Genomic DNA, 71806 nt, shown 5'->3' with positions numbered 1-71806 from the left:
CAATAACTAGAACTGATTTGTTGTGTTTTAAATAAAATTAATTTTTGCATCATTGATAAATTGCATGATTGGAGCATAGTTATTTCATTGACTTAAAATGCTTGCATAATTGATTGATCTACAATTGTTTTCAACGATTTTATTTCTTTAAGTATAAATCTATTGAGACTAACTATTTATCGTCATATTTTCCATTCAAAAGAAGAAACCACCTTCATTTTAGTTCTGTTTAAACTAGTCACGAAAAAAGAAAAGCAATTCTCGATTCCTTGAGGAACCGACTTTGTTTACCACTACTACAATTTAGTATTATTGAAAAATAGGAATTTATTATTCATAGATTCGGTAACCATCATGTAGCATGGTAAGATGCTATTGAATCAATAACTCACTCAGTATCAAGATCAGTAATATGATCAAGGTCTAAAATAAAAGAAAGTACAACTAATTCTTAATCATTAGTTATAATTGTTGTGGTATTTTGATCATCTACCTTTCTTTGATTATTCTGTTTCTTTTTCCAGATTCTGCAGTTTCTTTTCATATGCCCTTCCTTGCTGCAATGATGACAATTAAATTTCTCTTTATTTCATTCTTTAGGATCTCTACTTTTACTTCTACCCCTGCTCTCTATGACAAGGGTCTATGAGGTATCAATTCTCATATCCTTCCGTCTAGTCTCCTCATTATAGAGACTATTCTTTACCAAGGATAAAGGTAAAACACTTTTGGAGTAGAGTTACTAAGAGACACCACCAAAGTCTCCCAACTGTCTGGCAACAAACTCAAAAGTAAGAAGTCCTATATTTTATCATTTAGAGTTAATTTCATAATATTCAATTGATTTGCCATCTCTTGGAACTCACTCGATTTTTTCACTATTGACCACCCATCTCGCAACTTCAGGTTAACTAACTTTTTGATAATAAAAACTTTATCTTGAGCACTTTTCCTCTCATACAAAGTCCCTAATTTCTTTCACAAGTCTTGTGCATTAACTTCTTTACTTACATAGTGATGGATACTGATATCTACCAACTTTTGAATACTTCCAACAGTTTTTCTATGTATTTTCTCTTAATCACATTTTAATTTCCCAACTGGCATAACTTTTGTTATTACTACCACTCTTGTGTATATATATGTCTATATACAGCCCTTCTCTTTTCTCTTTCTTCTTTTTTCTCCTCCTCCTTTCTTCTCTCTCTTTTACACTAAACTCTCTTTCTTTTTTGGTTTCTTCACCTCTCAACTTATGTCTATTCTGGCTCTACTTCTCTCCTTTTATACACAAGAGTAACAATTTAGATCAGCTTCTCCACTCGAAAAATCTTCCAAAATTCATACAGTCTTAACTTCCCACTGAAGTTCTATAGGTTTATCTTCATCCTTGCATTTAAAAATCTTCTACAAATTTGAAGTTTATCTTCTTGTCTATTTCTACATCTTTTATCTTTACCCTTTGTTAGGCTAAAGTTAATAGCTTGAAGGGTGAAAAATGCCATTTTCTTGACTCATGGTTCCATGGTAAAGCATTTGCATTATTGGCCACACTTAAAGGGCACAAAAAGGTATTTCCTTATGCCTAATTGTTTCCTTGTATTGTATAGCTTGTCTTGCTGACTTATAGAAATATGTAAGTAGATCAAAAGAACTGGATATAACTTCATGTTCCTTGTTAAGTGACCTTAAATTGATTCATTGGATCTTTTGTCTCGAATAAAAGAGATTGAGCATTTATAGAAATAATGTTGTGAAGTTTTACCGTTCATTGATGTTTTCTTTCTTACTTTTCATTAGCCTTTTCAAGTCATTACTTGATTGTGGAATCTCTATTGTGATTGGGATATCTAGGGGATTGCTCTTCCTTCTTGCTTTGAAAAGCTTAATTCAGCCTGTAAGGATGGTACTGCATAGATTTAGGATTGTACCATACTAGTTACTATGTTCAAGTGATTAATTTTGATGCTGAGGTTGGTTCCGTAATCAGTGAGGAGCTGTGGGTTTTTATTGGAATTTCGAATGTTATCAAGGTTGGTTATAATTATTCTATTGTCTTTACTAATTATTGTTTGGGATTGTATTATAGTTGCAGTCTTGCTATGTATCTTCTAGTGTCAGGTTCATTGGGGCCTTACTAGTAACTTTTATAGGCCTAAGGTATCCAAACATGTGCAGGATTCAATCTAAAAGGACTAGCAGGTCAAGTTAATGCAATGGTTCTTAGTGATAATATTATTTACTATATTCCACATGGATGTCACATGTTATCTACATGGCATCCAAGTGGAACCATATAGAAAGGGCTACATTTATGCCCTACAAACAAAAATTTCACACTTCAATATGACAACCTTTGAAACCCATCCTCTATCACCATCTCCGATCATCCAACTACAAGTTTTTTTGCTTAAAAGTATCGTCATTGATGGTTGCATCTTTTTTTAAACCCATCGTGCAGGATGACAAAGGCAAATAAGGCTTTTGTACATTTTTGTTAATCTATAAATATTAGGATATATAATTAAGGAGATCTAATTGTGCAGAATTAAGGAGATATTATTATATAGAATTAAAGAAGTCTTAGGGAACAGAATTAAGGAGATCTGATTGTACCAAATTAAGGAGATATTAGGGGACAAAATTAAGGAGATTTCATAGTAATAGGCTCTAACTCGTGTGTGTGTGTGTGTGTGTGTGTATGTATTCATCTATATGAGAAAGATAGGAAATTTTCTCCTCAAAATTGACATGGTATCAAAGCAATGTTCTATTTGTGAAAAAAAAATAAAAGCAACAATGGCTAATGAAAGCAACGGGTTTCCATGGTTGGGCAGAGATTAATGGGCGAAGTTACTTGATATGCTGAATACAAGTAAAGCAAGTAAAATTGAACAACTTTCTAGTAAGACAAATTCAAATGAATGGATTTTTATCTCAGGAGCCTCACAACATATGATAGGAGATATGAACCTATTATCTGATGTTCGGGAGATCGTGCCATGTCCGGTAGGACTTCCGAATAAAAAAATACAGTAGCTTTCAAGGAAGGAAGATTGTGCTTAAGAAATGATATATATGTGAATCATGTTCTATTCATACCAAATATGAATTGCACTCTTATATCTGTTGTAAAATTATTATAAGAATTAAACTACATTGTCACCTTCACTGATAAATTATGTGTGATACAGGACCAAACTTTGAAGACTCTAATTAGAGTAGGTGAGCAGTGTCGTAGGGTCTATCATTTTAGATCAATAGCACCAGTGTGGGCAAATAAAGTTAATTAAATAAATGAGAAAGAATTGTGGCATCACAGGTTTGGACATCCTTCTAAGCTAATATTGTCTTATGTTCCTAAAGTTGAAGTAGAATTAGTAATAGTGGAAGTGAACATGAATTTTGTGGTATTTGTTATCGCACTAAACGAACGAAAAAGATTTTTTTCTCGAAGTGATAATAAAGCTGATGTTTGTTTCTCTTTGATTCATTGTGATTTGTGAGGTCCTTATAAAAAACCTACATCATGTGGTGCAGTTTATTTATGACAATTATGGATGACTTCTCATGTGTTGTTTGAATTTATTTGTTTCTTGAAAAGAAACAAGTAAGATAGACAACTAAAAATTTTTGTACTATGATTGAACGATAATTTAAAAAACAAATTAGAGTTTTACGTAGCGATAATAGAAGTGAATTTACATACTTGAGATCTTATTTTGAGACACAATGGATTTTGCAAACTTCTTATGTTGGAACGCCTCAACAAAATGGGTGGGTAAAGAGAAAACATAGACATATATTGAATGTAGCAAGCGCATTAAGGTTTCAGGTTGAGTTACCCATTTGATTTTAGGGTGAATGTATGCTGACTGTAGGTTTTGCTGATAAAGAGGACTCCATCTTCACTTCTCGATGGAAAAACTCCATATGAGATATTGTTTGGAAAGGTGCCTCAATATGAGCATCTAAAAATTTTTGGAAAGGTTCCGAATAATGCGTGATAGAGATAAATTTAGTGAAAGAAGTAGAAAATGTGTTTTAATGGGATATCCATATGGGAAGAAGGGATGAAACCTTTATGATATTGAAAGTGAAGAGTATTTTATTTCATGTAATGTAATTTTTCATGGAAACATGTAATGTAATTAATGATGAGCCAGGTACATTAGAGAACACGTTAGATTGCCATAACCTAAACTTGAAATAGAAGATTGAAATTGAAGAAGTAAGGGAGAGTGAGGGATTCGAAGAGGCAATGGAGATGATAAACTAAAGTGCAAGTAGCGCTAATGAGAGTGTGGATGAAATAAGGAGCAATGAAGAAGAGAACTTGGGAAGGGATATAGGTAATATAAACCATCCATTTTGCTAAAGGACTTTGTACCTATAGCGTTTGATGCTTGAAAGACCCACTTGTGTTAAGCCCAACTCCAGGTAGAGGCCTTCAGGTATGACTCCTTATCCCATATCAAATTATGTGATATGTGTTAATTTTTCTGCTAAACATTTATGTTTATTAGCTGCAGTCAACATCGACATTGAGCCTAAGCAATTTTCAAAGGCAATGAGAGATGAGAAATGGTGAAAGGTCATGAGAAAAGAAATTCAAGCATTGAAAGACAATGGGACATGGACTTTGGAAAATTTACCTATAGGGAATAAGACAATTGAATGTAAATGGGTATACAAGGTAAAGTACAAGTAACATGAGACACCTGAAAGATACAAGGCATGATTAGTAATACTGCACAATAATCAAGTCAAAGGGATTAATTACAATAATTTTTTTTCTCCAATGGTGAAGATGGTAATAATAAGAACAATATTGGATGTAACTGTAGTGAAAAACTAGGAGCTCCATCAAATGGACATGAATAATGTATTCCTGCATGGTGATTTAAATGAGAAAGTCTATATGAAGCTACCTTTAGGATTTATATCGACATATCAAATAAAGGGTTGCAAGTTGAGGAAATCTCTAAATGGGTTAAAATAAGCTCCACTATGTTAGTTATCTAAGCTAGTGGCAGCATTAAAAAAGTATGGTTTTCTTCAATCATATTCTGACTACTCTTTGTTCACTTATTATAAGAATTCAATTGGACTAAATGTGTTGGTTTATGTTGATGATTTAATTATTATTAGAAATGACTCCACTGCTATAGCAAAACTTAAGGAATATCTGAGTCTGTGTTTTCACATGAAAGATCTTGGGATGCTTAAGTATTTTCTTGGTATTAAAATGGCTCGTGGACTTGAAATAAATGTTTCTATGTCAGTGAAAGTATGCATTAGATATTGTTACAAAAATCTAGTTATCAAGAACTAGACCAGCATCAATCCCAATTGAACATAATCATCGGTTAGCTCTAGCAGATAAGCCACTCATGGACGATCCAAAACAGTATCGAAAATTGGTGGGAAGGTGATCGGTGTCGAATCCACCAAAAATAATTTCCTAACCTAACAATAGATTGAACTTGTTGTGGTGGCGAATAGGGTCAATTCCTTGAAAAATTGAGAACCACTCTTCTTTTATGGCCAGTGAATAAGGATTAAAGGCTGGGGGTTTTCTTTCCAAATCAATACAAGTAAATTAATTAATGGGACTTAAAATAGAAAACAAAGAATACTGTCAAAAAGTAATTAAAGTAACAAGTAGTTATAATTTGATTCCAATTACATAAGTAGTTTTGATTCCAGTTACAAGATTGATCATTGATGTAATGATTCTTTCCTTTAAACTTCAATAAAGCAATTCTAGTTGTCAGAGACACTCCTAACAACCAATCTTTTTTTAATCCTAAATTAACCAAGAAATGCTCTTTAGCTAATCCTTATTAATAAAAAACCCTGGAAACGATCCTAGAATTTAACTTATTAACAACATTAAAAGCTAGAAAGACTTAATTCTAATCAATGACTTCAACTGCAATATTCATTCAAACTAGATTATACATCCTCCTTAGTATGAAACTAGTTTACCACTAATCATTAAACAAATTAAACGATTATGGATTTAGGAGTTTAAATGGTAATATGTTGTTGTGTTGCACATTCAATGGGCCCTATTTAAACTATCAACAAACAACAATAATAATATGTGTAGAGAGATATATAAATACTAAAGCTTAAACGATAACAAAAATGAAAATAGTTTAGATCTCATAATCCTAACTAGAACTTTAAATAAATCTATAACTAGAAAGAATGCTTGTTTAGTTACTCAAGATAAGCTCAATACACCGAAGATTGCTTTTATGATTACAAAAAGAAATGAGAATTCAAAAAGACCTGGTTTCCTGTTTTTGCTAGCAGCTCTATTTCTTCTCTATTTTTCTTCCTATTTAAAGGCCAAGAGGATTAGGGTATTCATTTTTGAAGATAGGGTTTTCATGATGATTTCGGCTTTCTTTCTGTTTTCTAAAATTATCTTTTACTTATCTGATTTCCCACTTCTAAGTTGTAACAGGATCTTTTTTTTAAATTTGAAAGCGCGTCAAGATGTTAATATCTATTATTGCTAGAGTTTAAGCCTTAGCTGAGGCTTGTTTATGTGAACTGAGATCTGTTGCCCTTGATAAGGTATAAGCCTTGCCCTAAGCTTATACCAGAATTGATGATTGCTTCTATATAAAATCTTCTTCTGCTGGATTGATTTCCTGAATTTAAGCTTTATCCCTTCACCTGCATCAAAATAGACAAAATCACCTAAATTAGGATATAAGCTACTCAATTATGTCTTCAAAATAAACAATAAAGATTTTGTTTACGTGCACTATAAAATTCCGTCACACTTATCTTATGTCTGCCCTCAAGCGCCCCACAACACCATTCAATAGTTCTCAACCTTTCACCCTCAACCCAACTGTCCCCAATCATTCCCGCATAACTTGTATGTTATATTTCAATCCTCGAATTGTAAAAATAGTGATCAACTATTAGTTCTTAGGCTTGAGTTTTATGGAATCACACTAATGAACAACTACTTCGAATAGTACACGAACATAAGGTGGAAAGGTTTTGCAAGTTTTTGAACACATTTATTTTTTTCTTGAGAAGAACAACAAATATCTAGTACAATATCCATATCAAACTTATCCAAATATAAAAATTTCATGCAATTGGTTCATGCTAGAACAGAAAGTTAATTGTAACTAATTCGAGCACTTTTTTATTACTTGCTTAAAATGTCATCAAGCTTTTGATGTGAGAACAAACATTTGTGATCAATGAACTCGGTTACTCAATTGGTCACAAGTTCAAGTGACTACTACCACTACTCATAGTTAATTGACTAGAGGAGTAGATTATTATTTGTTCTCCCATCTTTTTCTCTTTTTTTTGGAAAGTCTAGTCATGAACCTTAAGATTACTAGGCACATGATTCAAGACAGGTTGTAGTGGAGTTTTTCTAAGCATCAACATTCACTCAAGGGAAAAAAAATCAATTAGATGAAATCCCTAAATAATTCATGTCAAGACACATAATCAAACATAGTTGCTTATAGTGTGAAAAGATGAAAAACAAGCTAGAAATCCTAGAAGATTACCTTGAATGTAATTCAATTCTTGAAGTATCATAATTGAGTTATTTAGGAATAACTAAAAAAGTAGTGAAAAAGATGAAGTTAAAAACTATTGAAAGTGTATCTATGTGTGCCTTGGGTAAGGCTAAAAGCGTGCATCAGTAAGTGTCTTAAAAATTTTAAATATAATAGAGATAGTGTAAAAAAATCAAAATAAAAACCTAAAAATGAAGTATGACCCTCCCCTACACTTAAACTACACATTGTCTCCAATGTGATGCAAAGAGAATGAATAAAAGAGTAAAGAAAAATTAAGGGACAAAGGAACTCCCCTAGTTTTATGGCTAGGAGGTGGGGCACACTAAAAGCATTATTTGGTTCGGGAGCTAGGGACGTCTTTCATCGTTTGGGCTATGGACTAGGCCACCTCCTCAACTCTGCCTGCCAACTAGTGGGTCAACTGCTTCAGGTGAAACAAATGTCCATCTATCATCTGAACTTGCAGCAATACATCTTCAATGAATTGAGGGATGTCAGAAGATATAGGTTCTGTGTGCTCTTTCTTTTTGTTGTACACTTATATTTCTAGGCACAAGTGGTCCAGAAGGGGCAAAGCATGGGACATTATCCTGAAGATGGAACAATCCCATGTCATCTAAGGAGCCCAAATCTAGTGGAGTTTGTGGGCAAGCAACACGCAAGTTAGTTTCCTCAATATCAAAACGAGTGATGAATAAGACAATTGGGGTGATGATTGAACTTAGGATGAGAGGCCCTTTGAAAGAAACAATGTTGGAGAACTAAGATATGAACCAAAAACCTAAGTTTATTATTCTCTTATGAACCATACACCACAAGAAATACAACTCAGTTTTGGACAAGATGCATAGTGCATCATTCCGACCCGAAAAGACTAAGCTCAAAACTTATGAATATATTTCATGCATGGGTTGTGCAAATATAGGTTTTTATACTTACTAGGTTCATATATATCTGGTGGGTTATCACAAAGTTCAACATACACAACAGCAATGTCAAAATCATTACAAAAGTCACAATAAGGGTGCTCATTGTAAAATACAGAAAAACCCAGTGCATTGTTGAACTCGATAATTAAGAAGTTAAAATGTTTTCCCATTAAATGGAAAAAAAGATTTGGTATTTTAAGAGTGAAATTAGAAGGTTTCTAAAATTTAAAAGTGGTGTAAAACTCCCTGACTAACTCCACATAGGTTGGGACATCAATCTCAAAGTAAGATGCCCAGCCAATACCATAAATCAGGCTAAGTACAACACTTCTAACTTTTAAGGTTTATACAGTAATGTGGTGAACGCAATTACCTGGCACAATGCAAATTTTACAAATTTCAACATACTGTTCCTTCTCTAAAGTGTCCTTAAAGGTGAGCTGGCCATGCAGCTTAGATTCAGTGGGTAGGAGAACATGTTTGCCCTTCTTGACTCGAGCCCTCTTTCGGGCTCTCTCGGCTTCTACACCTCCACCCACGAACTCTTTTGCTCTATGTTGTTTAAAGTCTGATTGCCCATTTATGTGGCTTGGTCTACGATTCTAAGCATTGTGCCCTATGGTTGGAGAATCAAGAACATCGATTAAAGAGCTGCAACGTTGGTGACTAGCTGTTGCAAAGTCGCTAACGTTGTGGAGTGGAGCTTGTTCCTCTTATGTGACTTGGGGTCCAAGTGACATTGGAGGCAATTGTGTTTGAGTTGTCATCTCACCAATAGTTTGCTGCTTGTTTTTTTTTTTGAATTGGTCGTATCCCTTGACAGATTCCTTCTTTCCCATTTTAGCTTGTGTTGGGGATTTAAAAGGAAGAGTTTTTTTATTTTTGAGTGGGATTTATAAGTGAAAAGGAAGGTTTAAATCAGGGGCAAAGAAAAAAGCCTTCCATTTCAGTAGGAGAGTGGGGAAAATAAGTGGGTATCGTGCTAATTAAAAAGAAAAATAAGGGGTTAAGGCAAAACAAAAATTAAACTAAAATAGGTGCCAAATGTCATAACCCTTGGTCAAGGCTTATACGGATATTCCAATAGAGGTTTTTTTAGATGACTTATATGGTCTTGGCATAAGCTTGGGAAAGGTTTATGTGAACATTCAAAATCAAACCCTAGATGTAGCTGCAGCATAAACCTTGGGCAAAGTTTATGCGGATATTCCCAAATCAAACACTGGGTATCATCATGACATAAGCCTTGGGCAAAGCTAATGCCAGTATTCTGATAGAAGACATGATTAAGCCTTGGGCAAGGCTTATGCCAATACACCTGAGGACTTAGTGTAGACCTTGGGTAAGGCTAGAGTGGTCAGTGTAAGCCTTAGGCGAGGCTTAGGCATTCCCTTATTCTAAAAACTCAGTGAGTCTGTGCATGGCATCTTCATTAGTTACCTGCATGCGAGGGAAAAAAAATTCCAGTTAGAACAATCAGAATCAAACCATTAATAACGTTTTTAAAATAACTAAACTTTTCAATAAAAAAACAAAAATCGAATGAGCAGCCTCCCATTAAGCGTCGTTGTTTACTATCTTAAACTAGACACACCCCGTTTCTGTTAAGCGCTTTATTTAGGAATGCTCAGGGTGAGTTCTTCGACCTGTTGTGCAAAAAACACCTTATAAAAGAGCTTCAGCTGGTGCCCATTTACTTTGAAAATTTTGTGCGTGTCAAGACTTTTGATTTCAACTTCACCATGAGGAAATGTGCTGGTAACAATGAATGGGCCAAAACACCTTGAGTGTAACTGACGCATGAGGGTATGGGGAGGATCGAATCTACTTCTGAAACCCACTCAATGTATGAAATACCGAAATAATAACCACTTAGAATTAAATCCCTCCCTCTAATTGAATCTACAATCCTAAAAGAAAATAAAAATAAAGACTAGGAAAAATAAGTAAGGAAAAGAAAAATGTCACGGACTTACCAATAAGTTGATCTTTGCTCCTTGGCTTAACAAGACTTTTAAAGACTCCTACTTCCCGAAGAACTTGAAGAAGCTAATTTTAGCAAAGATACTAAAAGAAAAAAAGTCAAAGCTTTCAAGAATTTTCTCAAATTTATTCTCAAAGGTTGTGCTTTACATCCTAGAGGAAAAGCTCTATTTATAGCCTTCCCGAACAATCTAAATGAGTACAAAAATCTTAAAAGAATTAATAAAATAATAACCTAGATAAAATTTTATTTTAATCTAGGATAATTACATAATAAAATAATTATTCTATCCCAAATAAATTAATTAAATAATCCTATGGGATAAACTTATATTAAAATAATAATTAATTTAAAATTCATATTTATCCCATGTAAAATCCATTTAAAATACATGGGTATTTTGAAAAATGGGTCCCAAACCTTTTTAAAGGTTTTAAAATAATAAAATAAATAAATATTAAGTAATTTAAAAAAGGAAAAAAGAGGGGCCGACCAATTTGGGCAAACAGATGGGCCGAGCCCCCAGTCTGCGTGGGTTGCACGGGAGAAAGCCCATGAGAGTCATTGGCTGGCGAGCTTAGGCCATTTTGCTAGGCTGTCCATGGGCCCGTCCATGCAGGATGTGCGCATTCGGCCCATGGGCCTACGCACGAACAGTTGGTTCCGCTCAGACCCAGAGGGTCGTGTGCGTAGGCACTCCTGGGTGCTTGTGCACGCAATCCATGCGAGCAAGTATGCGTGTTCATGGGTCATGTGGGCTAGGCCACATGTTCGGCGCAAGGGTGGGCCTCCTTACTTGTGTATAGGCCTCCAGATCTCTACGTCAGAAGGTTGTCTGTCTCTGATTTTCCTGCGGAGTATAAGGTCACCCTGACTGCTTCACCACGGGACCAAGGAACACCGATAGATGTGTGGGCCAAGTATCCCGTATATGCATTGTAACATATGTGTACCCCATGGGTACCCAAACCCATACACCATTTGGACTTCTTATTAGAGGACTTTTAGGCCGAGTCGTTACGTAGCAGTAAGGCCCATTACACTTCGAGTTCTTAGCACCTTCTGGTGTCATTTATTCTTAGGCCAAAAACTTTTTCTGATGGATTCGATCTCGCTATTTGATACTTAATCAAGAACATAGTAACTTGGAGTATTGGTACCTCGCAATTGCTTTCTATCATTTCCTGTAAGCTCATCTGTATTTCCTCGCTTTTTGCACTCTTTTGGTTTAGGTGTGTTGTCAACGGGTATCACGTCAGTAACTTTTCAAGAAACAACTTAAGACAAGAGCCATAAAGCAAGACTTTCTGTTCAATTAAGAATTATTTTCTAGAAATCATCCCATCATGGAAAGCCTTCGTCTTTTCCCTATAGATTCTCGAGTTCTCATAAACATCATTTCTAATTTCTTCGAGCTCTTGTAGTTGTAACTTTCTATGTTCCCCAACTTCCTCTAACTTCATGTTGTAGCTTTTAATCACCCAACAGAATTTGTGTTCTACCTTAACAAAGAGATTAAAAGCCTTACCAAAGACTAAATGATAGGGTGACATCCCAATGGGAGTTTTAAAAGTCATCTTGTAGGCCCATAAAACATCATCTAGCCGCAGGCTCCAATCTTTTCTCTTATGATTGACTGTCTTTTTTATGATCAACTTTACTTCCCTATTGGAAAACTTCTACTTTCCCATTTATCTACGGGTGATAGGTAGTAGAGATATAGTGGGTGACATGATACTTCTTAAAGAGAGCTTCCACAACTCGATTATAAAAGTCTATCCCTCAGTCATTTATCATTGCTCGAGGTATTCCAAACTTGACAAAGATATGAGTTTTGATGAAACTTATAACAGCTCTAACATTGTCAGTTCTTGTAACCTTGGCTTCCACCCATTTAGAGACGTAGTCAACCGTAAGTATAATGTAAGAGTTGGTGAAAGAGGATGGGAATAGTCCCACGAACTCTATGCCCCATATGTCGAAGATTTCACAAACTTGAATGGGTGTTAGTGGCATTAGGTCTCTGCGACTTAAGTTGTCTGTCCTCTGATAACATTCACACATTTTACAATAGATGTATGCATCATGAAATAAGGAGGCCAAAATAAGCCACATTCCAACACTTTACAGGTTGTCCACTTAAGGCCAAAATACCCTCTACAAACATAAGAGTGACAAAAGTTCATAATGGAGGGGACTTCTACTTCAAAGACACAACGACGAATTATCTAGTATACACAGTATTTCTATAAATAGGGATCAACCCATGCGTAATGTCTAGCTTCTTTTTTGATCATATCCCTCTTTACCCTAGACAGTTCATCTGGTAGTGTATTAGTGACTAAATAATTGACGATATCAATGTATCAGGGAGTTAATTGTCTAACTAAAAAAAGTGTTCATCCGAGACTTAATCCTTTAATAGTAACGACTCCTCACTTAGTGAAAAATGATTGAGATGGACAGCAAATAGATTCTTCGTACCATTTTTATCTGATATTTCTATATTAAACTCCTGTAGAAGGAGTATCCACTGGATTAGCTCGATTTTGCCTCTTTCTTTTTTAGTAGGTACTTCAATGCTGTATGGTCTGAGAACATAATAACCTTATTATCCAATAAGTAAGAATGGAATTTTTTCAAAGAAAACATGACAGCCAAAAGCCTTTTTTTGTAGTTGAGTAATTGACATAAGTGTTATCGATGGTCATTGAGGTAGAATAGATCACATGCAGGTCTCTGCCTATCCTTTGCCCAATGGCTGCACCCACGACTTCGTTGCTGGCATCACACATCATCTCAAATAATAGCTCCCAGTTCAGCGACTGCATGATAGATGTTAATAGTAGCTTATCTTTGAGTGCATCAAATGCTTCATTATAAGATGTATCAAATTCGAATATCACTTCTTTTTACAGTAGTGTTATAGAGGTTAAATGATCTTAGAGAAGTCTTTGATGAACCGTCTATAGAACCCAGCATGTCCAAGGAAAGAGTGTACCTCTTATACACTCGTAGGGTAAAGTAGGGACTTAATCACATCAACCTTTGCTTTATCTACCTCTATCCCTTTAAAAGGCACCACATAACCCAAAATCAACCCTTAATCAACCATGAAATGACACTTTTCATAGTTCAAGATAAGGTTACACTTAAGGCATCGTTTTAGTACTTTTATGAGGTCAGCAAGACATTTGTAACACGCCGCCCATCGTTGTACTTAATTAATTTAGAAAACTCTATTTATTCGGGCCCTTAGGCCGCATTGAACTCATTTAATTTACCCACAAATTATTATCATAATTCGTGAATTATGCTGATATTTATTTATTTTAATTTAATTTAATTTTAATCGATTCTATTTAATTTAATTTTAGTTGAATTTAGTTTATTTTATTTTATTTCAGTCTAATTAATAAATGAATTTTAAAAAAAAGTGGAAAAATAGGAGAAATCCTGCTGGAAAATCCTGTGGGGAAGGGGAGCTGCCCGCGCGCACAGCTAGTGGGGGACATGCGCACAGTTCAACGTCCCATCCGCACGCACGGTGTGGGGTCAACCCTGCAGGCTAGCCTATAACACACCAGGTGGGCCACAATCGCCGACATCGGGCGGCGCATCATCGCGGCCGGTGGAAGAGATTTTTCTCCTCTATTTTTTGTGTCAAGCATCTTTTCTCTCTCTTCATCAGATTTCACCACTTGGCACAAATCCAACGGCTCTCAATTTCTATAAATAGGGGCCCTTCCTTCCCATTTTCCCCATACTTCCATTCTTCCACCTTTCAAGAATTAGAGAAAGAGAGAGAGTGAGTGATCTAGAGAGAGAAGGAAAGGAAGAAAAGCAGAATGGTGTAGAAGAAATTATCAAGGTTTTAGTAATAAGTCTAGTATTTTTTTTAAACGTCTTAAGGGATATTTTTATATTAAAAAAGGGATTAAATTGATAATTTGTGATTTTTACCTATTTTGCATGCTTTTGTGTTTATAGGTTTAATAAGTTGAACTGTTCTTGATTTCAAGCATGTTATGTGATTTATAGATACTTGATGATTTGCATGTAATTAAAATAATATGAAACAGATAAGGTTATCTGAAAAATAAAAAAAACAAAAAAAGAGAGAAATATGGAATGAAGACTGAATGGTCCGAGTATGTATCTGTATTGACATGTATAATGCATCAACTGTCTCGTTCGGCTTTTTATCTCTGAGGAGTATCTGTTCACCTAACCTCATCTAGACTATCTGTTTCTCCCTCCCCCATCTGGTCTGGAAAGATGTAAGATGATCGCTCCCTCTGGATGATGTTGTATCCTCTGACGAGAGTGGTGATGCGAATATTTATTAGGGGTCACCCTTGGCTAAGTACTGTCGTGACTATAGAATATCTTATAGAACCATTATGATTAGTACGGACATGGTCATAAATCGCACCATAGTTTGGCAAGCTGAAAATGTGCATAAGCAAATTTTCGTTATCTATATCTGATCTGGTCATTCCACATGAGTAGTTGAAAATCTATATCTACCTTTAGAGATAGAAGTTGTAACGACTTCGCGAAGCATGCTACGAAAATTTGAGCATTTCATGATTTATTTTATTTTCTCTATTTCTAGTATGATGTGTGTTTGTTTTGATTATACTAACGTGATGTTTTCTCTAATAAATAAATTATTTTCATAAGGTAACATAGATCTACAAGTAATCACACAATAAGTATGTATGTTAGAATAATTCACTTTTAAAACCTTACGATGTTATTTAAATATTATTTTTCTTACTGAGCATATAGAACTCATTCTTTCCATGTCCCCCTTCCCCAAATGAGGAAGAAAATGAGGAACTGCCAGTTGACCTACCTATTGAAGTTTATAAGGATCCTGTAGATCCATAAAACTTGAGTACATGATCGTTCCTGCACTTTAATGAGTCCAATAGCATAGTGAAAGAAGTGGTCATCTTTTGTATTTTAACTTTGTATTTTGTAACCACTTCTGGCCTCATTTACATGTATTAACTGGAACTCATATATATATGTAAGAGATTTGTATTAATTTATTCCGCTGTATATTAATTTTATCATGCACTTGTTATTCTAATTCTGTATTTGACAACCACATGCCTTAATTAGTATTTGGGATGTCACAACATTCATTAAAGCAGTCACCGTAAATCGTAAAATCATCCATGAAAAATTCAATTATGCGTTCCACAAAATTAGAAAATATACTGACCATGTATCTTTAGAATGTGTTCGGGGTGTTGCAAAGGCGAAAAGACATTCTCTTGCAAACGAAAGTGCCAAAGGGACATGTGAAGATGATTTTTCTTGATCTTCAAGTGCAATCGAGATCTTGTAAAAGTTAGAATTGTCATTTAGACAGCAGTAATGAGTTCGTCCAGCCAAACCATACTAATATTTGATCAATAAAAGGGAGGAGGAAGTGATCTTTTCTGGTAAAAGCGTTCAGCTTCCAGTAATCTATGCAAACCCTCCAACCATTATACACCCTAGTGGATATCCTTTCACCATCCTGGTTTTCAACCACTACTATACTCGTTTTCTTTAGAACCACTTGTACTAGACTTACCCATTTGGTATCTAAAATTAGGTAGATAACTTTAGCATCAAGGTACTTCAAGACTTCTTTCTTCACAACTTCTATCATTGGTGGGTTCAAGCATCTTTGTGCTTGTCTACTAGGCTTATTATCCTCCTTTAGTAGTATCTTGTGTATACATATAGAAGGTGATATCCCTTTAATATTAGAAACAGTCCATCCAGTTGTTTCCCTATGCTTTCGGAGTACTCTAATTAACCTATCTTTTTCTATTTTGCTCACCTTGTTAGAAATTATTGCCGAAAGAGTCTCTCCCTCTCTTAAGAACATGTACTTCAGGTGTTCTAGTAGTGCCTTCAACTCTAGCTTAGGTACTTGTAAAACAGAAAATGGAATCTTTACATTAGAAATAGGAAGATCAATAATTGGTGCATTACCTTTTTTCTATTTAAGCGCTTCCAGTTCAAACATAATCTCTTGTAAATGTTTTTCAGCAATATAATCTTTCTTCAGTGTCCCTAAGCTGTCAACATTCAAACCATTATAGAGTACAACATTTAACTCATCCCCATGGCACAAGTCAAAGTATTTCTGATTTATAAAGTTTATGATATAAACACCATACACGCAAGATAAGTCACTAGGGTATTTCATAGCATCATAAATATTAAATTTCATAACTTCTCCATTAAATTCCATGGTGAGGGTACCATCTTATACGTCTATATTAGTTTTGGCAATACTAAGGAAGATTCTACCAAACAAAAGATCACATGAGTTAGGGGATTTGTCATCCTTCATATCTAGTAAATGGAAGTCAATATGGAAAATAAGGTTGTCTACTTGAACCAATACATTTTCTAAAACTCCATTAGGGTAAACAACTGACCTGTCAACTAGCTGGATGATAACACTGGTCTCCTTCAATGGCCTAGTGTCCAACTTAGAACAAATAGACAGTGGAATTACCTTTATAGAATCCCGTAGATCACACATAGCCTTCCTTATACCTAAGGTACCTATTTTACAAGAAATAACAAACATACCTTGGTCTTCATACTTGGGAGGTAATTTTCTCTATATCATAGCCAAGACATTCTCTCACACACTTACCTTTTCATTGCAGCTCAACTTCTTTTTGTTAGTACATAGTTACTTCAGAAACTTAGAATACCGAGGTACCTATTTGATTACGTCAAGTAAAGGGATATTTATCTCAATTTTGTAGAATGTTTCTAGAATCTCATTGTCATCTTTCTGTTTCTTTAACCTTTACAAACCTATCTAGAAAAGGATTTATTGCAAACTGCACTAGCTGGTCAAATTTTAGTTTTTTTGGCTCCTTCTTGTTATCCATTATTACTTCTGTCTCTATGTTTTTCCATAAGCCTTGCCCAAGGCTTACCTGTAGGGATTCTCCAAAAGCTCTTTACCACTCCACAGTGTAATTGCACTCACATTGGGCCTTGGATTTACCTTTGTTTTGGAATGTAGCTTACCTTGGATTCTAGCTTACTCATGGACATTGCTAGTTGGCTCACAATAGTCTCCAAATTCTGAATTCTCACTCTTGTCTCATGTTGGAACTGTCGAGTGTTAGTAGTAAGAGATTTAACTATTTCTTTAAGACCATGCTTTAGAGGTGTTGGTTATTGTTATGGAGGCAGCATTCGTACCATTGAAAGTTTTGTTTTCTTGACCCATAACTGAAGTTGGGGTGATCTCTCCATCCTGAGTTATATGTGTTAGAGAATATATTATATCTTCTTTGCAGAAAGTTCAAGAATCCTCCTATCGTATTGATATCTTGTTGAACATCCTCTCATACTATAGGATACATATTCATAGGATGTCCTGAATGTGCACATATTCCACAGACTCTCGCTCGCGAAGTATTTCTATAACCATGTTTTACACTAACTTATTTAGTTACAAGGTCTAAGATTCGAGAAAAGAGATATTTACCTCGTTCACTTTTCTTAAGGGGTCCTGTGTGGTTCAAAATTTCTGTGAGGTGGCTGCCATGATTGCTATTAATTTTTTGGGTTCTCGTGGTGTCTTGCTCACTATGGCACCACTACTAACTGCATCTAACATTCTTCTTTCTGAGGAAAGCACCCTTTATAAAAGTAATGAATGAGGTCTAATATACCATGCTGTGGGGAGCCTGGCATAGTCGCTTGAATTTCTCTCAATAATCATGGAGGCTCTTCGTAATTTTTTTTTAAATCCCGCATATCTCCCTCCTTATACCAGTTGCTTTGGAAGTAGGGAAATACCTGCCCAGGAATGACTTTACCATATATGTTGATGTTGTGATTGGACTAGTAGGTAAGTAGAACATTGGTATCTTCTTCTGTATCATCCAAAGAGAATAGAAATTCTCTCAACTTAATATGTTCCTCAAACACTCCTTACAGCTTCATATCAAGCATACTACATGGAACTCCTTGAGGTGCTTGTGCAGATTCTTATTCTCTAACCCTCTAAACTTGGTCAGCAAGTGAATTATACCAAATTTCAGTTTGAAAACAGCATCCAGATCCGAACAAATGATATAGAGAGGCTGTTGATTCGTAGATGGTGTTATTAGCTCTTTCAAAGTACACTCATGGACCATCTATTCTGTTTTTGCTTCAGGTTCAATAATTGCGTTATTTTCTTTAAAACCCATGTCTTGGTAACACGTACTTCTCTTTAGCTTGGCTTATTTTCTAAAACTTTTGGCGGTATTCTCGATTTCTAGATCGTAAATAAGAGGTTCTCCACAATAAGACCTGCTGTAAAAAAAAATAAGTTAGTTGTTTCAATTCCCTGGCAACGATGCTAAAATTTGATGAGTGTTGAATCCACCAAAAATAATTTCCTATTCTAACAACAAATTTGTAGTAAGGCGAATAGGGTTGAGTCCTCAGAAAATTGAGTACTCTTTTTTATGATCAGTGAATAACGATAAAAAATTGTAGGTTTATGTTCTAAATCAATACAATGAAGTGAATTAATCAATAAGACTTAAAACATAAGATAGAGAATACTATTAGAAAGTAACAAGCAGTTATGATTTGGTTTCAGTCAAAGTAGTTTTTATTCCAATTACAAGATTAATCATTGATGCAATGATTATTTCCTTCAAACTTCAATAAACCAATTCTAGCTGTCGAAAAGTCTCCTAATAAGAAATCTTTCATTAATCCAAATTAACCAAAAAACACTATTTAGTTAATCTTTGTTAATAAATAACCCCGAAAATGATCCTAGAAGTTAATTTACTAATAATATTAAAAGCTAGAAAGACCTTATTCTAATAAATGAATTAGACTATGTGATTCATTCAAACAAGATTATATATCCACCTTAGTATGAAACTAGTTTACCACTAATCATCAAACAACCTAAACGATTATTGATTTAAAAGTTTGAATGGCAATATGCTTCTATGTTGCATGCTCAATGGGCCCTGTTTAAACGATCAATAAATATCAATAATAATATGTGTAGAGAGATATATAAATACTAAAACTTAAATGATAACAAGAATAAAAGTAGTTTAAATCTCACAATCCCAACTAGAACTTCAACTAAATCTCTAACTGGAAAAAATGTTTTTTAAGCCGCTCACGATGAGCTCAATATAGCAAATTTTATTTTTGGGATTACATAAAGAAATAAGGATTCAAAAAGACCTCGTCTACTACTCTTGTTAGTGGTTCTCCTTCTTCTTTGTTTTTCTTCCTATTTAAAGGCCAAGAGGATCAGGGTATCCATTTGTGAAGATAAGGTTTTCGCGATGATTTTGGCTTTCTTTGTATTTTAAAATTACTTTTTACTTGATTTGATTTCCCGCTTCCCAGTTGTAATGGGATCTTCTTTTAAATTTGAAAGCGTGTCGAGATATCAATATCTGCTATTGCCAGAGTCTAAGCCTTAGTCAAGGCTTGTCTATGTGTGATCTGATGTTTTCTACTTCTACAAGAATATAAGCCTTGCCCGAGACTTGGTTGGATGTGAGCTGAGATCTGTTGCCCTTGTTAAGGTATAAATCTTGCCCGGGGCTTTTACAAGAACTGATGACTGCTTCTATAAAAAATTTGCTTCTACTAGGTTGTTTTCTTGAATTTGAGTTTTATCCCTTGACCTACATCAAAACGGAAAAAATTACCTAAATTAGGCCATAAGCAGCTCAATTATGCATTCAAAATAAACAATAAAAATGTTGTTTATGAGCATTATTAGAAGGTTAATATATTTCACTATTACTAGACTTGAACCCTGTGACAGTGTTCATCTCTTAGCTCAATTTATGCAAAGTCCATGATAAAACCATTAGGAAACAACATTGCATATGGTGCGCGACCTAAAGGGAAATCTATGTCAAGGCATTTTTCTATGATCTGATGGTGATTAACGATTGTTTGCTTATTGTGATTCGGATTGAGCAAGCTACCCAATATGAGCATGGATATGGATCAAGTTGGCAAAAAGGATATTTCAATGCCAATTGAGCCCATTACAAAGAGGAGAGCTAAAAGATTACAACAAGTCTTTCATTTTTTATCCAAGCATGGATCAATGAGGAAGATGGGTTTGGACCCATTAAAAAAGCCCAAGAAAAGAAGATAACCCAAGGGTATAATAGTATATACTATTCACCCCAAGTGCAAGAGAGAAATAAGTAAGAAAAGGAAAAAAAATTCTGCAAGACATGAAAAAATTCTCATATAATTTTATTTCCTAATCATGAGGAAAATCCTCACAATTAAAGATCAACCAAAAGGAGAAATTGCTCTTAAATTGCGAGCGATCTTGAGAAAGATGAAAACTTCTTAAATGTCAAATCTCGTGAAAAAGAAAAATACTTGAGAAAGAGAAAAATATCTTGGTAGAATCTCTTCCTGTAAATCAGCCATAATTAATTAAGATATTCTATATTTAAAAAGTTTTTCTCAAAAGGAAATCATATATATTCTATTTTAGTTATAATTTTCTTAATTTTTACTAGTTTTTCATTCTATTTTACATTTAATTTCTTACATAATTTCTAACATTAATTAGGAGATTTATTTTTTCCTTATTATTTGCATGGCTCATACTATAAATAGGTCTTCAATTCATAATTGTAATTCAATTCAAAATTTTTAGCTTATTAATAAAATTCAGGTATTCTTATTTTAAGCTTCCAAGTTTGCAAGAGTAAGTGATTCGACTGACTTATTGTGCTAGGAATTGAAATCACTTATCAAGGTAAGTCTCATGGTATCTTTTCAATTCTAGTTCTTTATTTCTTTCTCAGTTATCTTGGTTTTTACTTCCCTGTTAAGTGGGGATCAAGTATGGAGGGTTTGCTTAGGGTTTTGAGTTTTTGATTGTTGATATATATGTGGAGTTTTGGATTATGTTGTTGATCCCGGGTTTCGCATAAGTAGGTATTAGAGTTTAAACTCTGGTAAATCTACTATATTTCTGATTTATTATTTGCATTTATTTACTTACATAAAATTAGCACTCATTACATAAGATGCTAATTCATTTAGCTTGTTTTCAAGAATTTTTTTTTCACATTGTTATTATAGTTTTTTTTAAAAGAGAGATTCTAAAAAAAATATGTGAAAAAAAAGATAGCAAAAAGAGAGAAAGAGAGAGAGAGAGAGAGGTGTGTGACTCCCTTATTTTCTTTTTACAACATTACATTCAATATTCTGTATTAGCATCTACATCACAGAAACTCAAGTGAGTCATAGAACACAGCTGTCACTGCGATAGAATAATTAGGTATAACATTTCGGTTATATCAATAGGGATTAATCAGATCCTTGACACTTTAAATTCGTAGTTGTCTTTTTCTACTCCTAGTTTTATTATTTATTAAGTACTTTAGTTCCATTATACATATAAGTGGTTAATTGCATCCTAACTCCTTAGCTATAAGCATAAGAGCATCACATAATTTTCTTTTGTGTGCTTACTTTTGAACTTTTAGAGAACAAGATCCTTTTTTAGGACTCTTTACAAAGTCTCAAAAGACAATCTTACTTGTCTTAATTCAAGAGATCTAATTTCAACACTCAACTTGACAGAAGAAGATATGAGAGGTAAACACGAGTGATTAAGAGGGAGTGATTTCTTTGTTTTTTTATTAACATTTTTTTGCAGCTATGTCACAACCTAGTGAAACCAATTGATCTCTGACCTTAGAAAAATGCATGGAGACTAGGACGGATGACATGTACAACAGATTAAGCTTAGTCATTAAAGGTATAGCAACAAGAATGAATGAGAGAGATGGAGGAAGGAACCATAGTCATCCCAGACACCGGCATTGCCAAGATGATAATGAGTCATAAGACGACAATAGTGAAGTCGGTATAAGATAAATTCAGAGGGAAGATGATGACATTAGATCCATCAAGATGTAAATACCCCCATTCAGATGAAGGAATGATGCAGAGACCTATCTCAAGTGGGAACGAAAGGTAGAGTTGATTATGCACGTGTTTGGTAAAGCCAAGAAAGTAAAGCTAACAGCAGTCAAGTTCACAGATTATGCACGTGTTTGGTGGGATCAAGTGACCACCCTCAGGAGAATATATGGACACTAACTTGCATCCACCTGGAGAGAGATGAAGTCTATTATGAGAAAAAGATTTGTCCTTTCTTGTTATGACAAAGAATTGCACCAAAAGCTCCAACATTAACCAAGGGATCCCTCTCGGTGGAAGATTACCATAAGGAGATGGAGATGGAGATGGAGATGGCAATGATTAGGGCCAGAGTTTATGAGACTCCAGAATCCATCATGGCTAGATTTCTGAGTGCTCTGAACAAGGAGATTGCTAATGTTGTGGACTGCATCACTATATAGATTTGGATGAGATTCTATACATGGCTATGAAGATCGAGAAACATCTAAAGTATAGAGGTTCCTCCAAAAGTAATTCTTAGTCTACCCCTCAGTTTAGTTCTAGATTGCCTAAAAATGAAGAAATGAAGGATAAGCCCAACTCTATCGAATCTAAAAATAACCCTAAACCACCTACTATTACTCAAAAACTAAGTTCTATTAAGTGTTTTAGGTGCTTTGGAGTTGGACACAACGTGTCACAATGCCCCAACAAAAACCTCATTTTATTGAGAGATGATGGCGAGATAAAGACTACCAGTGAGTACAATAGTGATGATGATAGTAAAATGTCACTAGATGATTATGAAGACAACTTAGCAACCCCAATATAAGGTGAAATATTGGTTGTCCGAAGAACCCTAAATATACAATACAAAGAGACAGACAATAATCAAATAGATAATATCTTCCACACAAGATGTCATATGAATGAGAAGGTATGCAATCTGATCATAGACAGAGACAGTTGTGCCAATGTTGTCGCTAATATTTTGCTAGTTGATAAGTTAGGGTTATCTTGTACTAAACACCCTAACTCTTATAAATTACATTAGCTCAATATGTAACACCCCAAATTATTATTATTTTTATTAATATTATTGTATTTTAAATTTTTTTTTAATTTTTAGATGAATATAATAATTTATTATGTAATAATATATGTTTATAATTTAGTTTAATTTAATTAAGTAGAAATAAAAATAATAATAATAATAATAATAATAATAATAAGGGATAAAATTATTTTTGGAGTTTAATTGAAAATAATTTTGGAAAAAAGGGGTGAAATTTTGGGTTCTGGGGGTATTTTTGAAGAGAAAATCGAAAACTGGGGGTTAAAACGCAATTTAAAAAACTTGTGCCACGTCAGCAGCCCAGTCAGCAACTCTGGCCAACTAGGACACGCCGCGTGGCAAAGACGCTGATGCGGGAGGCCACGCGGAAGGAAGCCACGTGGGCGATCTGCGTGCACACGATCGAACGGCTGAGATCCGTTCTCGCGCGCACGGATGGCCCAGATCAAAAGTGCGTACGGACAGCCCAGATTGGACGCGTATGGACGGTTCAGATTCATTTCCTATTTAATCGCGATCAAACGGCCCAGATTAAATCGCGATGTACAACTCATATTAAAAGTAAAAGGTTAAAAATAATCTCATCCACACCCAAACCCTAACCCTAGCTGCCAGAGCCCTCGCCAGAGAAGACAGCCCAGCCACCAGAGAACCGACCGCCGCCACCAGCTGGCGCACCAAAGCACCTTCCGGCCGTCAAACGAGGTAAAAATTCTTCCCTTGGCTCGGATTTCGATTCTAAACCCACCTATGGTAAAATCGGATCCAAAATACCGGCCAATTGGCCGAAAATCACCGCCGAAGCCTAGCAATGCCGCCGCGGGTTTTCTCGATTTTTGCCTCCGATGAGGCCCTTTTCGATTCCCATTCGATGTAATGTTTACACCATTGTGACCACCGTTCCTTCCTCTACAGGTTAACCGGAGCAAAACACCAAATCGCGACTTGAGCCGAAGGAGCCGCCATACCGAAGAGTCCCGTCACCGGTAAGTTTTAAATTTCGGTGTTTTTTCAACCCACCAAGGGCCCTAAGGATGTTTTATCACAAAAACCAATGCAAGTTTGGCCAAATCCGACTGAAAACGGCCAGAAACGGCCAACCCGAGGTGGATCGCCGCCGCAAGCGGTGGCGCCATCGCTGGAGCACGGCAAGGCCGCCGTGCCAGAATTTTGAAATTGGTCAAATAGGCATTGGGTCTGATTTTTAAGTTATTTGGGACATGTGTAGGTACCGTGAGTGCGTTTCAGTTCTCATAGAAAAAGTCAGGGAACCCAGGGACTGCTCGTAGTCACAGTGAAAAATTGGTTTTAATCTTCGAATCAAGTAAGGATCCCTCACCCTATTTTCTACCGCGGAATTAGAGTTCAATTAAATGGAAATATCGTATTTTTACAATTAATAGATATGTATAATTAATTAAGGTTGCTAATGGAGACCGAATCTAATATATTTTTCGGTCAGTTCCTGTTTTATTTATTTTACTGTTTTAAATGCGTTATGGTATGTGGCTTATTTATTCTATGGTTTCGGATGCATGAATCACTGTTTACTTCACTGCTGCTTGGTTTCGTGGATTTAATGTATACTTGCCTCGTTGAATGCACGTTACTTGTTTAGGTGTTCATGTTTATGTGAGAAACATAAAACTAAGAAAAAAATAGAAAAGGGTATATGAATTGATAAATGGATAAGTTGACAGCCTCACTAGATATCTTGAGAGATGGTGGACGGACCGGGTCCATAGGGAACCCTACCAGGAACGTTGTCTCATACCGGACGGAGTATGGAGACTACAAATGTTTTGGCACCCATACCGGACGGGGTATGGGGACGGCCCTGGAATTAAGTTGTTAAAGTGAGTGGTTCACGTGTAGCGGGGACCCCTATGGATCCCCATGGATACTGGTAGGCTGATAAAAGAGGAAAATTATTGTTTGATGATTGAAATATAAAAGTATGACATGTGCTGTATTAAAGAGTGCGTATGATTACATGATATCTATGATCTTATTATTTTCTAAGGGTCGTTTTCATGAATATCACTGAGGTAAGTGGACAGTAAAGGGTTTTATTATTGATAAATGATTTTTTAAAAAATTATGTTCTATTGGTTGTTTTTGTTTTCTACCAACCTTTACTTTTGTGACAGTGATATAGTGTGACGTCTTTAATGGGGTAGTGTAGCTCATTCCTTACTTAATCATTTCAGATCAGGAGGACTTGGTTCTTGAGCCCATTTCGCAGGAAGACGGCGAGTAGATGCCTAAATATTTTATAGTTTTTTCTTATAGTATTCATTTCTAGTATTTTCTTTAGCTAACTTATTCTTTCATATGTTTAGTACATTTTGGATATTGTGTAAGGGATGTTAACCATAATCTTTTATTTTTCTTCCGCACTTAGAATTTTTATATACATTTTTTTTTAATTTCCAGGATCGTTACACAATAAGTGTGGAGAAGTCAGGGTACACAAGTAAGTCAAGATTCCCTTCTCCATAGGCAAGTATAAAGATGAAGTATATTGTGATGTCGTTCCCATGCACGCCAGTCATATCTTACTTGGACGACCATGACAGTATGATAGACACCTACATCACGACGAGTTCAAGAATCAGTACTTTTTACGTTGAGATGGTCTAAAATACATTTTGACACATTTATCTCCAAAAGAGGTCTATGCTTATCAAATCAAAATCAAGAAATCTTTTGAAGAATATTCAAAAAAAAGAAAAAGAAAAAAAAAGTTGAAAAGAAAAAAAATGACCCACTAAGAGAAAAAAAGACTGAAAAAATAAAGAAAGCCCACTTAATGTAAAAGAGGCCCAAAAGAACAATAAAAAAGGCCCAATGAGATAAACTGAAAGCGAAAAAGAAAAAAATATTGATATGTGAGGGAGATAAGTGAGGAGAGCGATCTGTGAGAAGCCAAGCTTAATTATACTTCATATAAGGAAGCCTATCTAACTTTTTCTGACCTTAACACCTCTTTGCCTAGTTCTGATTTCTCTCTTCTGGAGGAATAATAAGATGTGTTCTTAGAGGAGATTTTGGATGGTCTACTACCACTACGAGGGATTGAACATCAAATTGACTTTGTCCTTAGAGCTTTAATTCCCAACTACTCAGCCTACCGAAGTAATCTTGAGGAAACAAAGGAACTTCAATGGTAAGTGGAGGAGTTGTTAAGTAAAAGATATGTAAGAGAAAGTTTAAGCCCTTGTGTTATTCCAGTGTTGCTTGTGCCTAAGAAGGATGGCTCTTGGAGGATGTGTGTGGATTGTCGAGCCGTCAACAAAATTACGGTAAAGCATAGACATCTTATCCCTAGGTTAGATGATATGTTAGATGAATTAAGTGGTTCTACTATTTTCATTAAGATAGATCTTAAGAGTGGATACCACCATATTAGGATGAAACTTGGAGATAAGTGGAAAATTACCTTTAAAACCAAGTGTGGATTATAAAAGTGGTTAGTAATGCCTTTTGGGTTATCAAATGCCCCCAATACCTTCATGATACTTATGAACCATGTTTTACGACATTTTCTAGATAAATTTGTGGTAGTTTACTTTGATGACATCTTGATTTACAGCAAGACTTTAGAGGATCACCTTCAACATATCAGGTCTGTCCTTGAGGTCCTTAGGAAAGAATAATTATATGCAAATGCTAAAAAGTATACCTTCTGTAATGAAAAATTAATTTTTTTTAAGGTTTGTAGTTAGTGCATAGGGCGTTGAGGTAGATGAGGATAATGTGAAAATAATTAAAGAATGGCCTACTCCAACATCAACCAGCGAGGTAAGGAGTTTTCATGGTTTAGTAAGTTTTTACCACAGGATTGTTAGGGATTTCAATTCCATAGTAGCACCATTGAATGAACTGGTAAAGAAAAATGTAAAATTTATATAGACTAAGAAACAAGAGCATGTTTTTACTTAATTGAAAGATAAATTATGTTCTATACCTATTTTAGCTTTACTTGACTTTAACAAAAATTTTGAGCTTGAATGTGATGCTTCAAGTATTGGTATAGGAGCTGTTCTGATGTAAGAAGGGCGTCCTGTGGTTTATTTTAGTGAGAAACCTAATGGCACATTATTGAACTACTCAACCTACGATAATAAGTTGTATGTTATGGTGAGAGCATTAGAGATATGAGAGCACTATTTATTGCCAAAGGAGTTTATGATCCACACAGACCACAAATCCCTAAAACATCTTAAAGGTCAAGATAAACTTAACCGTCATCACAGTAAGTGGGTCGAGTTCATAGAATCTTTTCCCTATCTAATCAAGTATAAATAAGGTAAAGATAATATTATTACTGATGCATTATCTCACAAGTATGCTTTGATTTTTATACTTAGCTCTAAGTTGTTAAGATTTGAACATATTAATGATGTGTATGCTAATGATAATGATTTTTTCATTGTTTATCATGCATGTGAGCATTCTGTATTTTAGAAGTTTTATAGGCATGATCGTTTTCTCCTCATGGATGGTAAGTTATGTGTGCCTAACTGTTCACTCAGGAAATTATTGGTGCGTGAGGCTCATAGTGGGGTTTTGATGGGGCACTTTGGGGTAATTAAAACTCCAGATATATTGAATGAGCATTTTTATTGGCCGAACATGAGGAAAAATGTTGAGCGTATTTATACTAGGTGCATTACATGTAAGCAGGCTAAATCTAAGATTCTACCTTATGGATTATACACACCTTTACTTGTGCCTATAGTACCTTGGATAGATATGTCTATGGATTTTGTATTGGGATTGTCTAGTACCAAGAGAGGTAATGATAACATATTTGTTACCGTGGATAGATTTAGTAAAATGACACACTTTATTGCATGTCATAAGACTGATGATGCGATCAATATTGCAAACCTATTTTTTAGGGATGTTGTGAGACTTTATGGCATTTCTAAGACAATTATGAGTAATAGGGATGTAAAATTTCTTAGTCACTTTTGGAGAGTTGTGTGGGGTAAATTAGGAACTAAGTTATTATTCTCTACTGTATGTCACCCCCAAACTGATGGTCAGACTAAGGTTATTAATAGGACCTTAGGATCCTTGTTGAGAGTTATAGTTGGTCGAAATTTAAAAACAAGAGAGGATTATTTCCCTATGGCAGAATTTGCATATAATATAAGCATTCATACCTCTATAGGGTTTTCATCTTTTGAGATTATTTATAGTTTTAATTCTTTAACTCTGTTGGACCTGATGCCTTTACCTTTACAGGAAATTCAGGATACTAATGGTCAACGGAGAGCAGAACTTGTTAAAGTCATACATGATAAGGTCAAGCAACATATCCAGAATAAGAATGAATCTTATGCACGACACGCCAATAAAGGAAAAAAATGAGTAGTGTTCCAACTCGACGATTGGGTATGACTTCATATGTGAAAGGAAAGATTTTTCAATCAGCAAAAATCCAAGTTGAACCCCCGATGAGATGGGCATTTTCAAGTTCTAAAGCATATCAATGACAATGCCTACAAAATTGATCTTCTGTGTGAGTACAGTGTATTTACTCCCTTTAAAGTTCCTGATCTTTCCTTTTTTTATGTAGGTCCAGATTCAAGGATGAATCTTTTCGAAAAGAGAGGGGATAATGTGAACATGGATATAGATCAAGTTAGTGGAAAGGATATCTCAATGCCTTTCCTCTTTTACCAGCCTATTAGTATCTTTGGGGATCCATAGGGGGTCCCCTCTACACGTGAACCTTTAATATTTACAACCTGATTCCAAGGCCGTCCCCATACCCCGTCCGATATGGGCACCAAAACCATGAACCTCAATACCCCGTTCGGTATGAGGGTGAAATGGGCCGTCCCCATACCCCGTCCGGTATGGGCGCCAAAACACATAAAGTCTCCATACCCCGTCCGGTATGAGAGACCACGCTCCCGGTAGGGTTCCCTACGGACCTGGTCCATCCACCATCTCCTAGGATATCTAGTCAGGCTGTCTACATTATCCATTTATCAATTCACGTAACCTTTTATTCCTTTTTTTCCTCAGTCACCATCATCAAATCACACACAAACATGCAAACCAATAGTTTATGCCAAATAAGACAACACACAACATCGGGTTCTTGGTCATTCAACCCATAATCAATAAAACAGTGATATATGCACACGAAACCATGAAATGAAAATATCAGACCTCATACTGCATTTAAAACTGTAAAATTGAACAAACAACAGCTGACCGACAAACACACCAGACTCGGGCTCCATTAGCGACCTTAAACAATTTCACACATCTATTGATCCATGAAATACCGTTTTATCATTTATTGAACTTTAATACTGTGATAGGAAATAGGGTGAAGAGTCCTTACTTGTTTCGGGGTCTGAATACGGCTCTACAGTGCGTCTACAGGCTGTCCCTAATTTTCCCTGAATTTTTTCCGGGGAGCTGAAACGCACTACTGTACCTGCACGTGTCCCAAAAAATCCCAAATTAGACCTAAGCCCCTTTCGGCCGATATCGCAATTCTGGCACGGCGGCTCCGCCGTGCTCCGGCGATAACACTTGCATCGGTCCCTGCGATAAAACAACCCTAGGGCCCTCGGTGGGCCAAAAAATCACGAAAAACCGAAGCTTACCGACAGCGGTGCTCTCGAGTGCGGTGGCTCTCCGACGTGAATCGTGTTTTGGTGATTTGGCTCTGATCAATCTGTAGAGAAAAGAACGGTGATCACAGTGGTATAAAATTTGCATCGAACGGAGGCCGGGAAGGGCCTCATCGGAGGCAAAAATCGAGGAGGGGCACGGCGGCACCGCTGGATTTCGGCTGAGTTTTTCGGCCGTTTGGCCAGTGGTTTGGCTCCGGTTTGGCCATAGGCGGACTCAGCATCGAAAAATGAGCAATGGGGAGAAAAATTACCTCGATCGGCGGTCGAAAATTTCCCCGGTGCGGCGGCGGGTGGCGGTGGCCAGCTCCTCCGGCGACTGGTTCTTCTTCTCCGGCGAGCACTGGCGGCTAGGGTTTCTTTGGTCAGGTGTGGGTGGGGGTATTTATACCCTTCGCCTTTTAATCTTGACCGTCCATCAAGATTGAATCTGGGTCATTCGATCGCGATTTAATTGGGATTAAATCTGGGCCGTTCATCGCGATGCAATCCGGGCCGTCCGTGCCTGATTGAATCTGGGCCGTCTGTGCGCGTGAATCTGGACCGTCCGTACGCGTGAATCTGGGCCATGCGCACGTTTGATCTGGGAAGTCCATGTACGCGGGAACGGATCTAGACCGTCCGATCGCGCGCACGCGGATCGCCCCCGTGGCCCGTCCCCTGGTCAGCGTGTCCTTGCTGCGCAGCGCGTCCTGGTTGGCTGGGGCTGCTGACCGGGCCGCTGACATGGCACAACTTTTTTAAATTACGTTTTGACCCCCGGTTTCTGATTTTCTTTTTAAAAATACCCCCAGAATCTAAATTTTCACCCCTTTTTCTCAAAATCAATTTCAATTAAGTCCAAATAATATTTTTACCCAATTTTATCATTTTTATTATTTATATTTTCATTGAATTAAATTAAACTAAGTTAAATAAAAAATTAAATAAATAAAAAATAAATAAATAAAATTTGATAAAATTGGGTAAAAATATTATTTGGACTTAATTGAAATTGATTTTGGAAAAAAGATGTGAAAATTTAGATTCTGGGGGTATTTTTGAAAAGAAAATCGGAAACCGGAGGTCAAAACGTAATTTAAAAAAGTTGTGCCATGTCAGCACCACGTCAGCAGCCACGTCAGCGGCCCGGTCAGTAACCCTGGCCAACCAGGATGCGTCGCGTGGCAAGGACACGCTGAGCAGGGGACGGGTCATTGGGGCGATCCGCGTGCGCGCGATCGGACGGCCCAGATCCGTTCCCGCGCACACGGACGGCCCAGATCAAATGTGCGCACGGACGGCCCAGATTCACGAGCACAGACTGCCCAGATTCAGGCGCACGGACGGCCCAGATTCAATCAAGCACGGACGGTCCAGATTGCATCGTGATGAACAACCCAGATTTAATCCCAATTAAATCGCGATCGAACGGCCCAGATTCAATCTTGATGGACGGTCAAGATTAAAAGGCAAAGGGTATAAATACCCCCACCCACACCTGACCAAAGAAACCCTAGCCACCAGTGCTTGCCGGAGAAGAAGAACCAGTCGCCGGATGAGCCGGCCGCCGCCACCCGCCGCCGCACCGGGGAAATTTTCGACCGCTGATCGAGGTAATTTTTCTCCCCCTTTCTCATTTTTCGACGCTGAGTCCGCCTATGGCCAAACCGAAGCCAAACCACCGGCCAAACGGCCGAAAAACTCAGCCGAAATCCAGCAGTGCCGCCGCACCCCTCCTCAGTTTTTGCCTCCGATGAGGCCCTTCCTGGCCTCCGTTTGATGCAAATTTTATACCACTGTGATCACCATTCTTTTCTCTACAGGTTGATCGTAGCCAAATCACCAAAACACGATTCACGCTGGAGAGCCACCGCACCAGAAAGCACCGCCGCCGGTAAGCTTTAGTTTTTCGTGATTTTTTTGCCCACCGAGGGCCCTAGGGTTGTTTTATCGCAGGAGCCGATGCAAGTGTGGCCGAATTCAGCCAGAAACGGCCGAAAATGGCCAACCCGAGGCGAATCGCCGCCGTGCCAAAATTGCGATATCGGCCGAAAGGGGCCCTAGGTCTAATTTGGGATTTTTTGGGACACGTGCAGGTACTAGTAGTGCGTTTCAGCTCCCTGAAAAAAATTTAGGAAAAATTAGGGACAGCTTGTAGACACACTGTAGAGCCATATTCAGACCCCGAAATAAGTAAGGACCCCTCACCCTATTTCCTATCACAGTATTAAAGTTTAATAAATAATTAAACTGTACTGTGTGACTTTATAGATGTATAATTGATTGAGATTGCCAATGGAGCCCGAGTCTGATACAGTGTTGGTCTGTTATTGTTTGATTTAATTTCCAGTATTAAATGCAGCATGATGTTTGATGTAATTATGTTATGGTCTCGTATGCATGAACTATGGTTCCTTTTATTATGGTTTGTATTATGGTGAACCCGGTACTGTATTGTCTTATTTGGTGTCAATTACTGGTTTACATGTTTTGTATGATTTGATGATTGAGATTGAGGAAAAAGGCAAAAATGTTATGTGAATTGATAAGTGGATAATGTGGACAGCCTGACTAGATATCCTGGGAGATGGTGGACGAACCACCGGGTCCGTAGGGAACCCTACCGGGAACGTGGTCTCTCATACCGGACGAGGTATGGAGACCTTATGTGTTTTGGCGCCCATACCGGACGGGGTATGGGGACGGCCCGTTTCACGCTCATACCGGACGGGGTATTGAGGTTCATGGTTTTGGTACCCATACCGAACAGGGTATGGGGACGGCTCTGGAATCAAGTTATAAATGTTAAGGGTTCAGGGGTAGCGGGACCCCTATGGATCCCCATGGATACTAGTAGGCTGGTAAATGAGGAAAATATGTTGTTTAATGATTGAAATGCAAAGGCGTGGTAAGTATTATGTTATAAAGTTCATATGATTTCATGATGATGATAATGTTATTGCTTTCATGTGTTGTTTTATGAACCTCACCGGGGTAAGTGGACAGTAAAGGTTTTTATGTTAATAAACGAGTTTACTATAAATTATGCTCCATTGGTCTTTTGAGTTTTCTACCCACCTTTACTTCCGTGGCGGTGAGATAATGTGATGTCTTTACTGGGCTGGTGTAGCTCACTCCTTATTTAACCATTTCAGATCAGGAAGACGTTGTTCCCGAGCCCGTTCCGCAGGAAGACGGCGAAGGGGATGCCTAAGGACTCCATAGTTATATTTATAGTTCTTATTTTTTAGTATCTCTTTTAGTTAGTTTGTTCTTTTGTACTTTGAGCACGTTTTTGGTTTTAGTGTAAGGGATGTTAATCAAAATTTTTATTACGCTTCCGCATTTGACATTTTTAATACATATATTTCATTCTGAATTTCCGGGGCTGTTACATTCAAAGTTGTAATTCAATTTAAAATTTTCAGCTTATTAATAAAATTCATGTATTCTTGTTTTAAGCTTCCAAGCTTACAAGAGTAGGTGAGTGAGTCTTCGACCGACTTGTTGTGTTAGGAATTGGGATCACTTATCGAGATAAGTCTCATGGTATCTTTTCAATTCTAGTTCTTTATTTCTTTCCCAGTTACCTTGTTTTTCACTCCCCCGTTGAGTGCGGATTAAATAGGGAGGGTTTGCTTAGGGTTTTGAGTTTCTAATTATTGACGTATATGCGGAGTTTTGGATCCTGTTATGGATCCTGAGTTCCACATCATTGCCCCTTAACTCGACGTTCATTGACTGATTATGTGGTATTGTTGGGTCAAATCCCTATCTGTTGAAAGACCAAGAAGCAACATACAGTGTCTTGTTCATATGCGGAAGCTAAATACCATTCCATGACTACTACAAGTTGTGAATTGAAGTGGTTGAAAGAACTTTTACTATTATTGGGAGTAATAAACGAAAGTCCTTCATATTTTTAGTATGATAGCGAAACGACATTATATATTGCTGTTAATCCAATTTACCATGAAAGAACAAAAGATATTGAGATCGATTGTTATTTTGTTCATGATGAGATATAACGAGATAATATTGCTATATCTCATGCGTGTACTTATGAGCAATTTACAGATATATTGACCAAAAGACTTAGTAGACACTAATTTGAACATTTCTTGCACAAGTTGAGCATTCTTAATCTTCATACATGAACTTGAGGAGAACTATTGAGGGATTAGAATTAAGGAGATCTTATTGTAATAGGCTTTGACTATTATATATATATGTATTCATCTGTATGAAAAAGACATGAAATTTTCTTCTTAAAATTGACAATAAACAGGATCTATATAGACACATAGATCCATAGATCCATACGCCTCGATTAGAAAATAATCAGTAGAAAAAGAAATTTTCAAAATTGGCTATATCTCAAAACAAACAAAAGGAAAACAAAAAGTGAAACATAAATCACAGATCAACTAAGCCCTTTCGAAGAATTTTTTAAGAATAAGAATGAGAAATCTTATGTAAATACCATAGAATAAGGTTTGATCTTATTCATAGAGATTCCGTAAATATTCTACTCCAAAAATGTAAAATTTAAAATAATTATAATTTTTTAGATATTAGATGCAATTACGAATTCATGATCTGACATATATAATCAATATTTTAAGTTTATATTGTATAATCATTTACAATTAATATTATAAACTTAAGTTTATATAGAGACTAAATAATGTGGTATTAATAAATGTCTTGGCTTAAAAAAAAAAATTAGTTCTAGCATACAAAAATTAATTTGATAATATTCTTACTGCTAAAAGTGGTAATTATAATGTACTTTTAAGTATATGTTTGGGAGAGCACCAAAAACTGAGAAGGAAAAATATTTTCTCATACTTTTAGAGTAGGTTATTCATAAATCAAAGATTGTCAAATAAGTTATCAAAGTGAAAAATATTTGGATAAATACAAAGTTAGTCTCTAACATTTTCTATTTCGTTTCAAATACCAAATTTCTCTTAATTTTTTAACAGAAAAAATTAAAATAATTAGATCATATTTAAATGTTTTAAAAATAATTTAAAATAATAATTTTAACTAATTATTTAGATTAATATATTAATAAATTAATGATAATAGTAGACTTATTTTGATGGTATTAATTTATTAATTTAATTAATCAATTCAAAATTATTTTTTAAAGTATTTAAATATGATCTAAAATTTTATTTTTTAATTAAAAAATAAAGTGAAATTAAATATTTGAAATAAATAGAAAAAGGACTAAATTATAACAAAAAATTTAGGGATTAAGTTGTAATAATTTAATAATTTGTCTTAAATTAAATGTAATAAAAATTTTAAAATTTTAATTAAAAATAATACATTTTAAATAACAATTTCTTTAGAATTGGACTGACCATCTTTTCCAATTATCCTTTGTCTTATATATATATATATATATATATATATATGAGGGTGTGATATATATTTAGATTTTATATATTTAAGGCACCATGAGTCTCTTTTTGGTCGGTCCATATCACACGAAAGCGGAAATGCACTTCAGTTAAAATTTAATTTTTTTTAAAAAAATCAATTATTTATATTAAAAAAAAAAAAAAAACGGAAAGGGAAATTCAATTTGACTTTCCAAACACGAAAGCGGACTCGAACGTTATATAAGCTTCTGCTTCTCCGCCACTCTGAACTGACATCCTCCCTCCCTCTCTCTCAAAATAGCCCTATTGCTTTCTGATCAATTTTTCTCTATTGCTTTCTGATCAATTTTTCTCTATTGCTTTCTGATCAATTTTTCTCTATTGCTTTCTGATTTGCGCAATACTTCTCTTGCTTATCTGATTGATTCTTCTCGAGTGCTCGGCGATCTTAGAAATAAACGCCTTAGACATTGTTCTTCTCAGGTTTGCTTCTTCTTTGCATACTGTCTCTCCAATTAAACCTTGTTATCTTTTCGCTTAGGGTTTCTGGTTCATCATTTTTATCTTGAACCGTTTATGTCTATCCAAGAAGATATAACCTCTCAGATAATGGTGATGGGATCTGTGTTGGATTGTGTTTATCCGCCATCAGTAACAGTTCTTTTAGGTTTCTTTTTGATATCTGAGGGTTTTTCCGATGAATCGGTCATTAAATAACGAGATGGAGAACCGAAAGCTCGGGTGTTGTTATGTTGGAACTTTCAAGATTTTCTAGTGGCTGCTTATGTTCGATTATAAGTGTCCTCTGATTGATCCTGTTTGTATTCCTGATGTAAAAGGAAAAGTGTATGTTTTCTTGGAATGGATGTCAGATGGATTGCTGATATAGCTTTTTTATTTTATGCGTTCTTGCGAGGAACGTCACATCTAGGAAAGAACGGTTCTTGGATTCAGTTTGACATGTATTTTTCATCTTTCTCTATAGTATGGACACCAAGATGGCAAGAGGCAGCAGAGATACAATCGGAAAGTCAGTTTATAGTGGGACTTCTACACAAGTTGTTCCCAGAAAATATCGAGTCTTGCCCAAGGATCAACCAAGGAATAAGCCCTATAATGGCACTAGGAACTCAATAGTTTGGACTCCAGAGCAGTCTCATGTCTCATCTGAGAAGCGTCCAAGAAAAATGTTGAATTGTGACAGAAGGAATCCAGTGGCTTCAAGTAACAGAGATGGTGAATTATCCGATAGTAATGCTCCAAAGACTCAAGGAAGGGTCTGTAAATTCTGGGTCTCTGACAAATGCCTGAAGGGCGATAAATGCAACTTTCTGCACTCATGGTTTCATGGAGAAGGATTTGCAATGTTGGCCACGCTTGAAGGGCACAAAAAGGTATTTCCTTTGGCCTAATTGTTTCCTTGTATTGTATACCCTGTCTTCTTGACTTGTATAAACATGTAAGTAGATCAAAAGAGCTGGATATAACTTCATGCTCCTTGTTAATTGACCTTGAATTGACTCACTGGAGCTTCTATCTTGTATAAACAGAGATTAAGTGTTTCTAGAAACAGTGTTGTGAAGTTTTGTCATTCATTGATGTTTGTTCTTCTACTTTTCATTAGCCTTTTCGAGTCATTATTTGATTGTGGAAGCTCCATTGTGATTAGGTTATCAAGGGGATTGCTCTTCCTTCTGGCTCTGAAAAGCTCTATTCAGCCAGTAAGGATGGTACTGCACGGGTTTGGGACTGCCATACTGGTCAATGTATTCAAGTGATTAATCTTGGTGCTGAGGTTGGTTCCTTAATCAGTGAGGGGCCATGGGTTTTTATTGGCATTCCGAATGTTGTCAAGGTTGGTTATGTCATTATCCTATTGTCATTATTAATTACTGTTTGAGATTGTGTTATAGTTGCAATCTCGCTTTGTATCTTCTAGTGTCGAGTTCATGGGCCTTGCTGGTAATTTTTGTAGGCCTGGAACATTCAGACAGGTGCAGAATTCAATCTGGAAGGACCAGTAGGTCAAGTTAATGCTATGGTTGTTGGCGACAACATGCTTTTGGCAGGGGCGCAGGTAAATGCTTCATTTGCAATATGGAATTCCTTTTAACTTGTGTCACTAGGCTTAAGCTACTTTGCTGGGTTGGAAAATAAATTCTGAAAGTTGGATAGTTCTAATTGTTTGAGCAAATGCATCTAACTGATGTATTGTGGGGTTTCAAGAATTTAAGTCCATCATAAGATCAGTTGTTAAAAATTTTTCCTGTCATTGATATCGCTGGACAGAGCCATTTTGGCAGGTTTTCATGACTCTGATTATATCTTTAAGATTAGTTACTTAAAATTTGCTCTCATTGGTGTTGCAGGATGGAACTATTTTGGTCTGGAAAGGCAATACTGAAACTGATCCATTTCAAAAAGTCGCTTGCTTGAAAGGCCACACTAGCCCTGTGGTATGTTTATGTATTGGAAGGGGAAGGCTATACTCAGGATCAATTGCTGGTACAATAAGGGTATGTTGTTGATATTAAGAAAATTTTCTGCTACTAATTTTCGTGTCAACATACAGCTTCTTCATACAAAGTATCCTGTATATCTTTCTTTCTCTTTTTTCTTTATGTCTATTATCTTAATTTCATTGGTTATTTCTGTCATATACTCTGCAAGATAGGTCATTTTCCATGGTAACTCTTTCTTATGAGTATCAAGTAAACTCTGCCCCCTTGTCTTTTGAAATTTGATTTAAGCCGGAAGAGATGAAATTCAATATTAGAATATTCAAACTTGTAAGTAGTATACCAACTAAGGAATACAATTAGCTATTAACGTTAAGGTTGATTTTTTTTTTTAATTTCAACTCTGTGGGATATGAGTGAGAACATAATATAAATAAAATAAAAACTTGAGAGAAAATATTATTCCAATTACAAATTAATTCCATATCTAATTTAAGTTGTGTTTTTGTTATTGCTTAATATGTGAGAATAAAAATCTATAGTTTTCATATTGAAATATGAATTTAATTGATTAATTTATGTTTCAAATATGTAAATTATGATTAACTTTCAGATGTCAAAGAAACTTAAAATGTAGGAATTGGAAGGAAATAAAACAAGGTTGAACTAGTTCCCTCTGTTGTAACTTTCTGAACCATGAGTAACTTTGGTATTGATTATTGTTCTCTTCTATTCTTTAATTCTTGTCATCTTGCGGAGTACAGTGTGTATTTGTGTTGTTTTACATGAGAATTTTTTCCTAGTATCGATATATTCATTTTTTAACGTTACATGGTCTCCATTTTGTTGTCTTTGCTTATCTGATTAATAAGTGACCTTCGCACAAATCATTCGATTTCATGTGATAATATTTTCTCGATATGCACAAGTATCATTTACCATTTCCTTTTAAATATAAAACCAGGTTTGGGCCCTTGACACACTGCAGCTTGTTACATCATTGAAAGGGCATAAAGAGGCAGTTACATCTCTTCTTTGTTGGGATCAGTTTTTGTTATCATGCTCATTGGATCGAACTTTAAAATTCTGGGGTACATCTGAAAAAGGTGTCTTGGAAGTATTCTATACGCACACTGAACAACAGGTATCATTTATTTCCAGCCTTTTCTCCGGATACCGAGCTAATTTCCCGATGCTATTCTGCTGTGGGTGTCACAGATTGTGTGGACTAGGACCTGGACAAGGTTCCTTTGCATTTTGCTTTTTTGTCTATCCATCATGTTTCTTTTTTTTTTTTTTTTTTTTTTTTGTGGCTGTCGTGTTAGTCATAAGATCCTGGTAACTTTTGAATTTTCTTCATTTCTCAAATTCCACGTCTGGCACTTAGTGACAAGTATATAATAATCGAAGTTCACTGAATATATTTGGATAAAAGCTGGCTGATCATGGGCTGTAGATAGATTTAGAAATGTTTTTGTTTCTTTATTCTCACAGTTTACCTGCTGCTGCTACTTCAGAATCTTCTCTTTGTCTGCTTAATCGCTATATTTCCACTTGTGTTTGCGTCTCTTCTTGTTATTCACTTTGTCCATTCATAGCGTTGCTGCTACTCAAAATCTTTTTGGGAAAAAAAGGTGGGATGAGAGTAGGAACTATATAAAGTTCAAATTCTGATATAGTAGCTATTTGTTTATCTTCACTTGGATTTATTTGCTAGTCCTATTATGAAGCTAAGTTGTACATTTTTTCATCTCTTTAGGCTAATTTGCACGTCTTGCTCAAGACTTTTGATGGTGATATTTTGGAATTGGAATTAATTTCATGAAATAATTTTGTTTGGACCAGGGTATACTTTCACTCTGTGGGATTGCTGATGTGGAAGACAAACCAATTTTGTTTTGCTCTTCTAATGACAACATTATCCATCTATATGACTTGCCATCGTAAGTATCAGTTAATTCTTGTGCATTATGTGTCTTAACAGAATCCTTCTTTTGTAACATTTATAACCATATTTCTTAGATTCACTGAGCGGGGTAAGATATTTTCCAAACATGAAGTTCGTCTAATCGAGATTGGGCCAGGAGGCCTCTTTTTCACGGGGGACGGAAGCGGCAAGTTGACCGTCTGGAACCTTTCATCACTATTGGGATTGTAAAGGAGACATTAGAGAATTGTATAGGACAAAGTCCTTGGTTAAAATTGTTTTGGCTGTACATAAAAATTTTGTACCGCACATGATCTGTATATATATAACAATAATAATTGCAAGTTATTAATTTATTTGTGCATTAGCTTAACAACTTAATTATCAATTATGTTTTACTTTCAACTTGAATTGACTCATCATTTTCATTGTAAATCCAATTATGTTTTTGTAGCACATTTCGTGAACTGGATTATGCTTTATTGAGATTGTAATTTACCCCCTTGTTTTTATTTGCTTGTTGTAGGTAGTACTAGTAGCCTATAAATTATCTATTTGTACTTGATCCGGACTATTTATATTATTTATTATATATAACATTAATGTATATATAAATTATTTGAATTTATTAATTATATGTAGAGTAACACTAAAATATGAACACGTTTTATGTGTAAAACAAATTTAAAATTTTTTTATTTAATAATATGAGCACATTTGAATAGAAATATTCTATCCCTACTTCTACATCCAGTTTCATCAATTAGGGTGAAGGAAAAAGGTAACCCGTTAAAACTTTCTTTCTCCCACTAAAGCTTGATGAAGCTACTTTATCCTTGATTTGATGAGTCTTCAACGATTTTTTGTGCGCTTGTAATAATCTCCGTTTGAATTCTCTTTTTTTTATCTCTTTTAATCTCAAAGTTCAATTGTTTTATTTTTTCCATCCAAATCTTTTACCTTTCATTCCTCTCAAACTCTCACATCTCTTGTAACCTTCTAATTTTACAAGTTGGTAGAACTTATGATCTTATTTAAGCTTCTTTTTTGTCTTATCAACTTTGGAAAATTATAATATATTTCAATATCAAATATAAGTCATGATAATTAAAATATTTTAATATAATATATTAAAAAATAATTAATATATACCGATTGTTTACATAAAACACTCAGTAAATCAAACATTTCTAATATTTTCACAAATTCAATAAAATTGATATCGAATCCTTCTTCCTTACTCTCTCGTTAGCCCATAAAACTGTAATAAAATTTCCTTCCTAAGAGAAAGACCTTTGACTTCTTGTTGAAGGGGACGACAAATTCTCTCATATAATAATTTCTCTTCCTTTTAATTCATACAGTAAGTTAACATTCAATAACACGGGTTATGTGTGTGTGTATATATATATATTATTTTTAGTTCGTAAATATAATAATTAATTAGGTAAACATTTTTAAAATTTGTATGTAACTATAATTAACTCTATGATATTAAAAGATAATATTTAAATATCTGTAATAAATATATTTATCAGCAAAGGCCGAATAATAGTTAAAGCTTTAATATGATTATCATATAACTATAAACTAATAAATATAACATAATAATTTATTTTATTCTTTAAAAAATTACAAACAAAAAAAAAAAATTCATTTTCAAAATAGAACTGAACTCATTAGTCCCCAACAGAAGCACCTACCAAACTTTTTCCTTTCGCCGTTGTAAAATCTTTGATCTCCTCCTGATCTTCCTGTAAGAATCAAACGTCTGTCCGAGCACTCACACCCAAAACTCTCCCATAAAAAATGTTGGCGCAATAATATGTGAAGATAAAGGTTAAAAACAAAACATGAGGTTATACACAAGACGAGAATAAATTTCAGAGAGATGCAGGGCGATGAGGCCAGGGTCTTGCTAGGCTTCCCCCCTAATTCTCGTCCAACTTTATCTCAGGTACTTATTTATGTGTTTCCATTTTTCCTACTATTTCCGATTCTATGTTTTCCTTTTCGATGTTTATCGGATCTATTTTAGCGTTAATTTTTTAGGGTTATAAGGATCGTGATTAACGAACCAAATTAACTTAGTTGTGAACTGAGATTTTTGTTGTTTCAGTTGACTTGACGTTGAATTTTTTTCATTTGTTACTTGAAGCTTCAGCCGAATCACTTGCTTTGCTCAATTGAAATGAATTTGCGAAGTTGATAGTTTTATAACTTTGAATCACTAAAATTTTTATGACTTTTTTTTTTTCTTTGTAATTAGCATTACTTACGTGTTAAACTTATGAATGTTGCATCAGTTTAGTTATTTTCTCTTTCTCTTTGGTAGGTTAAGGCTGCTTATAAAAGCAAAGTATGGGAATCTCATCCTGACCTCTTTCCAGCGTATGAGAAGCCACTTGCCGATTCTAAATTCAAATTGGTGAGCAATTAGGCAACCAGAAACTAATGTTGTTGTTGTTCATGCGCGGTTTGCTTTGTCCATTAGCCGTAGTGCTTAAAAGAAATTATCTTTTTGGGAGTTGATGTTTAAAGTAAAATAATAATAACTAAAGAAACCCCATTTTTGCCTTCTTATTCTCTTGTTGGGGGTAGCAGATGATTTTGCTGCATTTTCTTGCTCAACTTGTTATAAGGCCTCAACAGGTCTAAGCCTGTCCAAACCAACATACTTTTTTTGTTCTCTAGTTGTAACTGAGGATTGAGTTAAACAGTTTTCATGCTTTAAGTATTCAATTGTAAACAGGCTAAAATATCAGGAAAAAGTTTGCCTAGAATTTTTCTGTTCATGGTAGTTACTACAATCCCAGTGGAGTATCTGGGTAATTATTTTTCCTCTGGAGATGCTTACTGTAATATTTTTCCTATTCTATTTAATTTCCTGACAGTGAGTGAGGAGTACTTCCATTTTCTACGATTAAATTGTAAAGTGAAGGAAATGAGGGGAAGGACACAAGGGTTTTTAAAAGGGAAATGAATTATTCTTATTTGGATAACTAATTGAAAGAAAAGAAAGGGAGAAAGTTGTAATGGATATTTCAACTATATGATAAATTAAGAGAGTAACAAATCAGATATTTGTGGACGAACCAGAATTCATCATTGAAAGAAAGTTAACCTCTTTCCTTTCTCCTTTTCTCCTAATCTTGGGGAATGAAAGAAATGGATATTTAAGAGAAATGGAGAAATGTTTACCATCCTTCCCTTTCCCTTTTGTTTCTCAATTTTTAATCCAGACCTTTCAATTCAAACATAGTTTAACAAGGTTAGAAGCTAAATGGAATGTAATTTTAGCAATAAGCTCCTCGAACCTTTTTGTTTTTCTTTCTTTGGCATCTAACATTAAACACACTTCCTCCCTGTTTTTCTCAAGTGCAATTCTAGTAATATTACCTACCTATAAAATCTTGACATAACAATTGTATAAAAACTTGAGTTACCTTTTACCCTTGAGAAAAATTGTAGAGGTTAAAGCTTTGATTATCTCATGCAACAGTTGAATGTACCATTTATTTAAGTCCTTCCTCCTATTTGCTTTACAACAGTTGAGTTACCTTCTATTCGTGAATTGTTATTACAATAATGAACTCCATGTATATTAATTTAAGTTTATAACTTAAAAGAGCATAAACCTTCTCATTTTTTTTCACTTGCATGTTTCTTGATTATTAGCTTGTTATATTGTAAGACCATCAGATTTTGATCGTCACTGCATGCAGTTTTAGTTAATAGTTGTGAGTGTAAGAGCATCAGCCACCTCCATCCACCCCAAGGCCCTAAAAGAAAGAAGAGATATTAGCAATAATCTACAACTTTCTATATGGTACATTTTATTCTCCATAGTATTTCATTCTGAAATTAATATTTAAATGTGCTACAGATTTCAGAAGCCTATGCATGCCTACTATCTGGTAATTCTCTTGCCTTTATATTGTGAGGAAGATTAGACGTATTCTTTGGAGGTCTTGGTTTGCAAACTCCCAAATGAACTACAAGATTCATTTGGCTACGGGATACTCCTGATTAACTATATCATGCCACATAATGACTCTAGACTTTACAAACTTACAGTTTCAAATTCTAATTATAATGTATAGTTTTGCCTCTGAGGGTCATGCTGTTATTCCTTCAATCATGAACCTGAGTTTGTGAATCTTGTTCATCAGTTCCATGTTTTATGCTCACTGATTTTCTGCGCTACTTGTTTCCTTTCTCATTTTCGTTTTTGGAGTTTACCCTCACTTTCTACTTTAGATTTGGTAATTAGTTCAGGAAGGAGTTATTTCAATGGTTTTGAGGAATAAATTGTCTTCCAGCATGGTCTTTTGCAAGCGTGCACCAGGATATTTGCACTTGGGAAAGGAATTCCAGTGTGTCAAACGGGCCAATTTATTGTAAGAGTGAAATTTCTTTCTTCCCCCTTTTCCTGGTGGATGCTATTGATGTGTGAAACAGTTGTCTGAGCATCCAAGATACTCCATGTTATAGTATTTGCTTTGAGTTCCTAAAAATTGTTTACACATAATGGTTCACTTTCTCTTGAAAGACTCTCTACTCTGATGTGAAAAAGTTGTATGTTTCTTACGGCATCACTTATTTGGTGCATTTATAAGCAAATATCATCATTAAAAGTTTGAAATAATGCTCCTAAACTACAGGATTGTGTTTTTACTCTGAGACAAAATTCATGGAGAATTAATTTTCAAATAATATTTTTGTGAATAATGTTAAATCTTAATTGTTGATCTGTTGTTAAATTTTGTGATTCTTAAAATATATGGGATGGTTGAATAGTATCTCCTGCTGATTCAAGATATATATGAATGTGTCATTCAACGTAAATCCTTTGTGTTGATTGTTCTGCCGTTGACTTACATGCTTATTTTTTGATCAGTTACAATAGTGGGGAGTCTGTAAAGTTTTCTGCACATCGTTTTCTAATATCTGCATGGATTTAAAACAACCAGAGTATTAGGAGAACAAGCTGTCCAAGTAATCTATGTTTTTTTTCTACAATTATTTTCATATGGATACAAGAGTTGCTAGTGCTTTTCTGTTTATTTATTTTAGTTTTTCCTTCAGTGTTCTAACAGCCAAATAATACAAAGTTGTTTTCCACGCTGCAAATGGTTGAAGAAATGGCCCCACTTCGGTCAACAGGATATGTTGACCCCGGATGGGAACATGGTGTAGCTCAAGATGAGAGGAAAAAGAAGGTTAAATGCAATTATTGTGGGAAAATAGTGAGTGGTGGAATATTCAGGTTGAAACAACATTTAGCTAGAATATCTGGGGAAGTTACTCACTGTGAAAAAGTTCCAGATGAAGTATGCTTAAATATGAGAAAAAATCTGGAAGGTTGTCGTTCTGGTCGGAAAAGGAGACAATCTGGATATGAACCGGCACCTTTGGCTTTCCGTTCTCCTGAGGGCAATGAGACAGAAGAATCACCTCCTGATTACAAACACAAAGGCAAGAAAGTGATGAGTGATAAGAACTTACTTATAAGATATGCACCACTTCGATCATTAGGATATGTGGACCCTGGTTGGGAACATTGTGTCCCTCAAGATGAAAAGAAGAAAAGGGTAAAATGCAATTACTGTGAGAAAATAATTAGTGGGGGCATAAATCGTTTTAAACAGCATCTGGCTAGAATCCCTGGTGAAGTTGCATGTTGTGAAAAGGCACCTGAGGATGTTTATCTTAAAATTAAGGAGAACATGAAGTGGCACCGCACTGGTAGAAGACATCGAAAACCTGATACTAAAGAGATATCTGCTTTCTATGGGCACTCAGATAATGAAGATGAGGAGCAGGAGGAAAGGTTTAGACAGTATATGAGTAAGGACATGCTGGCAGTTGATGATAAAGTTTCCGACAGTGATATCAGAAACAATGTTAGGGGTAGGTCCCCTTGTAGCAGCGTCAGCGGTGCTGAACCAGTACTCAAAAGATCAAGATTAGATTCAGTCTTCCTGAAGTCACTCAAAAGCCAGACATCACACATGAAGCAAGTTAAACCAAAGATGGGTATTGAGAAGAAAGCACGGAAAGAAGTGATATCTGCTATATGCAAATTCTTTCATCATGCTGGAATCCCTTCCAGTGCAGCAAACTCTCCATATTTCCATAAGATGCTAGAGTTGGTTGGACAGTATGGGCAAGGACTGCAGGGCTCCATGAGCCGGCTTATATCTGGTCGATATCTTCAAGATGAAATTGCTAGTTTTAAAGAGCATTATTCAGAGTTTAAGGCATCCTGGGCAATTACTGGTTGTTCAATTTTGGCTGATAGCTGGAATGACATTCAGGGCAGGATATTAATTAACTTTCTCGTAGCTTGCCCTCGTGGTGTGTATTTTCATTCTTCCATTGATGCATCTGAGATAATAGAAGATGCTGGCAACCTTTATAAATGGTTGGACAAAGTAGTGGGGGAGATTGGTGAAGAAAATGTAGTCCAGGTAAAAACTCCTTGCTTGTGCTTCTCTCAGGTGTCTTCATTTAACTACAATTGATTAGCAGGCTGCTAAGCTGTTTTTCTTCTCTGCTTTTATAACAGGTAATTACCATGAACACTGCTAGTTTCAAGTCTGCAGGCAAGATGCTTGAAGAGAAAAGACGAAATCTATTTTGGACACCGTGTGCTGTTCATTCCATTGATAGAATGCTGGAAGATTTTTTGAATATAAAATGTGTAGGGAATTGCGTAGATAAAGCAAAAAGAATTACTAGGTTCATTTATAACAGCACATGGTTGTTGAGTTTTATGAAGAAAGAATTCACCAGGGGACAGGAAATTCTTAGACCAGCTGTTACAAAGTTTGCTACTTGTTTTTTCACTTTACAGAGTTTGTTGGACCACAGGATTGGCCTTAGAAGAATGCTTCAATCAAACAAATGGCTTTCTTCCCGGTTGGCCAAATCAGTTGAAGGTAAAGAAGTCGAAAAAATTGTCTTAAATGTCACATTTTGGAAGAAGGTACAATATGTGAGAAAATCTTTAGAACCAGTTGCAGATGTTGTGCAAAAGATATACGGTGATGACAGCCGATCAATGCCTTTTTTGTATAATGATATGTTTCGAGCTAAGCATGTGATTAAGACCATCCATGGTGATGATATGCGAAAATATGGACCTTTCTGGAGTGTGATAGACAGCCACTGGAGCTCATTGTTCCATCATCCTCTTTACGTGGCTGCTTACTTTCTCAATCCGTCATATCGTTACCGTCCAGATTTTGTAATGGTATGAGAAATGGTGACTACTAGGTTAATAAAATATTTAGTCCTGCCAATCCTAATTTATTTATTGTGTGACAGCATCCTGAGGTCATTCGTGGTCTAAATGAATGTATTGTTCGACTGGAAGCAGACAGTGCAAAAAGGATATCTGCATCTATGCAGGTAATGGCTTCCTACAGATTTGGTATTTCTTCTATTAGATTTAGGGCAGGATTAGTGGCAGACTTTATCTGATTCCTTATTTGGTCATTCAAATATCCATAAGGCTCACTATATGCCCATGGAATCTTCGCTTACATTTCTTTCATTGGCAATTCATTGTTTTTTCATCAGATACCTGATTATGTATCTGCAAAAGCTGATTTTGGAACAGAATTGGCTATAAGTACAAGAACTGAGCTTGATCCAGGTGATTTGGCATAACAAATGGATTTTTCAGTAAAAAATAGCAGCATTTATACTCAATTTGAAGTTGGTTTAATAGAAGTTTGTATTATCCATATTATTAGCTTCATGGTGGCAACAACATGGGATAAGTTGCTTAGAGCTTCAACGAATTGCCATCCGAATACTAAGCCAGACATGCTCATCTATTGGATGTGAACATACATGGAGTTTATATGATCAAGTTCACAACCAAAGGCATAACAGCCTGTCCCGGAAACGATGGAATGATCTTACCTATGTTCACTATAACTTGCGACTTAGAGAACGCCAGCTTGGGAGGAAGCCAGATGAATTAGTTTCCTTCGACAGTGCAATGCTAGAAAGTTTGGTGGATGACTGGCTTCTTGAGTCAGAGAAACAAGTCATGCAAGAAGATGAGGTACTCCAGACGTTTTATGCCTGCATCTACCTTTCCTTCTCATACTTTGCTGCTGACAACTACTTTTCTCTTTAGCATTACATTAGATTTCTCTTTGAATCCTTTGTTCTGTTTCAGGAGATACTACATTGCGAGATGGAACAACTTTATGGAGATGAAGTGGATGAGAATGAACATGAGGAAACTAGACCTGGGTATATGGTAACAATGGCTAGTATAATTGAGCCTTTGGAGGTTAATCCTGCAGCTGGAGGTGTTACCACTGATGATGATGGTCTTGATTTTCTTGAAGATGATTTGACAGATTAGTTAACTTACATGTGGCTCATCAGACTCACGAGTAAGCTGTGAGATGCAAGTACATAATAACTGGGTATTGATGAGAAAAATGATTTTATGTTATCAATGACCATTTCTTATCCTCAAGAAGTTGTTTCACATGTATTGTTAAGTTGTTCATATAGTGCTCATTAATTAAACTTTGATGTGTTTCCAGTACATATTTTTTCTACTGGTAAGTTAGCTAACCCAGTTGATGCAAGTTAGTTGAGTTAGTGACTTGTTTACTCCCTGATAGTACTTTCGTGCCACCAATTGGAAATTGTATCTATGATAGCTTATTTGCATGCTTTGGTGATTCATCCAAGTGCAGAGTGCTCTAGTATTCATAGGATTACATATAATCAACCATAGGACCACTAATTAAATAGGTAGCTTATTTGGGTTTCAAGTTTGCAAACCATGGGTCTCACTTGGTTGAGGGGTTCTTGTATCTCATTTTTAAAGTTCACTATTTCTCACTCATGTTCAATGTAATCGCTGTTATTACAGGTGCAAGGGGCAATTGTTCAACCTCAGGTAATCTTCTACTAATGAAATTTCACTTTTTCAACTTATTATCAAATTTTCTATCATTCGGGTTTGTCTTTGATGGTCAGATATGTACACACAAGTTGTTCGAAGTGGAGTTCCAAGGGCATACCCAGGAAGAAGAAATCATACTTTGGTTCAGATTCCCTTCCTGCTTATCGTTCTTGGAGCTGTTGGACTTGGGGGATTTAATGCTGCCAGGTTAATATGGGCTAGTCTTCTTCTGAATATTGATTAATCTTACAAACAATTTTGGTGATTGGAATTACGTGTTCATTTTACTGCTCAGGGCTTATAAAAAGCAGAAACAAGCATGTCCTCATCATCCGTTCCTTCCCTGATTCATCCTCAAGTGGAACTATGATCTGATGTCGTGGAATTTTAGTAACAATCTGTGATAGTGGTGTGCCAAGAGATCGGGCGCAATAGGGTCCCAGTCCAGTCCTCAAAGAAATGACACCCCAATTGTGTTAGAATATAGTTGAAATGTGAATGTACCCAATGTGCATGCCTATTCCTTCTTGAATGGTCATTTATAAGTATCAGTTACCCAGCCGAGCCTGGCATTATTGATTTTCGGATAGTCGAGTGGGTAGAAGAAATGTATATGCAATGTTTGGTGAGTTTCTGCCTGGCTAGGCTGGATTTCAGGGAGTACGTCTTTTAAAATCCTAGAGTTGATTCAAACACTTGATACACGATCTTCCGTCTGTTTGACTTAAATGCAGAAACTCCACTAAAGCCTCCCTTGAAGTATAAATCCGATATTGATGAGTCAGGAGGTTATCAAACATTTGCATTATCAAAAGATTATCTGGAAGAGATATAATCTTTTTGTTTTAGTTGGGAATTGAGATGCACGTATTGATAGTATCAACGAATCATGCAGAAATTGTTTTAGATCTTTAAACACAGCTGAAGTTGTTCCATTTGATCTAAACAAAAAGTTTTTGGATAATTACGCATACATATAAAAACACTTCAATTAAGATATACAAGTATGTTCGATTTATTATGTTATGAAATTATTATTTATTGGAATAGTTATATAAATACATTGAATGTTAAATACTATTCAAAAATTAAACTAGTATGACATATTTAGTTCTATTCAATTATTTTATTTATTTTATACAATATAACATAATTCTATTTTCTTAATTTTAAAATAATCTATAATATATAAAGACAGTAGTTACTAATTAGTATTATATTTTTATTTTAAATATATTAAATTAATAAGATATAAAAGTATACTAATTACAATATCTATATTCAAGTTTTAATTTTGTTTTTGTCGAAAGAAAGCAACTAATTTTGCTTTAAATATTATTTATTTTTGGCGCATAGTTAATTCTACCTTTTAATTTTTTAAAAAAAATTGACCGAACACGTCGCAAGTTGAAATTGGATGCTGTCAAACTCGATATGTTGCAAATGTTTTACGAACAAACTTTGATTTAATTTCCAAAAACTTTCTAAGATTTCAACTAGTATTAGGCTTTTGAGTTACTCTTGTTTGTTTGATAGATAGGAAGGACAACATTTTAGGTAGAGGTGAGCAAAATCCAACCGAAACTAGAAAAGTAGATTGGACTGACATGTTCCGTTTATACATGTTCCGGTTATACTAATTAAATATTTTTAAAAAAATGTAAATAAAGATAATATACAAAATAAGTTGTAAAAATATTTTTCTAAAAAGTTAAAATATGTTCTAAGAATCCATATTAATGATTTAGTAAAGGTGTTAATAAAAATTAAAATATTAAAATCAATTTAGTTCATTTCGATATAAACAAAGCCATGCCCATATAATCTTCACCTGAATACTTTCTCAACTTCAGTTTCGTCATGCCAAATCTAACTTCAGTTATAAGCTAATAGATGTTTAATTTTCAACTAAACCTACATCTAAATTAACCAAATTCAAAATATAGGTTATCAAATAATTCCCACAGATTATCAAGCTCTCTTACATCAATTGGAGAATTGAATCACTGCAGATTGAGAATGTTATAGACTTCACTGAACTCTACTTCAACGTCTTTAAAAGCCATCAACCAGAGTTGTCATAAACAGCTGCTTTTCACTCATCTACCCCCCAAATATTAACTCCCACCGCAAATCCCTATAAAAACACATGAACAATTTGAACAATACTGAAGTTCACATCCAAAATCATGCTTTTGAACATTAATAGTACTGGATCCCGCACACTTTCACTTGTTCTCTATCTAATAATGCATAAGACACAAACTTGGAAGAACACCAGAAACACTTAACAGCTGAAGCAAACACCTTCACCTTAATATCAGAAAACTAATTCTTACATACCTCATGAATTCCAACTAGTAAACCATTTACATGAGCAAACAATCATTAAGCTCCACTTTTCTCTTCAACACTGCATCACCAAGTGTTTTAACTTCCTGGCCTCGCTTACTTCAAAAGCATATGTAACATACATATAGGTGCTTAGTTCTTCAATTATTACATTCCTTTCAACTCATCCATAAAAACATCATTTCTGACAGAGCTTTACTCTTCGAATCAAGAAGTCTCCACTCTCCATAACATATATGACAGTGCTGACAACTGCAGATATCACTAGATATCTCCACAGCAGACAACAATTAACATAACAACTTGCTTACACATTTAGGATCTGAAACCACGAATCACTTTAACCAAAACTCCTGCACCAATTACATCTATAGAATAGAACGGGCGCTTCTACTTTTAATTCCAATCAACCAAACATCATTTTACGCAAATGTATCATACCTATTACATCTACAAGATAAAAGTCAGGCTACAACTTCGATTCTAATAAAGCAATCTCCAACATGGATCAGAATATCCTAGGGATGACCTTTGGACAGACAACCTGTAATAGTCTTCCAAAAACCCATTAGGATTCTGCTGTCACTTATAACTGTGACTAGTACATTGTAACAAGAGCCATACCTGTAGAATGCTTTCTTTCCCCAAATAGAACTGCCAGAACTTTCTAGGGAACTAAAAGAAAAAAGGAAAGTTCTCATCATTCTATTCCATAATACGAGAGTCACTGTCTCTGTCACCATGGTTCTTCTTTTCTCTCTCTTAATTTTTTTGTTCTTTCAGAGAAACCACTGCCCTAGTTGCACCAAATACTTAAAATGCTTAGAAGTACTTTTAAAGTGACCTACACCCCAAAATTTCCAAATTCAGTGTGTCTTTGATGTAGTCAAGAACTCAGACCTAAGCACACTGTCAGACCACTTCTCAAATACCAATCTAATTTTAATTAGTCAAGCACCAGTTCTGGTACCTGTTTCAGTTTTAGTCTCTGCTAGGTTTATCATAATTGGTTGCCATCCTGATTGATGGTGAATAATCCATTTCTTCATTGAAATTACCATACTCAAGACTTGGAGAACGTCACCCAAAGCAAGTTTCTTCAGACATCCCTGTTTTAGAATTAAAGCTGCTTCATACCTGGATAAATGAAAAGAGTTTGCTCAGGCAGAATCGGGATTTTGTCAGGTAGAAAAAACCCATGAATAAAAAACACATCACCTGCATTTAGAGGCCATTATGGCCGATCGGCCAGAAGGTGAGGCCAGAAACTTTTGTATTCCATCCCAAGTTGCTTTCGGATATTGATTGGGATTACCACCAATAGGATTCACGCACTTCCATAGTTTCTCATTCTTACCAATGTACAACTGCAATTCGCCTAAGTTTTGCATGACTGCCATATGATGCTCAATCGCACTATCGAGAGCCTTCCTTACATCAGTACCTCGATGCTTTGGGTCTCCAAAGCGGATGCAATCAGTTATGTTTGCTTCAGTAGGCATAATTTTTTCAATCTTCAGAGTGTTTAAAGCAAGTAAGACAATCCCAATAAGGCCTTGTACGTATTCAGGAGGTGCTGAGCACCCTGGAGTTCCCCAAATCTTATTCTTGGAACCCATGCTAGCAACTACCGTAGATGATACAGGTGAGAAATCAGGACCACGAGAATACATGTTTGGAGGATCACACTTAATTACTTGGCCATCGTGTAGCATATGAACTTTCTGTTGAGCACTTGCGCTAGCTGGATAGGAAGACTCAGCAGAGGATTTAAACTCTTCCGTAGTTCTATTACTAAAATTAGGATGAGTCTGTGGATAGTTTGGATAATGAGACGTACTAAGCTTACCAATATCAAGTACATTTGTTATTGGGGCTGAAGAAAATCTGGGGCCACCGTTTCTTGGTGGCATGGGGTGAAAACCAAGATTATTTGGATTAAGAGATGGTGGATTCTCTGGTAGATAAGCTTGTTGCATTGTGAAGCTAGTTGGCCTTGAAGAATGAGGATAATGATTCTGTGGGTCACCTAAGGCAGTACTTCCGCCACCTGCTAAAGTATCAAGATCGTTTGGGAAAAAACGGGGAAACATGCTTGAGGAGACAACAGGCTCACCTGGACTAAAGAATTCATGGGGAGCTTTCTTAAACTGCTTTGCTTGCATATGTTCCTGCTGATAAGAGTAACCATTATTCTTACTTTCTTGAGATACAACTGGAATACTTGAGATTCTAGATATGGTAGGCTGATTTGGCATTTTCCGAATGTGTTTTCCTTTGTATTTGTTATCAGCAACCTTTTCAGGGGCAGAATTGAGAGCCATTGATTGGCTGAACTGGACTGGTTCATGAACTTGGGGATGTGAAGTGTCAGGATTCGAGGTCCTATGAACATTTGAGAGCTGTGATAACTCACTGCTCTTAAGAGGGAATCCTCCAGCTGCAAGGCTTGTCCATAGCCATATAGTCTTTGCTGCAGCAATAAGAGGGGCTGACGCTTTTTGTGGTTGTGCTAATAAAATATTGTACCTCCTCATCCGCAACTGGTGCAGAGCATTAGAAAAATCTCTATCACCAGAAATCAGCAAATAATTTGCAGGGGCAGGGTTGTCCACGGCCCAAAACAGCATGTCAACTAGAATTTTCTTGTCACTGGCATCTTTCACACCTATTTGAAAAACTTAACATTTAATATCATGGTACAGCAGTAAAAGGAAATTGATGTGTGTGATGAAATCTGAGCATGGCATCACAAGCCAGGAAAAAGAAGAAAAGAGAACCAAGCATGTTTGTCACACCTTATCGAAAAACTAAACATGTAAATGTCCTGATACTGCAGTAAAAGGAAATTGATATATGCAATGAAATCTCAAAGCATGAAATCACAAGCCAGGAAAAGGCAGAAAAGAGCACCAAGCATGTTTGTCAATAGAAATAGAAGTAATCGCTTCAGTGGACAAAACAAAACGAATAGAAACAATACGTTAAAAGGTTAGGAATTTATTGTCACAAGAAACTCATACAAACCAATCAACCCAGCATCGATTATGAAAACCATTTTCCTTCACCAAACCCCAACAGTATCACAGTTACCCAGAAAACATGACATCCTTGTTTGTCACACATTCCGAACAACCACTCTGAGAACTCCCAATATAAGACCTGATCTCAGAAAAGCTAAACGAAAATCATGTTTTGGTTCAAGCAAATCCATTATAATATGTAAAAAAAAAAGAGATTAATCAATTGAAATGCTTTTCATGACCTTGTTGACCTGACCAGGACTTTTTTTTATGATACGTTCCTAATTGAATTAAACTCTAATTTAACATAATGGGTGTAAATTGATGTAGTTATCAGGTCCAATATCGGACAATTTCCTTCTTTTCTTTATTCAAAAGGGTATTTTCAACCTATATATTTCAAAATAATTACATTAAAAATATATTAGAATAATAGAATAGATTTTCAATACAAATTAAGTCGTAAGTCTCATCAACCAATTTATAATCGGAATTTTTAGTCATACCTCATTCTTTTCTTTTAAACCAAAAACGAACCTTAGTAATTGAAAATGATTCCTTAGAAAATTAAGAAGTTTACCCATTTTTTCTTTGACGCAAATTCAAAATAGTTCAAACCATAAATAGTAAATGTTGTGTTTGATTTAATTTACATTTCTTTCCCACTTAACTCTTGTTTTTTGGAAAGTGGAAATGCAAACTTAGTCTTTTCTCAAAGAAACAAAACAAAACTTTATCTTTTACAAATCTAGACTAAGTTGTGCTAAATAGATTAAAATAAAAATGCTCATGAAACATCTTGGCCAAGGCCGAAGGAAAGTTGTCCTAAATGGATTAATCACAGGCTACATTAGCTGGCTTATCCGTACACCTATTACCTTCTCTGAAGTTACGTTCCATTGGACAATCTCAGTCTAAATTAGGTAAACAACAAATCTCAATGCCAAGAGGAAACAGAAACGCTGCATCCCTCTGTCTGTTTCCGAGTAACTTAATTCCTATTTTTAACCTCCATATTAGTCTTTTTAAGATGTAGAATTAGAAAATACTTTGCATGTTTGATTTTCTCTATCATCACTTCGAATTCTTTATGTAAATTTAATTTACTAAAGTGAAAAATGAATTCCACAGTTGAGGAAATGGAAATTCATGGTGGGCATGAGTGTGAGATCAATTATAAAATATATTTTAATTCCATATATTAAGACTAGTATGAAAATTAAGATCAAGTGGAATGGAAAGAGAACTGAAAGGCAGCCTAAATGCATACTTAATCGAAACAAAAACCTACTAACCAAATCAGCCTCCAAAACCAAATCCCACAGAGTAAGTGAACCTTGACCTGATCGCCAATTTGATGAACTAAGTAAACGATAACCAGTATGCACGCAGAATATGCATTATAAAAGTAGAAAAGAGAGAGACAGAGAGAGAGAGAGAGAGACCAGCGGGGACATGGTTGAGGGCGATTCCCGTGGAAGATAGGGCTTGTTGGACGGAGGCGGGGATGCGATTGGTGTCGCCATAGGCGGAGACGGAGACAGGACCACAGTAGTTCATCTTGACGAGGGCAGAACTGATGTTCTGAGCGATACAGTGGGGGTCGAATCCCTTCGACACTTGGCAGTTCTCTATGTCCCACCATACCGAAGTCTTGGCCGTCGCGTACTGCGCCTCCGCCATCCCTCCGTATGACGCTGCAGTGCCGCTACCAGTGCTTTCGCCTGCATCTCCTCCTATCATCGTCTCCGCCTCCTCACAATACCATTAATACTACAGCTTTCTTCTAAAGATTATTTCCGTTTAATCAGCCGGATGATATTTTCCTTGATCTACATCATCTCTCCGTTTCTCCCGCAGACATGAAAATTCCTTGTTTACTGCAGTGCAGTTTGTCTTCTTAAGAGAACTCGTAGTCAAATATAAGGAAGGAGGTGTGGCGTTCAATTTACCTTTTTGCCCCTAGTGATATCACTGTGTTTGAGTCTGTCTTGCCCTTTTGGAAATGTGCAGAAAGGGCGTAGCCGAAGCGCATGGGTTTTCCTGCCGCGTAGAGCGGATGGGGAGACTTTTGGCCGTGTATTTCCACTTTTTATTTTCTTTTTCCAACGTTGTATTTTTTGAAAAGGAAAGTAAATGTAAATTGATTACATAAATAGGAAAAATTCCTAGGTAACTTGTTCTCTTGATATTCGATATAAGAACAAAAAAAATAGTAATATTCACTTCAAATAATTATTAAAATTGGTGCATAATAATAATGATACTACCCAATTTAGATATGCTCGAGTATTGTGAGGTTCAATCCTCAATTACAAGAGAACATAACCCTTAATTAAGTATATAATTACATTATCCTCTTCTTTTTCTTTAATTAAAAGATATAATGATTTATTTTAAAAGTTATCAACATCATAAAAGAGTTGTAATTTATTCAAATTTTACTAAAATTTTAACTTTTTAATAATCTGTAGTCACATATTGTAATAAAAATCTAAATCTAAATTTTTTTTGAAACTAACTAGTGTCTTTATCAATATTAATACCTAAAAAAAAAAACACCCACCATGTTAACAAATAATCAATACAAATATTATTTTCTCTATACATAGAAAAGTTATAGATATAAAATTTTATAAATAATAAATTGAATTTGGTCATAAAAATGGCTACTAGGAAATCTTTTTACTCATCCAATGCATCTTGAAACAACTTTTATAATGAGTTTTCTAATACCACTATCTCAAGAAAGATTTAATTTCTCAAACAACTCACAACTCCACAATAAAAAATGAGATATTACTAATACTAAATACTACCAATGTATATAAAATAAATTAAATATTTTTTTATAAATTTAAACTTTTAAAATATTAAATTCAAATTCATTTTTCAATATAATATCAATATACGAGATTGAATATGGAGGTGAAGCTTGAAACTTGAAAGTCAACTTGAGGATACTCTTTATTGTACAAGTATTATGTCCATTCCAAATTAACCATGTTGTTATGATAAATAATGTCTTCTAATTAGCAAATTTTGCAATTTGGTGAATAGTAATGAAACTTTGTAGATATCACAAAACTTTGTCACTTTAAATAAACTGAGATCAAATATTAAATAAAATCTGAATCCAACTTCAAACCAAATTCGAGATAAACCATTATTTAAAATAATTTAATCAAATATTTAACTTCTCAGTTTCACCCAATTTGTTGCCGCATCTAATTTTGTGAACGTCCATAGCAAATCTCTACGACATTGAACCTGGCTATAGTGTTTAGATCATCTTTTTGAAAATGGAGCAAGTAAGAACTGTAAGAGCAGGATAAATGAATTCAGTGAACTAATTTAAATTACTTTCTTCTTCAATTTGTGGCTACAACATGTTGTAACTAAGTACCATTCCCTATATCTGATTGAAAGAACCCCTTTTCACGAGTCTTGTACTAGACATACAAGACGCTTGTCCAACTTCCACCAGAAGACCAATTGGAAACCTTATTTTGGAACAAGGAGCGGAAAATGAACCCAAAATATAATCAAATATTATAAATAGAAGCTAGTGGAGTACATAAGATGGGAGAAGGAAGGACACATACATTATGAACAAAATAATACAGAGATAAAAAATGAGAGTATGTGGAACCCTGAGGATAGATCTAATAACACCTTAAACAAATCCCTCTTTTTTTAGGCAACAAATCCTTGTATTTTCATCTCAACTATTTGCACGCACTACAGAAGCACGGGAAGAGGAGATAAACAGATGGAGAGCCGAGAAAGTCACTAACTTGTTGTTTCACTGGTCGGTCCTGGCCGAGCATTTAAGAGAGGCTGGAGAGCTTTGACAACAATGCTCATATTTGGCCGAAAATCAGCTTCATATTGCACGCACAAGGCAGCAACAGCAGCCAACTGTTAAAAAAAATTATAATAAAAGGAGAGTCTTTATATCTCAAAAAAATAATAATAATAAAAGGAGAGTCTTCAAAGTTGCAAAAGATTTTTTGCAAAAATTTTTTTAGAAAAGTTACATTTTGACTTCTTAATGGTCAACAGCCCACAGAAACCCAGAGCTTCCCAGCACTATGAATGTAAGATTATAACTTTATGATAGGTCCCAATCAAAATTGTAAAATAACTTAAGATAGTTTCTGCTTATGGTGAGAAAATACCAAAATTTTTCTGAAAATTGTTCATGTCTTTATTGCTGAATTGAAGTGCTTTAAATAGAACTTACTACATTGATATCTTCCTACTTTTAAGGTACTGGATTAACATAAAAGATGCATATAATTATAAAGAAATTCAGAAATGCAAGTGGATAAGAGAAGGAGCAGATCACGGGATCTTCTTAAACTGCTTATGGGTCTGTTTTGTTGGTTGCGTACTGTCCTGCAGATTACTTCTTCAACTGCTTTATTTGGGTGTATAACAACCCAGATCTTTCGGGTTGCTTACAGGGATTCTTTGACTGCATCAGGATCTATCATCATTCCCTGCCTGAAGAGGTTGATGAATCGGTCCCTCAATTCCTTAGCATTTTCCCAGGTGGCGTCTTCAATGGCCAAGGCCTTCCATTTCACTAAGTTTTCTTTAACGAATTGGGATCCCTTTTTTATCCAATGGGTGTCCAAAATTGCCTCTAGGTGGAGAATGATACTGCCTTCTTCATTGGTTAGGGGCAGGTCGGTGATGGTAGGGGTGGACTAGCCAATTTTCTTTTTTAGCAGGGACACATGGAATACCGGGTGGATGCAGGAGGATGTGTAAGGGAGCTTGAGTCGATAGGCGACCTGACTGATTTTTTCCTCAATCTGATATGGGCCAAAGAAACGACATGCAAGTTTCTGCAGTGCTTGTTTGAAAACAGTTTGCTGCCTATATGGTTGTAACTGGAGAAAGACCCACACGCCTTCTTGGAACTCTACATGACGCCTAGAGGCATTTGCGGTTTGTTGCATCCTGTTATTAGTTGCATGTAAGTTAGCTTTTAGTTGATTGAGTAGGTCGTTTCTAGTTGTGAGCTGCTGATCAACTTTGTTTACTGCCATTGTTCCTTCAATGTAGTGTGGTATAGTGGGTGGTGGTCGTCCATATAGAGTTTGAAAGGGAGTCATGCCGATTGAGGAGTGGTAAGTGGTGTCGTACTAGAATTCTGCCTATGGTAGGAGCTGTCATCTATTTGGTCGTTGGTGAGTGAGGCATCGTAAATATTGTTCCACACATTGATTGACGACTTCCGATTACTCGTCGATTTGTAGGTGATATGCGGAACTTATTTTTAATTCGGTGCCTATGTTTTGAAGAACTCCTTTCAAAAATGACGAATGAAGATGGAATCTCGATCACTTATGATGGATCATGACATATCGTGGAGCTTGACTATGCCTTCCACAAACTTTTCGGCAACTACCTTAGCGGTATAGGGATGTGCGAGAGCCAAAAAATGAGTGGACTTGCTGAGATGATCTACGACTACCAAGATCGTATTTTTACCCTGAGATGGTGGCAACCCTTTGATGAAATCCATTGTAAAGTCCTCCCAAATTTGGTATGTGATAGGGAGCGATTGTAGCAATCTTACTAGTGATAATGTTTCTGACTTGACTCGTTGGCACACGTCCCAAGCGGATACATATTCTTGAATAGATTGGCGCATGGTGGCCCAAAAGAATTGTTGAACCAGTCGCTTGTAAGTGCAGAGTACCCCTGAGTGGCCTCCCATTTGGGAGTTGTGGTAGGCTTGTAATAATTGTTGAACAATGTCGGACTTAGGTGGAACGACAATTCGCTGTTTGTAGTATTTTAGGCCATTTTTCTCGATATATGGACACCCCGGGTGATCTCAGGCAAGTTTCTCTAACTTTTGCATGTATGGGTTACTCTTAGTTGTTTCCCTGATCTGATCTCATAATAACGTGTTGGCTGTAAGCAGGGCCTCAAGTGCAGGCCCGTTAGTTTGTCGTGATAGTGCGTCGGCAGCCAAGTTGTCTTTTCCTGGCTTGTATAATATCTCATAATCGTATCCAAATGGTTTGGAGACCCATTTTTGCTGTTCTGGAGTGGTGATTTTTTTATCCATTAAATACTTAAGGCTTCGTTGATCAGTCTTGATGAAAAATTTCTGTCCCAAGAGGTAGGGCCGCCAGTTTTGGACGGCTGCGACCACAACCAACATTTCCTTGGCATAGGTAGACCATGATAGTTTGAAGGTGCCTAAGGCTCAACTCATATAGGCAATAGGCTTGCCATGTTGGGTGAGCATGGCCCCAATTCCGTTCCCAAAGGCGTCGACCTCAACAGTGAATGGCTTATTGAAATCTAGAAGTGCCAAAGTAGGTGTGGAGGTCATGGCTTTTTTGAGTTCTGTGAATGTTGTCTCAGCCCCCTCGTCCTATTGAAAGGATCCTTTCTTGAGCAGGTTTGTCAAGGGCCAGGCTATGAGCCCGCAGTTTTGCACAAACTTGCAGTAATAACCAGTAAGGCCCAAGAATCTCCGTAGTTCAGTGATGTTGCGGGGTTTTGGCCAATTGAACATTGCTTGAATTTTTCCTTAATCCACTTTTACTCCCTCAGGTGTCACAATATAGCCTAGATATTCCAATTCTTGGCTGCCGAAGACATTTTTTTTTTGCTTAATAAAGAACTGATGTTGCCTCAATATTTCAAAAACTTTCCTAACATGTGATAAATGAGTCTCCCAGTCGGGGCTATACACCAAAATATCGTCAAAAAAGACTAATATAAATTTTCGTAAGTATGGACAAAAAATAGAATTCATTACAGTTTTGAATATAGAAGGTGCGTTACGTAGTCCAAAGGGCATTACCAAATATTCGTAGTGGCCGTTGAGTGTCCAAAAGGCTATCTTGTGGATGTCTGATGGCTGCACTCGGACTTGACGGTAGCCCGCAATGAGGTCTAGTTTTGTAAAATAAGCTGCTCCGTTCAATTCATCCAGCATATCTTCCACTGTGGGAATGGAAAAACAATCCTTGATGGTGACAGGATTAAGGGCACGGTAATTTGTACAAAACCACCATGTCCCATTTTTTTTCTGACCTAGAGAACAGGAGAGGAGAAGGTGCTGGTGTTGGGCGAATGAGCCCGAAGCGAAGCATTTCATTCATTGTTTCTGTATCTTTGCCTTCTAGAAATACGCATAGCGGTATGGTCGGACATTGATGGGTTCGGTGCCATCTTTGAGAGGAATTTGGTGTTCAATGTCTCTTTGGGGTGGCAGCCATTCTGGTTCTCGGAATAATTCAGAAAATTCCTTCCATATTTCCTGAAATTCCTTTCTGTCGTTTGGTGGTGAGACCTCATGATCTTTTGTGAAACAGATAGCATACATGAAGTGTTGGCTGGGAATAACCCGACTTATTTCCTCCACTGAAGCAACCCGCGGGCTGGGGGGGGGGGGGGGTGATCTGAGGCCGTGGAGCAGCCTTGGTTGGTTATGCCATTGAAACTCCATTGTTGACTTCTTCCAATCGCAGGCTACGGTACCCAATCCTTCTCGCCATTGTACCCCTAGCACAAGATCAAGCCCCATTAATGGAAGGGAATACAGAGTTAGAGTGAACACAATAGCTTGAATGGTGATCGGGACATCTTCAAATCGTCCTCTGCAATTCAAAGGTTTGTCATTTGCAACCTTCATGATAAACGGCTGGGTCGGGATGACCGTAAGTCGTAAGCGCCCCACAATTCGATCGTTGATGAAGTTGTGGGTCGACTCACTGTCGATGAGTGCGACTAGATTCTGGCGTTGGATTGTGACCGGAACCTTCATGGTTCGGGGGGTAGTCCATCCGGTGAGGGCATGGAGGGAAATTTCTGGGTCATCGAAACTCTCCCCGTCCTCTTCTGTGCATTCACCCTCGAGTAAGAAAAACTACGGTTTACAGCAACGGTGGCCCATCCGTAAACTTCTCGTCATAGTTAAAACAGAGGCACTGCGTTCTTCGTCGTTGCATGTCCTCACATGGAAGGCACCTCGCGGCGTTGGCGGCGATTAGGTTTGGCTGGGTTGAGGCAGGTAAGAAGCTCGGACCGGTTGGGTTGCTCACGATCGGACCGGGCAAATTTCTCCTAAGCTGGGTCATTTTGCGCTACCGGTCCATCTGTTCTTCTCTCATTCAGGTCAGGCTGATCGCGTCCTTCAAGGTTTTGAGCCAAAACATGCGGATGTCATTTGCGAGTTCAGGCTTACGCCCGCTAATGAAAGTCCCAATTAGGGCCTTTTGGCGTCCACCCGTGGACTCAGTTGCCCAAGCACTTAAAGTCCTTCTGATATTCCCTTAGCGGCCCAGTCTGTTTGTTGCACAAGAGGGCTTCGTCAAAGTCTTCAAATTCAGTTGGGCCAAACCTAACTCATAATTCTTCTTCAAACGTGGCCCAACCTATTACCCGGCCTTCCTTCTTGTAACTCTTGCTTAGCCACTACCACCAGCAATTGGCTTCTCCTTCAAGGTGGAACAACGCTAAGGCAACCCGGTGCTATGGTGCAGTTGCTTGGAAGTCAAAAAATATTCTCGCGCGGTTGAGCCACTCAGTGGGGTCGCCGCTGGCAAATGATGGAAATTCCAAGTTGGCTACTCTAGAATAAAAGGTTCTCCCTTCGTCCCTCTCGGATCTCTCTTCGCAATGCAGGGGCGGCAGGCTTGGGCGGCTTACATGGTGGTTGCTGGATCCTTCTCGGTTGGACGCGATCGTGTCGGACAGTCGCTTGAGGTTCTCCTCAATTAATCGCATCTTGTCAGTCAATCGGAGCTTCATGCGGCTAAAGCTGTCCTGTAATCCTCCGAGGCCGGTTTCAAGATTTTCAATGCGTTCCTTGTTCGTGGTCATTTTGAACCTGGCTCTGATACCAATGATAAGTCTCACTCAAAGCTACAAAATAACCTGATATAGTTTCTGCTTATGGTGAGAAAATATCAAGATTTTTCTAGAAATTATTCATGTCTTTATTGCTGAATTGAAGTGTTTTAAATAGAGCTTGCTACAACGATATCTTCCTACTTCTAAGGTACTGGATTAACATAAAAGATGCAGATAATTATAAAAAAATTCATAAATGTAAGTGGATAAGAGAATGAGCAGATCACAGGATCTTCCTAAATTGCTTCTAGGTCTGTTTTGTTGGTTGCGGACAGTTCTGCAGATTACTTCTTCAACTGCTTTACTTGGGTGTATAACAACCCAGATATTTCGGGTTGCTTATAGGGATTCTTTGACTGCATCGGGATCTATCACTTTAGGCATACCATATCCATGACATTATGGAACCAATAGAAAATTACTTTTCTCAATTGCCATTTCCAGTCACTATATTGGCGAAGAATAGGTCTTTTTCCTGTAACTAAATGTATTTATCATATCTTGGTAACAAGATATGTGTGATAAATTTGATCCCCCACGTATACTTAAAACCCAATACCTCCTTGGTAGTAGATAAAACAACATATGAAGAAGAGGATGAAGAAAATATACTGATGCTAAACATTATATCAATAGTAGCTTAACATGTCAAAATCGTTGACTGTCTGTCACTTGTTCTCAAGTGGAAGATTAGAAATATTTCAGGCACAGCATATTAATTTGAAAACATTAATTTACTTTCAAATTAAGAGATACAGTTTACAGCCAGATCTAACATTTTAATTCAAAGAAAGAATCAATTGAAAGAGACAATGGTAAATACCTTAGCAACTGCCTTAGGAGGGTACTCTCCTCCTAGTCTTGTATCAACACATTGTCTAACCTTGTCTTCGCTAAGTTTTGGTGTGGCCTAAAATATAATCCAGAACTTTGAGTTGTCAGCCATGGTATTAACATGCTTATGCCTCAAAAAGATTTCAAACATAGCGCAAGCTTATATCTCCAAAGCTTTTAAACATATTACAAAAAAAAATTAAAGAAACAGAATAGCATGAACTTCATACCCATGTCACTAGACTCTGCTGCCCACGTGGGAGTGTATGATCAACAGGTTTTCGCCCCGTCAGAAGCTCAAGCAAGACAACACCAAAGCTGTATACATCACTCTTAGCATTTAATTGTCCAGTCATCGCATATCTGCCAAAATTAGAAGAACTGCCAATAAGTGCTCAGGAAAATGGCCTGTCACATAAACATTCTAAAAATCTAGAATGTTACACTCAACTTCATCAAGGGGACAGTGCCTAAAATAAGTAATTGCAGTAAGTTGACAGAGGAAGCTAGACTAATTTTCACTGTCCAAATACAAAAGTTTCAGTGTCTATAATATCAATTTGTCCAAATACAAAAGTTTCTTTCACAGAACCCATATAGAGAGTCCATTTTACACTGCAAGATGTACCATAGGAATAGAATAAGGATAGCCAAAAATAGCTTACTCAGGAGCATGATATCCAAAGGTTCCAAGAACACGAGTGGAGTGAAGACGAGCGGCCATATCAGGAGCTTGGTTAGACAAATCAAAGTCCGCAATCTTAGCAACATCATCATCAAAAATTAGGACATTACTAGACTTGATGTCGCGATGGATGATATGAGGATCAGCCTTTTCATGCAAGTACTCGAGCCCTTTAGCAGCTCCAACAGCAATCTTTACCCGTTGGTGCCACGACAGCACAGGACCAGGCTGTGCTCCTTTCACACCTTTCCTCCCTGGAGAGAAGAGGAACAACAATGGTTAAGGCACTGGCATTATATAAGCCATCATTTTGTATTGAGGGGATAAAGAGTGACAATTGACCGAAATCTTTTTTTAACTAAACAATTAACCTAAATCTTATTGGAGCATAAAAATTTAATGTTTATAATTAGTCGCAATCTGCCAGATAACGCAACGTTGAGGCCTGTTGTAGAAACTTCAAAAAACCAGTTGCATTCAAATTCTAATTAAATGTCAAGTATTTACTTATTCCACACAAATATTAGAAAAATACAATAGGACCCAGGGTTCATTTGATTCAGAATCGGTTTATTAAAATATGAAAGATGAATTAAAGTATCCAGGAATGAATATCAAATGTTCACCAACTCAAATAAATAAATATAGGTTTTTAAAGTGGGGAGTTATAGCATCACGGCTTTTGTCAGATACTGAATTATGAATTACATTAAGAAACATTCATCCTTTTTCTATTAATTCATGTACCGTGAAGAATATCATGCAGAGATCCATTTGATGCAAACTCATAGGCAAGTACACGGGAATTCCCATCAACACAGTAACCAAGCAGTTGAACAAAATTTTCATGCTTCAATCTTGATACCATGGAGACCTGTAAATCCGTAGATGTATTTAGCTGCAAATTTAATAAAATTCAATTATGTGGTAAAACTGATAAGATGCAACTAAACCTGGGCTAAAAACTCGTCATCAGGTTGTTTGCTGGCATCTAACTTTTTTATTGCTGCCGCCTGCCCACTTTTGAGCACCCCATAATATACTCTTCCATATGAACCCTCTCCAATCAAAGAATTTGCTCCAAAGTTATCTGTAACTTCCTTCAGTTCATCCACAGGAATAGCAGGCACTTCAATTGGCTGGATTTTTACAGTTTGAGCACCCTTAGATGCTGCTTCAGATGCATGGTATCCTCCCTCATTTCCTGTGGTGAAATTGAACAAAGATATAAAGAAAGAGAATCAGAATAGCAGGCACTTCAACAGGATCAGATAAAGAAACATATGATACACTAAGAAAATGACTCAAACATAGAAATAAGGAAGTTGAAGAAAGAACTATAGAAAAGATGAACAAGATGCACAAAAACTCATGCTTATGCAAATAAAAAAAATTGTGACAGCAGCCAAAAGAAAAGTGCCAACTAATAATGGCAATCAAGACAAAGAAATTGCTGAATTTGATACACAGATATCAATGTTCAGTCCGCATAGAAATTCTACGATTAACTTCCTTCCAGCTGGGTCAAATTCATTCAACTAATCCAACAATGATGATAGTCATAAAGTATTAATATGATATTTAATCTATCAACATTTATTAAAATCACAATTACCTCCGGAGTTCTTGACCATGTAGTGCCCTCCATTGTCAGCAGCTTTATGCATATCATCTTCACCACAACAACTGAAGCAGCTCATCATTCAATTCCAAGAAGGTGTTCCCTGATTCCTAAATCATTTACTCTAAATAATTATTAGAAACTATCCAAATATAGGAAGGGAAAAGGCTTTCAATAAAATGAAAAGGATTAGAACAGATGTTAATCAGCATACAAGCACGATTTGTCAAAAGTAATTTTCCTGCACGTTTAACTGGCTACCTATGGTGGATATCATTGCCAAATTCAATTGCATTGCTTGAAGAAAGCAATAAAGATCAACTATTGCTTTAGAACCATCATCAAGACAAAAGTAGTCCACCAAATTTTAGAGTTCTGCGCATGCTTATGATTTTCCCATCAGTATTGTTTCACTTGGTATTAAATTATGTTAATCTTCAAACCATAAAATTTTCATCCTCTTTTGTTCTCTTCGAGGCATGTCAATTGGCCTCCAGGAACCATCAACTTCTGAATACTTGGGAGTTTGAGAGTCACTGATGGCAAAGATTGTGAAACAGCTTATATATAATTTGAAATTAGTGCTTTAGTCAAATCTAATGCCAGAGAACAACTCAAAAAAACCAGATAGAATCTGCCATCATCTCCCAACCTTCTAGAATCGTGGAAAATGATCCTTTCAAACTTATGCTCCTCTATCAGAACAGTAAATAACTTTCAGAAAAATCCGTATTCCTATGCATAAACTCAAGCATAATGAGGATGAGCACGGCAATATTCTATGTGGAGCACCCAAAAGCACCCTAAATATAATCTGGAAATACAATCTCATGTTAGCAGGACGCTTTCACCCCATAGCACCGACTCTTGGCATAAATTACGATAACCGTGAAGCTTCTAAGCAGTAGCTAACTTAATAAAAAGTAAAACAAATTATTGTTAACTGAGTTTGAGTGCCATTGATGACGATTCTCTGTATCATCCACTAGCAATCACAGGCACAGGCTCAAAGCTCCTAGCATCAAATCGATGAGACCATTCGAAATTCTACACTTCAAAATACTGTTCTGGGTTTTCCAAGTTGTCACATCCAATGGATTCAGGTCACGAATTCCATATCCGGATCAAACTCATCACCGGGAAAAAAGAAATCTAAATTGCTCAAAAATTACAGGCAATCAAAGCAAGAACAGATTAATCATGTCCTCACAAGAAACATTAAAATTACATAAACTTTCAGGCTAAGTTTTAGTTTAAAACTGAGGGAAAGTTTTCCAATCATATTGTGCATGCTCGTTCAGATCAACCAAAAAAACAAAAGCGAAGGCGAAACAAAAGCAAGCCATTTCTAGAAACGTTTCAAAAAGTGATGGATCTTTACCTTAAATTGGAACTACTTTATAAATCGAGCAGACACTGGCAGTTGAGATCAGTCTAGTGAGAGTGCGTTTGAAGATCTAACTAAAACAAAAGAACACACAACGAAGAAGAAGGAGACGAGTGCGCAGGATGGGAAGAAGAAGCTGAAGAACGGACAAACAGTCTTCGCTTCGGTCTCTCGGATGGTACTCCACTGAAGATTAAATTATTATTAGTAGAGTTTTTATTAAAATTTGCTATTTATTAGATTTAAGATTTTATAATTTTTCTTTTTATTATTTAATTATAATTTCTTCGCTTTCGCGTCTGATCGGCCGAGTGGACTCAGCCGGCCAGACTTGACTTGGGAAGTTTCAAAAGAAGTCATTTCTAGACGGGCTCAAGTCCAACTAGCTTCAACACTTGTCCAATTACAATTGGTCCGAATTTATGACATTGAGCCAATCCAATCTATACAACCTAATTATTTACCTTTCTCTTTGAAAATTTGTATAATCTAATATTACTTTTTTTAAAAAAAAACATATATTTACTTTTTAATTTTATATTATTTACTTATATTGCATGTACTTTTTCAAAATTAATTTAGAACACCTTCATATTTTTTATTTCTTTTACACGCACTAAAAAATCATTTTTTTCCCTTTGTAATTATAAAATTAATTTATTTAATAATAAATAAACATAATATACATTAAATATTTAAATTAATAAATTCATATTTTTTAAAAAAATCAGTTTACCTACAATATTAATATATAAATTTTAACCTTATTAAAAAAATTAGAAAAAGTTCCATGGTGGCTAGTCATGTAGTAAATAACGACTATTTGAAAACTATTTTCTATTTTTATTATTAAAATTAAATTTAAGATATGATTAATTAGAATACTTTGAATAAATTTTTTAATTAACTATTACACTGATTTTCAGTTACTTGATATATATACACATATTAATAAAAAAATGTTAATTATAAAACAAAATGAGATATTAAAAGATACATAAGAATATAGAAGGGAATAATATTTCAATTGCTTTTAGAAATATTAAGATATAGTCTAAAATAAGGATATAAACGTATATCTTCAGTATGGAAAGTATATATATTTTTAAATGAAATGTTAATTATATGGTAGAGTTTCTATTTATATTTTATTTTATCTATAATTTATTATATTTTTAGTGGGGTCTTATCGTTTCAAATCATAATTAACTATGCTAAAAGGGCTAATATTTAATGAGATTTCCTATAATAAAATACTACTTTTTAATGAGATTTTATTTTGCAAAAGATACTTTAATTTAAAGCAAGGTAAAGACAAATTCTTTTTTTAGTTAATTGAAATTTTGAGATAATAATATATTGATGTATATTTTTAAATAATTTTTGTATTATCGTTTTACTAATTATGGTCAAATTTAATTATAATAAATGATAATTCAAAACCTACAACAATTTCGATAATTTTATTCTCACTCCAAAGAAGCATAAAAAAGGAAACCAAAAATTCTTTCTTTTTTCCCCCTGATTTTCTCCTTTAATCTACACTTTAGCCCCAACTTTCTTTGGCAAGAGAATAAGACCTACGAAATGCTATGCTATGTAAAACCATGATATCTTCAACCCATGAATATTTTAGCGGATTGTTATTGTGTCTAAAGCAATGTATACACAAGAAGATCCGTTTGAAAAGCATTGCTCATTGTGATAATGCATGTATGCCAGGTGACGCCTCCTCTTTTAATGCACTGTATAAGAAATATGCAAGATGCTTAGAACCAGACTGTTTCACATTAGAGTGGAGTCTAAATTTTTTATATGTGTCCTGGGTTTTTTGTGATAAATGCATAGATGGATTCAAATTACCAAATTAGCTCTTATAATTTGTTATAATTTGGTTCTTCATTTTTTTTATTATCACAATTTAGTCTATAATATTTTTCATTTGTTTCAAATGTTTAGTTTTCTTCTATTTTCTTAAATAAAAACTCAAAATGATTAAATTATATTTGAATAATTTAAAAACAATTCAAAAGAATGACTTTAATTAATTATTTTTTAAAATACCAAAATATGATATAATTATTTTAAGTTTTTTATGTAACACCCCGAATTATTATTATTTTTATTAATATTATTTTATTGTATTTAATTTTTTTTTAAATTTTAGATGAATATAATAATCTATTATGTAATAATATATGATTATAATTTAGTTTAATTTAACTAAGTAGAAATAAAAATAATAATAATAAGGGATAAAATTATTTTTGGGGTTTAATTGAAAATAATTTTGAAAAAAATGGGTGAAAATTTGGGTTATGGGGGTGTTTTTGAAAAGAAAATCGAAAACCGAATGTCAAAATGCAATTTAAAAAACTTGCGCCACAGACGGTCCAATACTGAAAAAACGAGTATTTCCTCTAGATGGAAGAATATTCTCTTTGAAAAGTAGTTTTGTCCCATTCGCTAGAGCTTGAAGAATTCCCAAAGGACCGGCGTATTCAGGTCCAATACGTTGTTGTATCCCTGCAAATATTTCCCTTTCTAACCACACAATTACTAGTACACCTGTTGTGATCTCCAATACAAGGGCCAAAATAGGGACAAGCATCCATATAATTCCATAGAACTCTTTTAAAGATTCAAATCTGGAAAAAGAATTGATATCTTGTACTTTTATTGTATCGATTATCATTTTAACGATCAACTTCTCCCATAATGATATCTATACTACCGAGTATCGTCATAATATCAGCCAATTTCATTCTTTTAACGAGCTGAGGAAGAATTTGCAAATTAATAAAACCCGGTGGGCGAATTTTCCATCTCCAAGGAAAACCACTTTGATCCCCTATCAGAAAAATTCCCAATTCTCCATTTGGAGCTTCGACTCTCATATACAGTTCTTGTTTTGGCAATTCAAAAGTAGGAGAAGGTTTTTTACTAATGAATCGATAGTCAAAATCATTCCACTCTGGATCCTTTTTTCTATCAAAACATCGAATTTCTAAATTCTCATAGGGGCCTCCTGGAATTCCTTCCAGAGCCTGTTGAATAATTTTTATGGATTCCGTCATTTCATTGATTCGCACTAAATAACGAGCTAATGAATCTCCTTCTTTTTGCCATTGGACTTTCCAATCAAATTTGTCATAACACTCATAATGATCAACTTTACGAAGATCCCATTCTATCCCAGACGCGTGTAGCATTGGTCCGGATAAACCCCAATTTATTGCTTCTTCTCCACCAATAATGCCTACTCCTTCAACTCGTTCTAAAAAAATAGGATTTCGTGTAATAAGTTTTTGATATTCAGCAACCCTTGTTAAAAAATAATTGCAAAAATCCAAGCATTTATCTATACAACCATGAGGTAGATTGGCCGCTATTCCTCCAATACGAAAATAATTATGCATCATTCTCATACCAGTGGCAGCTTCGAATAGATCATATACTAATTCTTGTCCTCTGAAAATATAGAAAAAGGGAGTCTGTGCACCAATATCTGCCATAAAAGGGCCAAGCCATAACAGATGAGAAGTTATACGACTCAATTCCAACATAATTACTCTAATATAGCTAGCTCTTTTAGGGACTTGAATATTTCCCAACTGTTCGGGTCCATTTACGTTTATTGCTTCTGTGAACATAGTAGCTAAATAGTCCCACCATGTTACATAAGGCAGATATTGTATAATTGTTCGATTTTCTGCAATTTTTTCCATTCCTTTGTGTAAATAACCTAATATTGATTCACAGTCAATAATATCTTCACCATCTAGAGTAACAATTAGACGAAGAACACCATGCATTGATGGGTGGTGAGGTCCTATATTGACTATCATAAAGTCTTTTCCCGTGGTTGGTATATTCATAAGTTTTTCCTTAGATTCATTCTTACATGAATTGAATTGCCAAAAATGAAAGGAAGGTCATCAAAATTCAACATCTAATAAATTAACTGATTCAAAAATGAAATTTTTTTTTATTCCTGAATATCCAACTGATTAATTAATTCTTTATAACGTACTCTATTTTTCTTTGACAAATAAGACAGCAATCGTTGACGTTTTCCCAAAATTTTCCGTAGACCTCTCTGAGATAAATAGTCTT

General features: G+C 35.7%; 4 protein-coding genes across 11 annotated transcripts; 2 read left to right on the top strand and 2 right to left on the bottom strand.

The window, feature by feature from the left end:
* Positions 1-35832: 35832 nt before the first annotated feature.
* On the top strand, positions 35833-40308 carry LOC110821177 (zinc finger CCCH domain-containing protein 48-like). 2 transcript variants are annotated; one of them, XM_088220194.1, is made up of 8 exons: positions 35833-36049; positions 36552-36960; positions 37236-37421; positions 37542-37643; positions 37936-38082; positions 38990-39169; positions 39871-39968; positions 40048-40308. In XM_088220194.1, exons 2-8 carry the CDS (start codon positions 36553-36555, stop codon positions 40181-40183), a joined length of 1257 nt encoding a protein of 418 aa, XP_088076320.1. In that variant the 5' UTR covers positions 35833-36049; position 36552; the 3' UTR covers positions 40184-40308. The 2 variants fall into 2 exon arrangements, with proteins under 2 accessions (XP_088076320.1, XP_088076319.1); XM_088220193.1 differs by having other exon boundaries at positions 35833-36960.
* A 1302-nt stretch (positions 40309-41610) lies between these two features.
* LOC110821184 (Chaperone DnaJ-domain superfamily protein) lies at positions 41611-49744 on the top strand. 6 transcript variants are annotated; one of them, XM_022050971.2, is made up of 6 exons: positions 41611-41909; positions 42288-42380; positions 43839-43869; positions 44226-44352; positions 44853-44950; positions 45041-45199. In XM_022050971.2, exons 1-5 carry the CDS (start codon positions 41844-41846, stop codon positions 44914-44916), a joined length of 381 nt encoding a protein of 126 aa, XP_021906663.1. In that variant the 5' UTR covers positions 41611-41843; the 3' UTR covers positions 44917-44950; positions 45041-45199. The 6 variants fall into 6 exon arrangements, with proteins under 6 accessions (XP_021906663.1, XP_021906682.1, XP_021906673.1 ...); XM_022050962.2 differs by lacking the exons at positions 44226-44352; positions 44853-44950; positions 45041-45199 and adding exons at positions 48864-48890; positions 48971-49103; positions 49192-49744 and having other exon boundaries at positions 41624-41909; XM_022050990.2 differs by lacking the exon at positions 43839-43869 and having other exon boundaries at positions 44231-44352.
* A 945-nt stretch (positions 49745-50689) lies between these two features.
* LOC110821157 (uncharacterized) lies at positions 50690-56358 on the bottom strand. Its single transcript, XM_022050889.2, has 3 exons — positions 55717-56358; positions 52467-53916; positions 50690-52385 (listed from the first exon to the last, which is right to left on the bottom strand). The coding sequence occupies exons 1-3, from the start codon at positions 56012-56014 to the stop codon at positions 52199-52201; spliced, it is 1935 nt and encodes a 644-aa protein (XP_021906581.2). The 5' UTR covers positions 56015-56358; the 3' UTR covers positions 50690-52198.
* A 1442-nt stretch (positions 56359-57800) lies between these two features.
* LOC110821146 (Protein kinase superfamily protein) lies at positions 57801-67906 on the bottom strand. Of its 2 annotated transcripts, none has more exons than XM_022050878.2 (8): positions 67685-67906; positions 66298-66413; positions 65636-65886; positions 65430-65556; positions 64663-64936; positions 64228-64360; positions 63987-64073; positions 57801-58192 (listed from the first exon to the last, which is right to left on the bottom strand). In XM_022050878.2, the coding sequence occupies exons 2-8, from the start codon at positions 66383-66385 to the stop codon at positions 58064-58066; spliced, it is 1089 nt and encodes a 362-aa protein (XP_021906570.2). In that variant the 5' UTR covers positions 66386-66413; positions 67685-67906; the 3' UTR covers positions 57801-58063. The 2 variants fall into 2 exon arrangements, with proteins under 2 accessions (XP_021906570.2, XP_088076158.1); XM_088220032.1 differs by having other exon boundaries at positions 66298-66427; positions 67685-67900.
* Positions 67907-71806: the final 3900 nt, after the last annotated feature.

Source organism: Carica papaya, chromosome 5 (assembly GCF_054855325.1).
Source record: "Carica papaya isolate Zhongbai chromosome 5, ASM5485532v1, whole genome shotgun sequence".
Lineage (NCBI taxonomy): Eukaryota > Viridiplantae > Streptophyta > Magnoliopsida > Brassicales > Caricaceae > Carica > Carica papaya.
The sequence above is the reverse complement of the archived record's forward strand: the minus strand, read 5'-3'. Positions and strand labels throughout refer to the sequence as shown.

What these genes read in the sequence shown, in the direction of transcription:
- LOC110821184 (XM_022050955.2), top strand. Translation starts at nt 41,844, where the DNA reads ATGCAGGGCGATGAGGCCAGGGTCTTGCTAGGCTTCCCCCCTAATTCT. An exon ending in CTCGTCCAACTTTATCTCAG is followed by an intron (nt 41,910 to 42,287) that starts GTACTTATTTAT and finishes TCTCTTTGGTAG; the next exon opens with GTTAAGGCTGCTTATAAAAG. An exon ending in CTATGCATGCCTACTATCTG is followed by an intron (nt 43,870 to 48,863) that starts GTAATTCTCTTG and finishes CTGTTATTACAG; the next exon opens with GTGCAAGGGGCAATTGTTCA.
- LOC110821146 (XM_022050878.2), bottom strand. Translation starts at nt 66,385, where the DNA reads ATGATGAGCTGCTTCAGTTGTTGTGGTGAAGATGATATGCATAAAGCT. An exon ending in TCTGCATGATATTCTTCACG is followed by an intron (nt 64,937 to 65,429) that starts GTACATGAATTA and finishes TCTTCTCTCCAG; the next exon opens with GGAGGAAAGGTGTGAAAGGA. An exon ending in TTTGGATATCATGCTCCTGA is followed by an intron (nt 64,361 to 64,662) that starts GTAAGCTATTTT and finishes TAATTTTGGCAG; the next exon opens with ATATGCGATGACTGGACAAT.
- LOC110821177 (XM_088220194.1), top strand. Translation starts at nt 36,553, where the DNA reads ATGGACACCAAGATGGCAAGAGGCAGCAGAGATACAATCGGAAAGTCA. An exon ending in CAATTGCTGGTACAATAAGG is followed by an intron (nt 38,083 to 38,989) that starts GTATGTTGTTGA and finishes ATATAAAACCAG; the next exon opens with GTTTGGGCCCTTGACACACT. An exon ending in CATCTATATGACTTGCCATC is followed by an intron (nt 39,969 to 40,047) that starts GTAAGTATCAGT and finishes CATATTTCTTAG; the next exon opens with ATTCACTGAGCGGGGTAAGA.
- LOC110821157 (XM_022050889.2), bottom strand. Translation starts at nt 56,014, where the DNA reads ATGATAGGAGGAGATGCAGGCGAAAGCACTGGTAGCGGCACTGCAGCG. An exon ending in CCTCAACCATGTCCCCGCTG is followed by an intron (nt 53,917 to 55,716) that starts GTCTCTCTCTCT and finishes TTTTTCAAATAG; the next exon opens with GTGTGAAAGATGCCAGTGAC. An exon ending in ATAATGGCCTCTAAATGCAG is followed by an intron (nt 52,386 to 52,466) that starts GTGATGTGTTTT and finishes TCATTTATCCAG; the next exon opens with GTATGAAGCAGCTTTAATTC.